This window comes from Gasterosteus aculeatus, unplaced genomic scaffold (genome assembly GCF_964276395.1).
Source record: "Gasterosteus aculeatus unplaced genomic scaffold, fGasAcu3.hap1.1 HAP1_SCAFFOLD_76, whole genome shotgun sequence".
Taxonomy (NCBI): domain Eukaryota; kingdom Metazoa; phylum Chordata; class Actinopteri; order Perciformes; family Gasterosteidae; genus Gasterosteus; species Gasterosteus aculeatus.
In genome coordinates, this window is record NW_027554931.1 from 1 (window position 1) to 58375 (window position 58375).

Sequence of the window (58375 nt, forward strand, 5' to 3'; positions counted from 1 at the left end):
GCTTTTAGAGCGACCCAAAATACACAGTGCGAGGAATATGTTTCCTGGCCGGTGTTCGGGCCCCGCCAGAGACCTCTGTCCTTTTTTTACGCGAGCCCTAATAACTCAATCTCCACAACCACTAAACCCTCTTATCACCCGGTGCCCGCCGCTGCTCTCGTCATTATTTGATTTGCAAAATTGGGAGGTAGAAGTAAAGAAATAAAGCCGCGCTGCCATTACGCAGAGAAAGCACTTGTGGCTTCGAGCTGATTGCCGACGAAGTGAAAAGTGCATGCTCTGAAAAGCCGAAGCCTTCCACTGTCAGTCGATCAATAGGTTTGACATCCCACCTTTGTTCTGCTGCTGCAGTGTGCGGATCATTTTCTACTTTCTTTCATTTCTACCTCATTTCACCCTTTTTTTTATTTTTTGGGGGGGGTAGAAGTGCTTCACCGGTGTGTGTGTGTGTGTGTGTGTGTGTGACCGAGTCGGATTCGGTCCAGTTTACAAATATTCAAAATATCACTAGATTTCTTACTCACTGATCGATGGCTGGTGTGTTGTATAAAATGTATAATACCAGTTCTACAAGGCAGGAAATTCCTCAAAGCATTCCAGCTTGGATACAATTATCTCACATTTGACATTTAAAAATAACCCCATAGGTTTATTCTTTTTTAAAGAAAGATACTTTCAATTCCTGAAAAGACCTGGTCCGTCTTTACTCCTTACTCCTTGTTTACTACGTCTAAGTGTTTTTGACACAGCGTTCATTTAGGCCAGCATGCTGTCTAAACCATGCTGACTAAATATGGATCAAATGGGCCCTGTGTGTGTTTTTTTTACCAGCTATTCAAACAGAGCTTCTGCTGCAGTCAATCTGCATTAGAACAGGGTTTCTTTGAAAGGGCAACATCCAACCAGATCTATAAAATATGACCTGTGTGTGTGTGTTTTGGGACACTCCAGGGCTTGGGATGTTTGATTATTAATGCAGATGGGGCTGCTGTGATGACAACAAATGGCTACATTCCGGCCTCATTGAAGAAAAGAGGGTGGTGAACTCTGCATTGTGATTTAATTATGGAGGAAATGCTGAGCGTTTGGGTTTGACGTCATGGTCTTCGTCCGGTCGCTCGTGGAGCCAGCAGACGATGGCAGTGACAGCAGACGTCTTGTTATCGGCTCTCAGCAGGGCGGGTGGTTTTCTGTCCGGACCACTGGGTTACAAGAGGAGAAGCATTTGGCGGCGCACTCTGATCCGTCTCTTATCACTTTTAGTGACAAAGGTCGGTTTGATAGAGATGGAAAAAGTATACTTGGAATACCAAATGTGTTTGACCAAATGTGTTTGTCTAGTAATCATTTAAATGGAATTAATTACATTTGTTTGTGTTCCAGTAAATTATCTCTGGTTCCTTAGGAGAGGGACATAGATAGGCTCCAAATATATAGGCAACTTGTACAGACATTCAAGAGAAGTACACCCCTTCCATCATCACTTTAGGTCCTGCCAAAAGATAAATAAAAGATTAGAGAAAAAGAAAAGATCTGATTCATTAATCTGTTTTTGCAAATTATTTTTTTATGCAGTTTAGCATCTTACTAACAGGCAGGAAAGTAATGTAAGATAATATACAGAATGAGCAGCAGTTACATGGACAGTGTAACTAAATGAAGGGGAAGGTATGAATATGTTGATTTATACGCTGCATTAACAGTACGTTTTACCAGGCGGTTATTATGAAGTTTTGCAACTATTACACAAGACAGTGCACATATAAGTCAGTGATAAAATAAATAAAATGCTAAATCTTAATAGCAAATTCTCTGAATATCAACTCAAAAAAATTCGACAAATGATTAATAATGGTCCAGTCCCATTTAATAGATGATCCAATGTCTGTTTGAGCTTTAAAGATTTCTTCCATTAGATTTTTTATATAAAATTGATAAAATATTATTATTAATCTTTAAATAATCATTTCTTATATTCCTTTTAGTAAAGCTACACAATTTATTAACATGAATCAGAGGACTTAATATTCTCTCTAATTAACCTGGATGTCTATTTGTTTTTGTCTTTTGTATTTCTTGGGAATCCGCTGTTGGCCAGTTGTTCCATGTTTCATACATTATATCTCATTTTCTGATTTCAAGCATTTGAATCTTCTCAAAAAAACAACATGGAACCCCCACCCCCCTGCCTCTAAATTGGTTTGCAAGTGTCTGTGATGAGTGTATGTGCTCAGCATGCACCCCCCTAAACACACACACAAACACACACTCTTCCTCCACCCCTCTTAAACCCCCACCTTTTCCAAACATCCAATCATTAGCCACAACACGCCCCTCTTTACGGAGAGGTACGAGCTCCTTGACCCAAATCAAATGATGGCAACACACGCACACTTCTACACACACACATACACACACACACGCACACACACACACACACACTGTTGGGGTGTGAGTGTCATCTAATCCAGTGGGGCTGTCTGACCCCCAACCAGCTCTTCTTGCTGGTGACTCAGTCCTGTCTGATGCGGCCGTGTAAATACTGACATGCTGTAAACTTGGAGATCTGATTTCAGGGTGCTGTGTGTGTGTGTGTGTGTGTGAGTGTGTGTGTGTGTGTGTTCAGATGGTTGTCTCCTATACTTGAATAGCCTGTCGGATGTGTGCATGCCTGTTTGGTGCTTTTGTACTCGGAAAAGAAGTACTTGTCCGGGATTGTATTTGTATTTGAAACTTTTTTTTTTTTAAGCTCCCCGACATGAGAAATGAAAATGAAAACACGAAACGTGCCCAAATAGGGCCGAGCATAAAAGCATGCGGTTTGTGAGCGGGGGCCCGGGCAGGAAGCCATTTCACACAGGCCCGCCTGACCTCCGAGAAGCGAGAGGAAAAAGTGAGGAGATAGATCTCTCCGCTGCTACGTTACCTGAGAGAGGGGGAGCAAAAGGGAGGAGGAGGGACTTGATGGCTTTTCCACCAGTCCTCTGATTCCTTTGCAAAACACTAAATCTTGAAGTTTATTTTCTTTGCAGCATCTGTGTTTTATAAGGGCTCTTTTAATTTGTTTTCACTCCGTCCAGCGGGGGATCCCTCCTCCTTCTCACTCTTTTTTCTTCCCCCTTTGTGTCGGATTCTTTTTATTCCTCCCCGCGTTCATCTCTGTCTCTTCTCCTACCTCGCCTTTTGCCCTTTTGAAGTGAGTGTTTTAATAATGCTACTTTGGGAGCAACGGGAGAACAGCTTTTTCCTCCTGCATAGCAAGACTACAGCCCCCCCACACCCCCGTTCGTTGTTCTTCTCTCTCTCCCCTGCTTTAATCCCTCCCTCCTTTAACATGTCTGGGAAACTTGGACTATGACGGGATGAATGTTGGAAAGTGGAGATGGACTGATAGAGCGCTGCCAATGTTGTTCAGTTACCAAAAAGCTATTTTAAGTAGCAGTCGTGACACTTTTAAAGGCTGGTGCCAATATAAAAAGATAAAAAAAGCAACATGTTTTAAAATCATCAATATTATTCAACAAAAAGGACCTCATATAAAAAGTAATAATAATTCAATCTAACAGTCCCCAATTTAAATCATAGAATACAAATAAAAAAAAACTCAATTTCAGGCTTCATCTATGCTTTAAATGATATTCAATTGTTGTATGTCTAAGTAGAACCAGTGTGAATTAAGCTCCAATGCAGTGAGGGATTGAAGAGTACTGATATTAAAGAAAGGAGTATATTTTTTATTAATTTTTTATTAATGGAATTATTTGCAACGAGCATCGAGATTCTCTGTTGGTTAATAATGACGCTCCTGTAGAGGCATCTGTCTCATTATCAGAATAACTCAAAGGTCCTCACAGTAACTAAATGGCTGGAAATGAAGTGTTGGCTGTCAGTGTTCGAGTACACCTGTAGTTTCGCATTTTTTCTTCATGAAGGGACTTGAAATGTACGCGATAAGACGACTACTTGATGACTGTTTTGACAGCACTTTTTCCCAACACCTGTTTGTTGCAATAAGTCATTTTTCATTTGAACAATAGTGTGTGAAGAACGTGTGGGAGTTCTCCGGACATCTTTCCACGGAAAAGTCATCTCACTGGCACAGAGAGTTGTGCCCCCCCCCCCTTACTGGCTGTGATTCCTAGTTGATGTTGTGTCTCTTTATGAAACGTCGTTTTGGTTTGAATGGTTTATGACCGAAAGGCTGCTGCGGGGATGTTTCCCTCTGACAGGAGTCCAGGGGTCTCGAGCTGGCGCTGCCTTCTAACAGCCAATCGGCATCTCCTCCTGCCTGTTAAAACCATCCGAAAACATCTTCTGAAGTCAAAACCATAAAGTATTCCCTCGCTGAGACATTTTTATTCCTGTCTTCGTACTCGGCCTCGCTCCCTGCTGCGGCTTACAGCCACGATATCACCCACAAGTCCCAGGTCTCTCTCTAATTCCCGCTGTGTCGCACAACATCTCACCTGCCTCACCCGCTCCCCCTTTCCTTTGACGGAAATATCCTCTCTGGCAAAACAATTCAAATAAGACACAGTGTCTGTGTGGACACACACAGTCTTCAGAGCTTGTCCTTTCGCACGTCGGCTCCTCATTGGAAGCCTCCGGCTTGTATTGGATGCAAATCGGGTATTAAGAGAGGGGAGAGAAACACGAGATAGCGTGACACGGAGCGGCTGAGGAGAGAGAAAGAGCGCGAAGGACAGAGAGCGAGAGGCTTAACGTGAGAAGAGAATGCAAATGCTGTTGAGACAGGGAGCGATGGGTGGACGGACGGATGGAAGGGAGCTGGATGGATGGTTGGATCAGGGGAGAAAGGGAGATGAGGGTCAGATGACAGTGTGACTTTTTGGCAGGGTTAGAGTTTTTCTCTGGACGACGGCGACGGAGCCGGATTTGCATTGATGGATCTTCTTTCCATGGGGATGTCATGTATCAGTGCTCGGGCACATCACGCCCCGGTCATTAATCAAATCACGGCCTCCGTCTGGAGCGATCCTCCTGCCAGGCGCGCCTCATCTGTCTCCCTCTCTCTTTGTAGTAGCCTCGCTCAGCTTTTTTTTTACTCCCTTGCTTCCTCTCCACCCTTTTTCCTGCCAAGACGTCGTTTTAAGATTGGATTTAAGACAATTAGAAGCCAGATGCGACAGGTCCTTAAAGTTTCACTCCAACGCGGCATTTGAGAGATGAAGCAAATGTGTTCCCTATTCTATATGAATGTAAGTGTCGACATAAAAACGCATGCACCCTCTTTTTGTGTGTTTGATGAAGCACAGTGTTTTCTTTGTAGGATGATGGACACATGCAGAGCCCTGATCTACACTCTCGGCCAAATATGGTCATTGGCGCGCCCTTAATCACTCGTTTGCATATGTCTGCTCCACGACGGTCTATGAAAATACCAGCAAACGAGCACATTTTCACAGGATTGCTCTTGGGATTAGGCCTGTGCTCTCAGAACAGGAAGTGGCAGTGTGTATCCCCATGTCTGATTCATCCCCTTTAGATCTCTTTGACTGATTGACATTCAGATTATGGTTATGAACCATCTGTGTCTTCTTTTGTTTTTTTTCGCAGTCCAAACAGTCCTCTGACTGTCATTTTAGAATGCAGTATTGTTATTAAAGTTGTTTCAGAGTCAAACTGGAGCGATCGGCCATACTGAACTCACACAACTACACAAACGCAGCATGCCGTCTGTCTCGCAGCCATCCGAGCTTTCTTCCCACGTATCGTCTCCTCCCGGTGCATGACCTCTACCGCGCTTCACATCAACTTGTCTCCCCTGTCTTCACCGGGGGGGGGGGTGACAGCACGGTATGCCTGTCAGACCCCACCCCCCCCCTCTTTACGTCTCTGTCCAGTTACACCTGTTCTACAACCCACAAGCTTTTTAAGGGGGGGGAGGGGGGGGGACACCGCTGATAATGCAGCAGAGCAAAAGTGAAATGTCCATTTTGAATGAGGATGCTAAAGCTATCGACACCCCCACCCCCAATCCTCACCCTCCCCTCTTAGTTGAAGCAGCATTATGGCTTTTCAGGCTGCTTCCTGCGCAGGTCCCCCTCACCCGCCTGCTCCGTCCTGTCCCCCCCAGCACAAAAGGTCGCCGCGCAGGCTCACGGGGTGTAGCACTTCTGAAAAGCGAGGGGCTTTCAGAAGCTGCCCCGGTACAGACCTCTGTTAGTCTTACCAAGAGAGGAGCAGAAGGGAATGAAGGACAGGTTTGTGTAATGGTTTCCTCTCCAACCCCCCCACCCCTCTCAGAAGGTTACGCGGCATTGTTGGCCAGCGGAGGTCTAAAAGACAGCCCTTCGGAGGACCACAAAGCGAAGGTTTGGCAGGACTAATGAAACTCAGAGGTCCACATAAATGATCTAAAAGGCCGGACCAAAACACTCAGCGGTCCCTTTCCGCTCGCATTCAGCCTCGTCTTGATCGCTCCCTCCCAATAATGACAAGGCACTCTCCTCCTCTACCTTTATTGTGACCTTTGATGTGGGCCTTATTTCCTTTGTCTCCGTGTGCCCCCCGCCCTCCTTTTCATTCCTTTGTGTTACGCAGCTGTCACTCATCTATTAAGGTAACAAATGGAACAAGGGGAACATTCAGTGAGCGTATTGTGGTGTACCCACAGGTTGGCTCTTTATTTCTTTTGATAGCACTTGAACTTGGAATTTTCCTTGGCCTGCCCAACAGGGTACACGGAATTGCATGGACATAATTGTTTGTTAATCCGCAGTCCTCCGCTCACTACAGTGCAATGTTTCTATGTGACTGTTTTATTCCCCATTGTACTATAATGTGAGAAATTGTGGATTTGAAAAAGTATCACATTTCTTCCTCGGTAGAAACAAAGTATAGTATTGAAAGTTTCCTCCCCAACTCTTTGCTGACTGTTGTTGACACATAGCAAAAATGTCCAGCTTCACCTGCCAAAGATGATCTTTGCGAGTCTCGTAAACATATAGCGTTGAAATGTGTCGTCTCCAGTGAGCCGGAGGCCGACTGAACGTGCTAAGTGAGCTGGAGTCTCCTGGCGTCCTGCTTCAGTTCATTAGGTCCTTAAGAAGCCCTTTGACATGCTCTGATTAGGTCTGGCTGGGGCTGCATGGGATATGTGAGATGGGATGCGTTTCCTTGGATCATCTGTTTGTGTGTGTGTGTGCGGGTTTTGAAGCAGTGTGTAGGGCCTGTTGATTGGCCTTGATTAACAGACCACGACTACAAGGCACTAGTAAAGCAAAGGCATTTATAATATAGCATCTTGAGCTGGTTATTTCCAATGATTCCGCAGGAGGCCATGAACCTGAGAGAGAGGGAGAGATGCTGTATAAAGTGCTTAAATCCGTGAACAGGCCACGACCAGGTGCTCCTTGCAAGATTTGACATGACAGGAGTGAAACGAATAATGAGAAGAGTTGTCCAAGAGCCGAGGAGCACTCGTGGAAAGAATCAAGCGCTACGGCCCATATGCACACTCACCACGCAAGACTCCATTATTGAAGAAAAGTCTAAAGTGTGCTGCACAACATTTAGACAACATTCAACATTAAGATTCAACATTTGGAGACTGTTTGTGAACGTGCCAAATCCCGCATGAGCAATGCCTGCGCCTAGTTTGTCCACGAAGCCCTCATTACCAACAAAGGCTTTTGGATGAAGTATGAAATAAGTTTCAGTAAGCATGTTCAATACTTTTTTCCCAGTGTCATTCCATTTTCTTTTCAGAACTTATTTGTTTGGATTTCGTTAAACTTATGGTGAAAATTTCATGTCAATAGCAACTTTTAGAAATCTATCTACTGAGAAAGACGGTGACGTGTTTCTCAATACTTTTTTACCCCTTGTATGTATGTATATAAATCTCCGTTATGTTATGCTCCACTTCACGTCATTTCTCTGACCTTGCTGTCCTGCATATTTCTGTGTGTCCAGCCAAGCTGAGCAGCCAGGATTCATACAACAACTTCACCAACAACAACATGGGGAACCCGCGGCTCTCGGCTCTGCCCAGCCTCACCGTGGTGCTGCCTCTGGCCCAGATCAAGCAGCCCATGACCCTGGGCACCATCACCAAACGCTCCGGGTAGCTAGCGCGCTCACACACACACACACACACACACACACACGCTAGCCTTAGCTTTGGTTCTCCACAGGACGTCCAGACTTCCACGATAAAAATATGATAGGACTACATATGTAACATGAATTACCCAGAATTCTCCTCTCTCATGTCTCTGAATCGGAACGCGAAGAAAGTTCTTAATAAATTGCAGCAAAGGGAGGCCGTGATTAATAACGGCAAAACTAAGATTATAAAGGTTTTTTTTTAATGTTTTTATGTTTAATGTATTGTCAATGATTCATTGTTTTTTCATATATATATCGGTCTAATTTTTATCAAGGTAGACACTATTAAAGCGTTTGCAGCCTGAGAGAAGGTTTAGAAACGCACAACATACAAGAATAGATTGTTTAACAGTGTTTTCATCAAACTAGCACCTCAGGAAAGTCGATTTATCAGTTTCATGATGGTATTATGATTTCTGAATAGTTTCACAACCTGTTTTGTTCAAACTAAGTGTTTATGCTTTCTTCACTATAAAACGTTTAAAAATAGGAATCTTATTATTTCTGACTGTTCTTATATCTTCTTAAGACTACATTTAATTTTTAAATAATTTCCCCCACTCAGTTTATTAACTGCCTCCTAGTGATAGATATAAATTGTTCCCTTATTTCTTCATTTGATGAAAATACAAGAGAAAAAAGAGATTAAAAAAATATATATATATCATCAATCATTTTACCCCATGTAACCTCTCTGCGGGATGCTCTATATTTTACAAGGAACTAGGAAAAGTCACTTATATATTTATAAATACATTTTACTCATGTTGTTGTCATTGTGGACCTTTTCAAGAAGATCTCCCTTTTGTAAAGGAATCCAGGTACAACGCGCCACAGAATCATCCATTTAAAGCCTTCAAATGTGTAAAAGGGTTATTGGCAACCTCACAAACTCTTCTATCTTTACAGTTTGGCCACTGTTAAGGAACATTTAAATCCCACTGTATTACATCGTAAACCTCAGTCTGTGATTCGCTGTCTTTTTCCATTAATCACATTGTAAAAACAGTGTATTGTGTCAACAGTAGCCGAGTGGAGGCCAAAGCTTCTCTCTCCCCCCCAGCTGATGCTCATGGACTCCTTTTGTCTCAACCCACCACTTTTTTTGCATAGGGTAATGAAGCAGAACACACATGCGGACTTGGTCTGTGGGCTGTTTGAAAAGCAGATAAAACACATCATGCATACCCAGAATAGAAATAAGAACCCTAAAATCATATTCAAGGCGTATTAAATGCAGTGTAACCCTGTTAGCTCGCTCTTTTTCTTTTTCACTTGGACCTTTGCCATGCATTGAAATTATGTAGTTTTAAGACCATTGGCTTTGCTAAGTGCATTTACATGCAGTACAGGTGGCTCCACAAATAGGGGAGATTTTAATATTTTCATTTAAATGTAATTTTCATGCCCTGTTTGAATGGTAAATGATGATTCCAACAGACGGCGAGGGATTTTATTCCCCGTGATATTTGATAACTGAGCTTTGAAGATGAAAATAGAGACCTGATCGTTCAACGTGGAACAGGTCACGCCATATTCCAAATCATTAATGTGACTTGATTTGGTTTATGAGATTGCTTATGGCCTCTGCAGTGCCGTGCTTCAGTGTATTTATTATGACCACCTGATAATGATGGTTTGCATTTTGTTCAACAGCTGTAATGTTTAACGTTCAATTAATTTGTTTTTTAAAGGTTATTATGTCCAATGAGAAGCGTCAGGTTACTTGTGTTTATTTATAATAGTTGTTATGCTCATTAGAGATTAGCTTATTTTTCAATTTTTTTTTTAAATCTAAAGGTTGAGTTGTTGTATTTGTTATTTACTATGGTGTTTTTATAACCTCCATTCTTTTTTAAATTAATTTTAAAATGTTTTCACTTATCTTTGCTTTTTAATTTTTTTGGACTGATATCGAATTATTTTATTAATATGATTTGAATTATTATATATTATTGCATTATTTGGCAGTAAGTTTTCACTGCTGTGTAGTTTCATTATACAGCGTCTATCTTTGGTGGTGAGCAGCCTTTTTAATTTAGATATTTTCTACATGTTCTCTAAATATTCTATGCTGATTTGATTTGATTTGATCTATTTAATTGTTACTGACATTGACGTTTAATGGTTTACAGGGAACCTTTTTATACTAGTGGCAGTAGGATACTAAAAACCAGTTGATAAGAAAACCATACATTTGTTATTAGATTCATTTTAAAATTTACAAACAAAAGCCATTAGCTAAATGAATTCTGAAATTGACAGATTGTTGTTCTTGAATCAGGAACCATCTAATTAAATAGCATTAAGCTGATGAGACATTTGACCTTCATCATTTGATGAAGTTACACGGTGACACAAACATTGTGGTCAGTTAGTAATATAGGCGACACCTTTTTATGATTTTTATCACCTTAATTATTGCAGGAAAGGGGGAAAATAGAGGTACATGACACAATAAAGGGCTGTTTTACAGGATAAACTTAAAAAGATATATAATAAATATCAGAGGCTGTGCCTACTCATCTATCCATTCATCTATCTATTGATCTATTTATTGATATAGCTATCTATCTATAATGTATTTCTACAGACCACATGTACAGCTGAAAGTAGGTGAAAATCAATCCTATAGAGGAGAAGAGAAGAAGAACAATTCGTAATCTTTTATGAATCCTTCCTCCTTAGGTGGATTTTTCGTTCAGTTTCATAGTGGGGAAAAGATTTAGTGTCTTTTAGTGTCTTCGATTAAGGCCACATTTATTGCACGGCAGACATGAACATTTATATACGATCAAACTACTTAGAATTTAGAAAGTTATTCAAATTACTTTCCAAAAACAGCCACTCCCTGCTGTTTTAATAAATGTCACTCAAATGAGACAAAATAGTGTATGTGTAGGGAAATCTATTTCCCCAGTAGGTGCTCTATTAAGCCTAGTTTATGCTTCTGCATTTTCAGAGAGACGCAAGGTGCCTTTTCCCCCCTTCCTTGCGTGCGTCAACCTATTTTTCTAAACTAGCGTCAAAAGCTACGCAAGCCTCTCGCAGCCTCCAAGACGATTGGTCTGCCAACTACATCCTCTAAGGAGTCTCACATTTCTGTTTTCGTAGCCCGATACCGCCATTATTAAAACAAAGAAGGTTTACGAGAGAACGGATCAGATTGAAGAACATTTGTCGGAAGAAATCCGTAAATATTCTTCTTATCTATTGTTCTACAACCCGTCATTGGCGGACTATAAGGACGCTCTGATTCATGGAGGGAGATCTCCACAAACGCCGGTTTGCCGGGCGAGGGGAGGAAAGTTGTGGAGGAAAATACGGGACAAATGTGTCCGCGATGAAAAGCAGCAGTGGCGATGCACGGGGCAATAAAGTCTATGATAAATAAATAAACAAACCAACGACTTCCACAATCATTTTTGGTATTAAGCCACGTCCTTTCACGCTATCAATTTGTCAGAGCTACGTTACCATTGAGACCACAATGCTGATATCTGCACTCAGCAAATAAATATGCACTTATATTTGGTAAGAAACAAAGACGATTAGGGCACAGAAGTGGCCTTTCTGTGTGGAGTCTGCATGTTCTCCCCGTGTCTGCGTGGGTTCTCTCCGGGTTCTCTGGCTTCCTCCCACAGTCCAAAGACATGCTCTGGGGATCAGGTTAATTGGGGACTTTAAATTGCCCGTAGGTGTGTGAATGTGAGTGTGAATGGTTGTATGTCTCTGTGTAGCCCTGCGATTGGCTGGCGACCAATCCAGGATGTACCCTGTCTATCGCCCGAAGTTGGCTGGGATGGACTCCAGCCCCCCCGCAACCCTGTGTGCAGGATAAGTGGTTTTACACAACCTTTTTCCATGGCTAGGTCCAAATGCCCTGAAGCAGCCTGAACATGAAAGACATCTGAAGGAGTTCGGTATTAGATTGTCTAACCCTGTTCGAAACTGGCTAATGCTGTTATGATGTGCCTTTCTTCGTGGTGGGCTTCACACGTATTTGGATGACATAAAAAACAGTATCGAGCGTCATCCCATTTCTTTGCGTAAGGACTCTGTAAATATGCCACATTTCTCCCATTGTTCCCAGTGAAACACCTCAGACTGTTCTGTATCATCAGGCCTGCTATGGGCCAGCGGACGCCTCAGTATAAATGCATCAGGACATGCAGCTGTGCGGTCGGCTCCTTTGTGCACGAGGAGGCACGCTGCTGCATCAGACACACACACACACACACACTGATTGAAGCAACAGGTTTGGCCCCTAGAGTTGGGGGGTGATATCATATGCTTTCACTCTATACTTGCACAGGAGTACCCGGGCACCATCTGCCCAGTCGGTGCAGCCAGCCCCCGCCCTTTATGCACGTAGTGCGTTGCGGATGTGTGTGTGTGTGTGCCAGTGAGAGCGTCCAGCAGCTGTATTTACACCTGTATGGGCAGATCCCTGTTGGCAGGACGGCAGAGGAACACACCAGCTGCTTAACCTACATTCCCTACCAGGCTGTCTTTGTGTGCACCGGGCCGTGTGACACACACACACACGCACGCTCACAGACAGATAGCCACGTTGGTGAGGCTTGCACCCCCTTTGTGGGATCTTGGGTTCTCTTGGGGGGGGTTGCCGTCAGAGACCCCGGCATGGCCACAGACCACTAATGTGCAAAATGCTGCTGTTTTATCTTCGGATTGACTCACATTTTTAACATCAAAGAAAACCTCAACAAGTTCAAGACCCCTCCTCTTTTAACTTGGATTTTGGTGTCCTCCCCATGTCGAAGGGAGTTAGAGTCGGATGTGGCCATGCATCCGCCTGATAACCCCCCACCCCTCCAGACGGGTTCAGGTCAGGGAGTGGAGGAACACAGCCAAGCTTCTGCTAGTCCTCACATCTTCTCCTTACAGTCTCCTGAGCAAGAATAGGGGGGTCTCTTCTCACTCATTCTCTGGTTTCCCCTCAGCCCCATTTTGCCCCCGATGAATTAAATCCCAAAGACAAAAAACACATTTGCTCAAAAAAAATCTGAAGATTCTCGCTCGGTAAAATGTCACAGTTGGAACTTAATCCGTGAAAAGGATTAACAGAGAATTATTCAAACAGCCAGCGCCAAGGAAAGTCCACTTGTTCGGAGTAGTACGAGGATTTAACTTGTCAAAATGCCCGAGAGTGATACATTTGGGATTTGTGGGCAGGCAAACTATTGCACACTTATCCCATCTACACACTGTCTGACTTTAATACAGACAAATGAAAATCCAAATGGAAAGATTGTCACACACTTAACACAACACCCCCCTACGAGCAAATCCCGCTCATGACATTTCCAAGCAAGTGCAGACGAGGTAACGAGACAACAGCCAGCGGATAGATGAGACCCTTTGAGCCGCTGCAGATGTGCCCTCAGATTACTTTAATACCTATGCGTGTATGCGTGAGCCAGCCCAGTGCTCGGCCATTGTCTTACAGAGCCGCGGCGAGGGGAGGGGCTTTAAGAATGCCAATGCCGACGTGACATGGCGGCGAAACTAAACCGCTGGCACAAATCACCTCGCTTCCCTCCTGCTTTAGTGGCCCAGGCAGAGCCGCTATTAGGGCCAACGGGTTAAGAGATGTTACAGGTTGACACCCCCCCGCCTCCTTCATCTTTCCCTGCCTCTTCTGAGTAACACACACACTCACAGTCTCGGGGCCCTTTTACGCCACTGAACCATGTTTAACTCGTGTTTTCAAACATGCCTCTGACCTGTGTGGGATTGTTCTCCCTCAAACCTGCTGGATCAGGCAGTGTGTCACATAACTGACCCTTTCTACTCTGTGGTTACAGCTCGACATGCTGGACAATTATCCTAACTGGATCCTTTCCTTTGCTTTTATTCTTAGCATTGTGCGATTAGACGTTTTGACTTGACACTAAAGATTAAATGATATGCGTTTCAATATAATAACACATATATGTAGTTTGCGCAGTTATTACATTTCGAGCTCAACTTTTATTTCCCTCGGATATTGTTTGTTTCACTGAAGTGAGCCTAGCTGGTTGCCGTTGGCAGGTGGGTCAAACAAACACAGGACTTTAGTTGTGTCCCGTGTGAACCCACTCTATTTCGTCGACTATTTCAATGTGTAACTGGAGAATGACTCGCTTTTTGGGGCCAGCATCAAGTGGCCATTAGAAGAATTATTTCCTTGCGCCTTAGCTTCATTTTTCAAATCCATCAGTTCAAAAATATTTTTTAAAGGCACAAAGAGTTAAGGTTTTTATGTGGGAAAGTAGCATTTTTGTTAAGAAAGGTGACCGTTTTTCTCCAACTACTGCCATTGATTCTCATTACTCCATTAGCCACCAACAATACATTCCACCAACAATAAGTTCCAAGGAAGTAGGATGTATACATTCAAAGTGGCATCTTGTTAACCCCAAAGCTTACTTGGCCTCTGCTCCCCCCATGGAGAGCTCGCACCATTTGTCCATCACTCTCCCATTGGAGTCCATCCATTTACTCAGCTGGAGACCCAGAGGGTGGGCTCACTGTGTTCGATAGGCTCAGTGGAGACCGTCCCACCCCCCTCTGCAACTCTCTGATAAGTGGCAGATTACCAGGGGCCTCCATTACACCAACCAGCATGTTCATTTCTCAACTAGCGCTCCAGGAGTAAGACATTCAGGGGCGAACTGTTGCTCCCTGTCTCCCAGAGGAACATCTTTCTACACGTCCATGTACCAAGACTAATTGAAGACTGTGTGCTATCGTAAGGAGGGCCCGGGCGGATGCAGCGAAAGCGATAAAATAAAGAAGTGCTGCAGAGTGCTTTGGTTGGCTGGAGATTCTGTTTTTCATGACTGGGGGGGTGGCGGGGGTGGGGGCCGGCGGGGACAGAGTTCAGTCTCATCGGACCTTTATTGCTGTAGGGAAAAGGCTTATTTACTGTAAACTGTTTACGGAGCTCTGTCACTATCTCTGGACATGCAGAATAAACACAGGAACACACTCCCACTCCTAATGTCTTGTAAACACGAGAAACACGCACAGACTGACAGACAGACAGATACACACACACACACTTTGTACTTGTTAACATAATCACAGTACACACATTGGCCCACACACACATTCAAAAGACAATGCATGGCCATAAATACACACTCTTGCTAAAAAAAGAAGTGCATGCAAACACACAGCGTCTTGTCCTAACAATGCCTGAGTGCTGTTAGTTTTATTGGTGTCCCCAGTTGTTATGGAACTTGGATCAACTCCTCATTCTTAAACTTTCTTAATCTCAACAATCAGAACTGTTTCCCATCATTTCCCTGTATCATAATTAAAGGGTTGGATTCAGACCTACATGTACCCAATCCCTTTAAAGTTAAAGGAGACATATGTCCGAGGGGAAAAAAAAGTCTGTGGACATGCTGCATCTGCCAAATATATGGTATCACACTTTACCGAGCAGCTTGAACAGATGAATCATCAAGCCGTCACGCAGGTTTTCAAATCCATCTCAGCGCACAGACATTCTGCTTCCTGCCTCGTACGTGTTGTGCACTTAAACAGACACGTCAGAAAGTATGTCATGTGAAAAGTGTGTTTGCTCAAGTATGCTAGTTTTAATAATGGTTTTTCCGTCCATCTCTGTACCCCACCCCCTATCACCCTCCTCCCCCCTCACCATCTCTCACGAAGACCCTACCTCTTTGGGGCGGGATGTTTTGCCATTAAAACTCCATGGTGAGTTTTGCTCTTCCCCTCCTCGTCTCCCAGCATGCAACTGTATACGGCACACCTCTCATGGTCTCCTGGTACATATTTTCAACACATTCTGCAGCCTGTGCAGTCACTCCTCAAAGCTGAAAAATACCAAAGAGGATGTTTTTTTTTCAATCTTTTTATATTCCCTTTATGTCCTTTTTTGCAAATTTTCTGTGTATGTTGAACTTTATTAGGGTGATTCAATATGTTGTGTTAAAGCCTCTATGGTAGTGAAGCAAACAAAGAATTTATGGTTTTACATTTTATCACCTGAACGAACAAATGCTGCCAATATAAAAGTGAATGCTTCAGGTCGGTCAAGGAGACATATTGTAGGGCTTTAGGGAAATGCAATAGCACTCCTTGGCTGCTTGTCATTTGTCTTTTTCTTTCTCTGTTTTGACCAGTGGCTCCTAAATTGGGAGGGAAACGTCATCATCAACCCACACACACACTGACACACCGGTAAAAAAATATAAAATAAAATGATAACAAATGTGTTCCAACCACCAGAGCAGCTCGTGTTACAGAGACAGAGGTTTAGACCCCACTTGAAGTCATTCCAAGAATAAAGCTTCTGTGCGAAGCACACTGTTTAATTTGTTGTGTGCACACAGTAATTGTTTCTTGGTTTATTCTGGTAATATTTTTAACCGTGTCTAAAAGTGGAAGTGAGAATGATCTGCAACTTGTCTGGCAAAGGACTAAAGCTTTTTTTTAACTGAATCATTTCCTTTAAAGCTCCACTAATTATTAACTTATTGTAGTAAGGATGGATGAAATCACTATGTTTAATGTTTTGGTGATGTAGCCCTCCACTTTACTGGTTTTGTCCCCTGTCATCTCATCCACCTTGTTTCCAGCCTCAGACAACTGTGTTCAGCGAAAAAAACTGATTAACTCTAATGTAAACTCTAGTAACCCAAATATTGAGAAATGACTTCCTAAAGATGTCAGACATTGGAGTTGCTGCCCACATCTCCAAAGTAAAAAAAAAACTAATGTGGTAATTTTGCCAAAAGTCAATTGAGCCAATCAGTGCATTTAGAGGCGGGACTCAGAATGGAAAAGTCATGTAAGCAAAGAAATGGCCCATAAAAGTTCTTACCACAAGGAACTTTTAAATGTTACAAAACTGTCTCCTTTCAATAATACTACTGTTATGTTCCTATACCAGTAAAATAGGGCCATCCGTGAGAAGATAGTATTTTTAATGCCTGTCATCGGGGCCACCGGGTCCATGTCGGAAATTCAGAACAGGTTGTGCAGAATCTCCTTCAGCTCAGACCTTAACAGGGCTTCTGATGACCGGCCCTCTGCACAGACCCACATCCGGCAGGGCGAAAGGTTTAACACAATTTTAACGCTAATAATAACGAAATCGCTACTTTCCCCCTTTCATTTTGAGTTCAATTTTGTCTTTTAATGCCCTTCACTGGGATAGAAATGAGGACACAGCATCTTCCTATTGGCTGCGGCCAAGTCTCTTTTCAACGCCGTCTCATGAAATCAGATGCTGACAAGCTTTTAGAAGAAGCCGCATTATGATAGACTCACTTATGGAGAGATGACTGAGTGGCTCAGTGACTGAACTTTTCCCTTCCCGGTTCTCTGCTCTCCACCTCCTCCCTGCTGACTTCATTCACTTTAGAAAATGAATAGCATGTGGTGACTTCCCCAAGTCTTGGGTTTCGTCTTTTGTTGTGGCCAGTCACTCATACTTTTTAATTTGAGCTCTTTTTTTTTCTTTCTGTCTTCATCCACCTCCCGCTTAATCTAGGCCCTTAGTGATTTCAGAGCGTATACTTTTCAAAGGTACACATCATTAGCGCCGGAGTCTCGACATTTCAGCTCGTTAGACCCATATTGTTTCTCTAATAGTGTATGTCTTGAGACATGAGCGATGACTGCATTTGCCAATATCTGCTTACCTCAGGTTCAGCCTCGTTTTATTTCCTTCTCAAGGCTCTGTGGACTTTATCACGACTCCTCACATTTCCATTTCATGTTCTAAGAATGTATATTATATGTAAGGGATTTGACCAAACATCTGAAATCTCACTAAATGTATTTGATATTATTTTTACAGTCCGACTGCAAAGAATAATTAATACACGTATGTCTAGTACGGCACACGTACAGAACAGGGAAAATGAAGAGGTAATTGAAAATAGTTCCAGTTTCCACGGTAATGGCCCCTCTCCAATGTTCACTGCGTCTCCCCAGAGGTTGTCATTAGTGCTGTGTGTTGGACACAGCCCCAAGGCTGCCTCTTTTCCAAGGGCTGTTGTAAAATAATAAATGTGACGTTGAAGGATGTGTCCTCCACATGACTGCTCTCTCTCTCCCCCTCTCTTCCTTCCCGGTTGAATTCTTAATACCACCTCCTTTTCCTATATGAATGAACCATATTGCCCAGAATCAGCACAACTACATCTGAACTGCTCTTTTATCACCAGATAGTCAGCTCAAGTGAGCTCTATCGTATTTGTTTACTGCGAAGGCCCTGAAAATACATGGAAGCTGCCACCAGACTTCCATCCCCCCTCAGAGGCGCCTTGTGTTTGCCCCGGGCGTAGTAATGCGAAGGGACTTTGATGGTTGATGTCGGAGATTGGATTATGCCCTTGAGGAAAAGCTATTAGCTCAGAAAAGAGTCCTCATTTGTTAAATTAAAAGTGGAAATGACATGAGTAGTCTTCAGTGGATTAAAGTTGCAAAAAGAAAATGGATTCCTATTCCTCCCAAAGGGCAATAGTAGCAAACACAATGTGGTGCAGGGAAAACAAATAAATATGATCTTATATTTGTTTAGTAACCCCCACAACAAGACAACCTTTTATTTTATTTAAGTTTCAGAACGTACTAATGTTGGCTAGTGTTTTGTAACCAACGTACCACCCCCCAATGGTCCATTCCAGAAACCGCTATCTGTCCTACAAATGGAGAGCAGAACAAAGCCCCTTCCTTCTTTAGTGAGGGCCGGAACCTCAACACCTTTAAGCCACTTCAAGTGAGATCAAGAGGAAAAGGATGATTTAAAGCGCAGGTGGTTGCTGAACCCAGAGGAGACGAGAACCGAGCTGTGATCTTTGGTCCTGTGGGCAGGCACACCACTGGCTGAGGCCTCTTCAAAGACGCCATGAGACCCCAATGTTATAGCTCGCTACCAGACTTACATGTAGGAGTTTGTTATAGTATATATACAGTGGCAACCCTGGGGAAGTTGAGGCCAGACACAGAGATAAAAGATAAGTCATTATTTCGGTAAAACAAAAAGTGTCCTAATAAAGAGGTCAAGGTGCTTAGGCCAACTTTAAGCCAAAGGTTCCTCCTGCTTTGGGTCTCTGTGAATATATACTCGCTCACTCTAATTAGCTTATAGGCTGCGTGTGTATTCTTCCCCCTGGTTTGCCACAATAAGAGGTGTGCGAGGTCATGCTACTGATGGCTCAATAAAATAACCTGTAATTTGCCTGTTCCTATCTTTAGCATTAAATTTTTTCCTTTTAGTTTGCCTATAGTCCAGGATTGTTGAGATTTAAAGGCAGAAAGGAGGGGATATTTTAGTGAAAAACTAGTGGAAAAAGTTCCTCATATCTAGCAGATTAACTGGACCTGTTTGTCAAATGCTTCATCTCCTGAATGCACATACAAACGAATAGGCCCGAGGAAGAGAAGGCAAAGGCAAAGACTTAGCCAACGCAATATCCTGAATGGGACTTTATCTCCCCTTCCATCTTTCTCTCACAGACTGGGCTTACTGTGGATATTTGGTTATTCAGCCTTCTACCCTTGACCCAGCACTAATAAATACAAGCTACAAAACGTGTATAAAGGCCTTTCTTATGACTACCTTCATCGCTTCCGATTTCCTGATCCCTCTTTCTCATGGTGCTGGCCAAACAAAGACTTCAACATCTTGCATCCAGGGAGTAATTTATAAGGCGCTGACAGTCTGAAAGTGAGGAGTTGTTTCATGATTAGTTGGACTATTGGCTACTATTTGCTACCACTGCAAGCAATGCTATTGAGCTGTATGTCCTATTGACTTTATTTCTTTACAAATACCATCAGCTTTTCTCTGAGACTTATACATTTTTTTTGTCCAATTTCTTTTTGGTGGCAACCAAATACAGGCTGCCGATCTTCCACTCTACAAGCTGTGGGATAAGATCAAAATTGACATAATTAACGCTTATGTAACAAATTCCAATAACCAGCTTCTGATTCAACTCATTTGAACATTTATAAAGTTGTTTTTTAATTCCAAAAACCTTTTCTTTCACAAAAAAAAGAAAAGACATTAAGAGTTCACCCACATTTTTCAAAAGGAGCATGACTTAAGTTGACAAATATTAGCATATAACTTTGACCCTAGATGTCTACATCAACACCTGTAGGCCATGTATGCTTTATATTTGAACGGCATACAATTTAATTGATTTCCCATTCGCTGAGATTACAGCAAACCCTTTTACTAGTACTTACAGTGATCAGTTTAAGCCAAGTTTTGGCTGGCTAGTTGTCACAGACGCTGTATTTATTAGTTTAGTGCAGAGGACATGAACATTTTATCAATAGATCACATCAACCTCGTTTTAACCTCCCTCCCCATCCCGTGTGTCGGCTCATCAAAACGTTCCCAAAGCCACACTGCTGACACACGGCACAGAAATGTGTAGGTGGGTCCTAAGCTGTATAATGTGGCAAAATCCTGGACCAAACAGAAAATGTGAAGCTCTAACTTAGTTTATTCTTTTTTTTTGTGAGTGTAGACAGCAGTGAGTGTGTTGCTTCCACGCCAGTGTGGCTACCAAAGGTCAAGATTAAGCATCCCTCTGGGAGTGTGTGACACCATCGTGAGTCTTCAAGTTTTTGAAGTGCACCTAATGCCTGGTCTACTGTGATCATGTTCTACTGTCCAGATTGGTTATAAGGCTGGACAATAACACCAGACCCAGCTACCGTTCTCTGATGGTTAACATATGGGCAGTAGTACTACAGCTGAAAAGCCTTACTATGTCCGTTTATACTCAAATAGACATCAGAATAATCCCGTAACTCTCAATAACAGCATTCAATGCCGCCAGGGGAGGCAGTAGACATGGAGTCATACCTACTATATGTTAACATTTAAGCTCTAACTTAATAAATGTAACAACATGGCAGTGGCTGTGGGAACATTATGACTAGCATGGCTGGCCAACCAATTGTACCAATGGAAGCCAAATGGTTCAGTTTTTTTTTCTTTAACACTAGTATATTTTGGGGTATAGTTGTAGTTTAAGTGCACGTTAACGATAGCAGAGCAACAAAACAGTACCAGTTTTGCCGTTAAAAAAACGAAATTGTCTTCTTCAACTTGCACTCGTTCATGCTGTCATTTTCAGACAGGAAGTTACATAGAAGTCAGAATGATTTGTATAGAGTGGATAGTTGAGCAGGTGGGCATTGATTTGATGCCCACAGAACTGATTTGTTTTTTTTCGGAAGATTTTGTAAATTAACTGAGCAAAATTACTTTTCTCGCTTCCAAATTTCTTGTTATACTTTTGGAAATCATTGGTTCTTCTAAGAGTATAGTTACAGTCATCATTAATTGAACAAACACAGATGTTGGTGTCAATGGTGGTAAATACGTCATATAGCTGTGTGCCACTTTTGGAGAGACAGTCGTTACCTTGTTTATAGGAAATGCTTTTTTAACTGTGACGAAACATTAATCTGATATAATAATGGACTCCACAATTTCTTTCTCAATCGTTTCATTTGGTCACAGGATTCAAATCCCTCAATCACAAGTCGTTTGGTTGTGATATATTAAAGTGTTCAAACAGCACACCTTTGAGACCAGACTCTGTGGTACAGTTTGTAACTTGTGTCAATGGTGTTCTATTTTCCCTCCTAAAGCAAAGCTAAGCCCCCACCTCAGATCTCCCCAAGCAAGTCCAGTGGAGGAGAGTTCTGTGTGGCCGCCGCCTTTGCCTCGTCTCGCTCCTGGTTCCTCACCAACCCCAACATGAAGAGGGAGAAAGGTCAGCCTTGGATGCATGTCATTTTTCTAGTTTCTTTTTCTACGCTGCGTTGTGAGTGTGCCATGTCAAATGCAGCCCACTCCTAACTTGACATAACTGACTAAATGACCGGTACAAACATGATAAATGTCACCTGTGCAGAAATGAGCTCATGAGAATTGTCGTATTAGGCCATGCATCCTGCCCCCACATGTCCTATTTTGAAGTTCTGCTTTCAGAGATGTACACAAAAGAAAGGTCAGCAGATGAATAGACTGACCTGCTAAAGAAACGGAAATTTGAGTGCAGCTAAAGTTCAGCTGAATTACTAGTACTAGCCCTATAACTACAAATATGTTGTTCCTGCCCAGTATTTTGGCAAAGTCAACACATCTTTCCCAGATTCCAATATATACAACATCTTGACAAAAGTATAACTGTCTGCACTTTCTCCTTCCTTATTTTAATCAATGTTTTAACAACCATTTTAACTAGCAGATTATGTCTTATTTTCCGTCCCAATCGTAGATCAGACCAGGCAGTCTGTCGTCGACTCGCTGTACATCATCAGTTGCTATGGTAACATGGTGGAGCATGTCCTGGAGCCACGGCCAATTAGCACGGCTCAGAAGATTAGTGATGACACACCTCTGGAGCTCAGCACCTGTCCAAGGGCCTGCTGGACTCTAGCCAGGTAACAATTTGTCGACCACCTGATCCTTGAAAAAGTGCCTCTCATACGGTCTGCCTCATGGTTGATTTGTCTTTTGGAGCAGGACTCCACAATGGAATGAGCTGCAGCCTCCCTTCAATACCAACCACCCCTTGGTGTTGGCCTCAGACCTGGTGCAGTACTATCAGTATCTTCTGGCTGGTAAGCAGCACAAAAATCTTCCTTTATGTGCTCATTGGTTTCCATAAACAAGGCTTTTCATATGATCAAGTTCTGTTTTTATAGGATGCAAAGTAACATTTCAGGAATATATATGTTTACGTATAAATACATAAGTCAGGCCAATACAAATCAATGCATGAGTGATGTGTTCGAAAATTGATTTGTATTCCGCATTACAACACTGTTAAAGCACCTACTCTAAACTGCACAAGTGATCTTTGAGCATGTGACAGAAATATAATCCTGTTAAAAGAAATACACAGGCTCAGGGCAGTTTTACAAGCCAAGCTTAAAAAATAATAAAAATGACAGCAGCATGGCAGGCAGCAGTGTACATTGCATCCCTGGGAACCAGACAAATCTATAACCTCGTGTTCCATTTGTCACTTATTTTTGGTCTCCCTCAGGCTGAGGCTCTGGAATGTTCTGTTTAAACCGATATCATGTAGCCTGACATGGCCAGAAGGTCAGAATACCATCACAAAGTCTGCCACAGTTTTCACTGAGACATTGGTACATTTTATTAGGATTGTATCTGAATTTCCTTCAATATTTAAAGAAGTATGGACAACACAGATATACTTTTGGGATACATTTGATTATTATTCATTTATTATTTATTATTTATTTAGCTAAATATTCTTAGGTTTTTTGATTATCCCTTTTCTTTTGTGCTCAATTCTGCACTCATCAATTGTTATTACGAAAATGCTATGCTAATTGATCAACTTTATCAATTTAGCTTATTAACCTAACCCACTATTGTTAAATTAACTAGTCAAAGTACTATTAGTAGCATTATTTTCAAACAAAAAAATGAATACCATGGCATTGATGCTATTGGTATATTAGCCTGTGCTGCATGAACTATGTTGTTTATGTACCTATCATCAAAAATCTCTAACATGTAGGTCTGTGTATGTTTTGCTTGCACAGGCTAACGCAGCCATGTTCTCTCCTCTATGTTCCGTACGCAGCATTAGTCAAGGGGGTGACCCCTATTCCCCGCTGATTATCCATGTTGGCTGTGTTGAAAGCCAGTCCACCGCCTCTTATTGGAGCCACATGCTGAGAAGAGACTTCTCCAGTCAGCAGCCATAACATGTCCTGTCTCAATAACTTTGGTGAAGGATACTTCCACCATTTCTACCCTTTCATATGTTCTGAGCCCTGCCAGAAGTCATTGCTGTTCTTCTGTTTGGTCCTTCACCTTGAATCCTTCATTTGCCGCCCACGCTACATGCCGCCTTCGGGGCAGGGTCGCACAATGTCTTTGAGATGCCGTCCTCAAAACCAATTAGCTGACACCCTAAACTCTCTAATTCAATAACAAGTACAGAGCACTTTAGGTTGCCTTCTGAAAGGCCAATTCGCAAAAGCAAAGAGTGCACACGGATGGCCACACACGGAATCAATCCACCCCCTGGAACAGGCCGGCGTTTTGAGCTCGCTCCATAATTATAAACACACAAAATCTGTAATTATCTCATTCGGCTGCTGCAGGGCAAGTGGTAGCTGTGTTTACCCTAATCTCTGTACTCGTCTCCGTTGACCACTACAGTGCTCCAGGTCTGACTGGTAGGATATTTTCTCAAATTAGTGCTAATGGTCCCTCCTAGTGTCAGCGCGATAAGGACACGTTAGAGTGAGGGGCATGCGCGTCAGCTTATTCCACCATTCTCTCTGCCAGCCTGGGCAATGGAAGTGGCTGCATAATGAGAGAGATTCATGGCATTAACATTTACATCCAATTAACAATAGCCAGATAACACTGCCGCGTCTCTTCATTCCCCAAACCAGCCAAGTGTGAACCAATGGGAGGTCACGACGCCATAAGCATAATTGTTCAGCTCTCTACCCACTTCCTGTGCTCCTGCCATTTTCCCTCGGGGCCGGCGTCCCGGACACCAACAACACCGGCCGAGATGCTCTTGGAGTGCAACCTTCCACTTCTGCGCCTTTCAACCGGAGCACAAACTCTCCACATCCTCGTTCTCAGCATGAGTCCCCTTGCCAGCGCTTTCTCTGCTGCCGCGTCCTCCAGGGCTTGGCAGCGCGACAGAGAAGTGATCCAGGAGAAAAAGTCAATTTGACCGTAGGATAAATTACAGCACAGCCATGCGCCCCTTGTCGAATTGCCTCTCGCTGAGCGTCTGCATCATGCCGCTGCGGATTAAACTAGAAAGACGCATAGTTTTTTGCAGAACAAATCTAGGTCTGATTTACATTGCACTTTAAAACAATCACAAGAGAGAACAAGTAGCGAGAAAGGAAATATGACCAGAAGATAACAGCAATGGGGCGCACTGTGAGCTCACCAAGTAGAGCAGGCATCCCATGCACTAAGGTAACAAGGCTGAATGTTGTCACCCACCTCTGCTCTCCTGACTGGAAAAGTCAAAGAATGAGGGTAAGAGATTAATATCCCCCACAGCTAATTGTCTAACGAACGGATACTGTTCATAAAAAGGTGACACAAGGCAAAGAGGTGCCAGCGCTTGATTGGCAGGCCATGGTTTCTGGTCTCGTGGCTCTATATTGGATGACCCATGCTGATTAAAAATGCAGTATGCAGGGAAAGGAATAGGAAAGGGAGAGGAAGGGCCGGGGTCAGGCCAGACCGGAGCCTCCAGGACGGGATGATAAAAGGCAGCAGTGGCGCCACTTCATGGTCACTATCTCCACCTGTCCATCTGTAGTAGCTACTGGCAGCACTCAGCCTTGCAGAGGACAGCAACTTGCAGCACTGGCCCGGAGAGATAAGGGAGAAGGAGGCACACGTTATACAGTATACTCTCAAAATAGAGGAGATGTAGTCGTGTGATCTGGCTGAATAAAAGCGGTCTGGAGCCAAGATTTTAGTGTTTTGGGAATCCTCTATCTATAGCCAAGGTGGAATAACAGGATTCCTGTCTGCGTCTCCAAAAGTACTCATTTGTCTATTTGGCAAGTGTTTGAATGGCTTTTCTTTTTGGCCAGAGGTGTTAGACCTGCGTAATAACAGAACGACTTCTCCAATCCCTATCATAACAGAAGCTATACTTTGATGAATGTGAGGTTTTCACACTCCCATTAGCTACATTTAGCCTTTTTATTCAGAGTGAGTTTTTTCAGCGTGATATTTACCTAACTGCCCGCAGTATGTTTTCCAACACCTCTTTCCCTGGCCGCAGAGTTGCTCTGAAGCAAACAAACCGGTGAATAATTTACCACCTGGATATCTTGCTGGCTCCTTTGAGTCAGGCAAGGACGGCAGTAATAGAGGCTATGCTTTTTGGCCCCCGCCCTCCCCTCTCTACCCGTCATATAATGTGCTAATTGTGGAGACTGACTGACTCCCTGGCACTGTCACTCTCTTGGGACTTTGAGCCCCATGACAGGCCGCCCACAGTAGCCCCGTCAATAGATCTAATTGCTCCGACCGAGAGGGCCAGAGTGAAGGCCTTGGAGCATCAGGCGTTTGGTAAAGAGAAACCATGGCGCCATGACTGGGTCAGTAATCAAAGAGAGGCAGAGAAAGGATGGGGTAAGTGTAGCACTGGCTGAATGAAGGAACTGTCAGTCAAATACGCCTTGAATGATATATAATGACTAAGCTATCTCATTCTGTCAGTGTGCCAGCACCTATCTGTCAGAGTACTACTCAAAAGAGGAAAGCGAGAGGAGAGGAAAGTGGGAAGAGGGACAGGTGGACCAGTCGAGAGGGAGCCCTGCAAGCAAAATCTCTGGCAGCTAAGTGTGGCGGGTCAGTAGAGAAGTAGATGATGTAGAGAAGGTAAAAATAGAAGACGAACTAAATGAAACTTAAAGAAAAACCAATGAGAGAGATCAAGGTGAACAGAGCGGAGGCCCAGACAAGCCGGCTATTCTCTGTCCACCGTGAGGCCGGCTCTCCAGATCTATCAGATTGTTAGCACCTTATCTAACTCTGGAGATCAGCCCGTTCGGCCTCTGGCCCCATGAGGTCGGCTACATCAATACCCGGGCAGCCTTTCTTCTTGTTCTGACTCCTGCTTCATGTAAGACTTCAATAAAGACTGTGGCATAGACAAAGCTTTTAATCAACGGGGCTGTTAAAATAGATACAGACCAAAACAATTCAAACCTGAGGTTATGAAGAGCATTTCTTTTCCTGAAAACAAAGTTTGCATCACCCGGTAACAGGGAAAGTCTCTCGCGCACAAAAATAAAGTGTTCATCTAATAAGAATTACCAGCACTAGTATATTATTTACCAATCATGCAGTGCTAATTCGGTGTTACTTTTGGAACTCTACGATTATTTTTATTTGTCAAAATATGTGGTGCACCATCAAACTGTGCATCCAGAGTCCCTTTCTTGATTGCAGTGCAATAAGTTTGCACTTACAAAATGCTGTCCGTAAAATGACATCGACGTTGTGTCTCTTAAGAGCCAGTAATTGTAAAAGCAGCTCTCCGGACACGCCGATGTGGCTGTAACCGCTGCGGTCAGTCTGGCTCCTGACGTGCACAAAGACACACACACTCACTCGCACACAGAGAAAAGAAAGGTTGTGTCTTCTCTTGACCCGTAGGGATGACCAATAGCTCCCCACACTGGAGCCGGGCTATGACCATTGACAGCCCCCCCCCCCCCCACTGGAAACCTGATATGCAGCCAGTCCACCAACTGCTTCAGAACATCAATAATTAATTAGGGGGGGAGAGGGGTGAGAGAGGGGAGAAGGAGAGAGAGAGAACATTAACATGGTTCTCGACACAGTAATTGTTTCTTGGTATATTCTGGTAATATTGTTGACCGTCTCTGAAGTGGAAATGTGAGTAATCAGTAACTCTGTCCGACAAGATTTGTCTGGCATAGGACACAACACAGGCTTTGTTTTTCTCTTCCATTCTAAAATGACACGAGGACCCTTATGAATTCACAATTTCAAGAAAAGAAATAAAAGCACACCAGGCTTTCCGGAGAATTAATCCCTGTGAGAATTATCTGTTGATCTGTAAATTACATTTTCTTCAGTGCCGTGAAGACCTCAAACTTGTTTCCGTTTTCCTCTTTCATTTATTATTTTGGAGTGGAGGCAGAAATAGGACAGACAAATTAAACCGATTAAGAACTAAAAATGGCTGGATACTCAGAGATATTGTCGGCCACAATATCTGAACTTTGCCACGGATGTTCTGAGCATCCTATTTAAATTGTATGCTTAATCCTGGAGGTTCAAGTTTCGCGAGCTTGCTCAAGACAGATTTTTGCTCCGAAGTGTTTGATTTGCGCTCTGGGATTTTGACATCGACATCTATTTCTCTTAGTTTCAGAGGGATTTTCTCGTTGTATGCTCAGCTCAGACCTCCTACTGTATTAGGAGGTGGTTGCTGGTGTGACAAAGTGTCAAACACCAGACTAGCTTATGAACACCTGCCACGTGTGTGTGTGTGTGTGTACAAAGACAGAAGCACCTCCTGTGCTCCAGATGTGGACTCGACAAGTTTATTAGCCATTCCTGTGTTAAACAAACCCCATCCCAGAGACAGAGAAAGGACTGATTCTGACATTAGGCCTCATTCTCCGCGCCTGCTTATTCAAGCCTGCAGGAGCCCCATCTGTCTCTGGGTTTCTCTTGTTATAACACACATACACCACACAGTTTCTCTCTCACACACTCTATTGTACACTTTGACACGCTTTCACGCACCCATATTCCCATATGAGAGAAATAAATAAATGGGATTTTTCCATATTGTTTATATTTCAGCATAAAATAGTAGCTTGGACTGACTTCAGCCTACATATATTGGTATTGGCTGTCAGTCAAACCCATATGACTCTAATACACTTTGGTGAGCTAGTTGTCAGTAATGATTTTCCTTCACAGGCTAATTTATGTAAATAGTCAATGACAATACAAGATTCCCTACTTTAATGTCATATCATAATTTATGTCATAATTGTCATGTCAACATTTAACCGCGTGTGTGTTTGTTTCCTCAGCGATGCCCCCTGGAAGTCCAGGCCCGATCACCCGTCACGAGTCGTCGGACAGCCTGGCGTCGGACCACAGTGGTCAGGGAGATGAGGAGTGGCTCTCTCAGGTTAGACCCCTTAACTCAAAGAATCTCATCTGTAGTGGATTCTGTAACCCTTGCCAGACTGTCAGAATACTTTCTATTGCTCCTCTGTATAAGTTGATTTATTTGTTTACCTACGTCATCCAACTGGTACCTCCACAAAGTGTTATCCTTGTAAACAATTATTTATTAGGGTCCGGCACTTACCCAAAGAGTAGTGTGGTGGGCTGAGTACATCGGTAGATTTGGGGATAATAAGCTCCCTAAACTTTGGTTATTGACTCAAGAGAACACTTGCAATAGGCTTGTTGCTCTAAATAACCAAACCAAATAACAGTTTTTGTCCCCTTGGACTGGAGAAGTACCATGCTCTAGTTCAGAGGAAATGTTTGGTGTTTAATTTAAACTTAAAGCTTCACCAATTCACATCTTACATACATGTCAAAAAGCATATTAGAACTAGTAATTTTCAGTGATCGGTCCACAGGTTATTACCATCATCACCCTCAGTGCTGAGCATCTTACGCTCTTCTTTATTAGTGCAGTGTTTTGGCCTCAACTCCTCTTTCACTAGAGCCTTTTCAAACTTTAGAAGAGGCTGTTTGTGGGAAAGGTTCTGATAAACCCAGTGGAAACTATCGTCCCAAGACTAAACAGCAGGCAGACAAACTAAGAGATGAGTTGGTAAACATAGTGGAGCATTAAGCAGATATACAGCAGATATAGCACTTGTGCAGTGAGAATTTCCCTCAGAAGCTGGTAGAAACCAAAAGGGAAACAAAAAGAAAGGGAATATTTGTGCAAATTGATGCTTACTCTGTTTCAGCACCTTTATTACGTTGGCCAAACTGCATTCAGTATTTGTCAATTTAGAAGACATTATCATGTTTGAATTTTACAAAATGTTCAGAATTAGCACTTGTAAAAGCTACATTTTCCCCACATGGATTCTGTCTTCAATTCATTCAACTTTTACAGGATCTTGGATTTTGTATTTGAAATGTAATTCTTTGAACCCATAAATATTTACTCGTCTTGCTCATTTTAAGTACACACTTTGTGGCGTCTTCCTCATCAAAAAAGGCATCTTTTATTGTGCTGAAATGTTTGGGCCATGTTAAAAAGATCCAGAGCGCACACCTTGGTCTTTTCAGCTTGGTTAACCCTCAAAGCACTCATCTCTGGTGTTGGCAGGTAACCCACTACATTTTCACCATCAATAATTCCACTGCATGCATAATTGATTGGTTCAAATGCACCCCACTTACCCCGCAGAGGCCCTTGTCCATATCAGCCATGATAGCTTGCCAGGAGCAAAACTATCCATTGCAGTAACCTAGATTTTGGGCCACTTCCTGTCAGAGTAAAGGTAGTAATGTGTTCCTCGTTGGTTGGAGATGTAACAGTACAGCTCTGTGTACCTTAGCAAGATGGTGTGCCACCAGCTTTTGGGAAACATTTTAGACTATCAATGGCTTTGAGATAAAAGTACAGTAATACAAAGGTTTATAGATCAGGCAGGAAGGGCAGTTTTCCAATCCTTCATAATACTTTTGAAAGGTTAGGACATACGTATCTAGTACAGGGGAGGTTGGTGCATTGTGAAATGCTAAATACATATATGCTATGTTGAATTAGAGTCTGAGTACTGTCTTGTGGATTTCATTATATCATATCAGTGGCCTTCATTAGATTATCAGTAGGCATTTTGGCGTTGAGTTGGAATTTAGGATTAATCGGCTCTCCGCTAATGAAATGTGAGTTTTCCTCCATGTCAGTGCTCCAGCTTGGGGACATTGTGCCATTTGCCGCCATTCATTGTCAGTTGATCTTCTGCTGACTGACGTTGGACAACCAAACCTGCTGTGTCCAGTGCAGCAATTTATGATTTCTTATAACAATAGTTGGACTGCATAAATCACGGAATGTGTACTTTTTACTTAAAGTATTACAGCCCAATACAATTTCCCACAGCCCAACACCTTTAGGCCAGTTTTTGTGTGTGCTGTTTATTGTGATTTTTATTGTGGCTGTTGGTGTGACAATAAAGAATAGACACCTCCCCTTGGTCCCTGAGGCCTGGTTTTTGGCCGTTGCTCCAATGATGGCATGCCAATGATAAAAGTGTAATAATTCTGTAAGTACTTTGTCTATTTTGACAAAGTTTCTGTAGGATAAAGGGGAATCCTTGTGAGTAATATGATGTGAAATATCAGTATATATGTCACTGGTTAATAAATAAAGTAAGATCTTCGGCCTGAAGAAAAGTCGCTTAATCCATCTTAATTATTGGTTTTGATCCACTTCCGGATCCACAAAAGACCGTTTTAGGGGGGAAGAGGACGTGGTCCGACGATACATAGTTCAACCCAATTACTTTTGAAGCATGCTGGGACCTTGGTAGTCATTAAAAACACCCATCAATGCGTGCACCTTTTCTTTTTGCATCCTTCAGGCCCACTGCATTGAGGGTCATACATAATCGGCAGTTGAATGTTTAAAAGGAAAGAATTGGGCAATTGCCTATTAGTTAACTTGATGTAACATGTTGCCCAGTCTAGAGAGGGTATAGGCATTACGGGGAAATATGTGGCAACATGTCACTGGCTCGGTGCGTCGAGATAGGAAGGGGGGGGTTTAGGGTTGACACTGGACTGTAACATCTGGGTCCTCCATCCCACTGCTAAGTGAACCCACTGGCAGCTGTCTAGTTACGCGGCTGGGCGTGACATTAATGGTGTTAACTGGCAAAGCACACACACACACACACACTAAGTGACAATCCCCCTCTTCCTTCTGCGGCCAAATTTGCCCAGCTGTGACAGACCTCCTATATCTAAGCCGGTATATGCATAAATGTGTATAGAGCCAGAATAATTAACAGAGCTCTCACTCTTGTCTGAGATGTTGGCACCTGTTTGCCAGAGATGAAGCAAAACTCTTAGCCGAGTTCAGGGGGGAGGTGAGAGACTAACACATACGAAGTAAAGATGTAATGAAATATGAACAGTGAGACACTATGTGGCGCATTGAGTGCTGCGGGGAGTTTAAAGTCTGATTTAGGATGGGAGAGTGAAGAATGTGAGGCAGGAGATGTTTGGTCAGTAAATGGAAAGAGGAGATGGAGTATGCAGCAGGAAGTACTACTCCAAAGTTTGAGTCACCCACGGCGTATCCCTCTCTTATCCTACTTTCAGCCAGCATGAGTACCACTCAGCTTAGGCGCCCCTGGACCGCCTGCCATGCCAGCGCCGTCTTATTCTCCCAGTAGGCCTCACCTCAGCCTCGTGTGTCATGCCATTGCTAGTGTCACACTCCTATTAACCCTCTGGGAAGGCTTCCCATCATATCGCCACCACTCCCACCAAACACAAGACCCTGACGAGTTCTGACAACATCCTCAGACCTTTTAGTGGTGCAAGAGTACAGCAAGCTCTTCGTTGGGTGTCATGTTACTGAGTTCATGTGAGTACTGTATAGGGTGAGTATTGGTACATAGATTCACCCAAACCACCATGTCTAATCCACTGAGGGCGACTTCTCAGAATTACATCAAGGGCTTTATCCTTGACTAACTGCCAATGGATAAGCAAAGGACAATATGTTTAAGAGAGATACATACATTTTTTAGGTGAAAATATAGGTCAGTTTGTTCTTGCGTCCTCCAATAAATAGATGCACCAGGTGATTTGTTTACACATTGAGCAACCAGCATTGGAATCAGTTGAAAAAAGGACAGGCACATTCCAAAACTATTCATTGGGTGATTAGATGAACCTTGTGTCACAAACTCTTGCCGAAGCCAGTCCAGGGAAAGAGCAAAGATAGCTTGTGCCATTTTGCCTTTGTAGAAGAAGTACTTCACGAGACGCTCATTGGTCGTCACTTGCACATACATTTGTAATATGCGACCCTGCGATTCCTGCAAAATTTCATGATAACAACAAATGATTCTCTTATCTCCTCACTAATCTTTACCATCGTGTTCCCAGGTGGAAATTGTGACCCATACAGGGCCTCATCGGCGCCTCTGGATGGGCCCCCAATTCCAGTTTAAGACTCTTCACCCTTCAGGCCAGACCACAGTCATCTCCTCTTCTTCCTCAGTCCTTCAGTCCCAGGGTCCCAGTGATGTCCAACGGCCACTGCTGGACTTTGATACAGACGACCTGGACCTACACACACTGAGGTACTTTCGAACTATCAAAAGGAATCCACCCTCTAGTAAAAATGTTGGTTTGGAGGTGCATAGGCTTCAATCTTAATGTGCAAATCCACAAATGCATGAATTACGGCTTACCAGTAATTATCCTTACAGGAGCATGTATAATAATAATTTTCGTTAGTGTAAGCCTCACTAAAACAACAATCTCATAATCCATCGGCCGGGGGGCTTGAAGACAGATAGACCTTCAGGCCAAAGGGGCTACTGTAATGAGCATAAATACAAGCAAGACTTTCGTTTCCATTCACCGCCCATTGTTTACTATCCTATTTACATATTGAAATGTGATATTGCAGTTGAGAAGTAGCCAGTTTTAAAGCTAATTTTAAACCCCCAAAAAGCAAATTCATCGTCAGACTATACGTCCGAGACTGTATTTTGGCTAATACAATCTGCCTTTTTTGTACTCCGAGCCGACTGCATTTAACCAAAGCTGGATGTGACTTTAAAAACTAGACCACAATCAGAAACCTGAAAGTTTTTTAATGCAAAAATGAAAGTCCTAAGACAACTCCTCACATCATCTACTCATATACTGAATGTGTGCAGAATCCAGCCGGTACGTTCAGAACCAGTCAGCATGCCTGGCTCATCACGGCTGGTTGCAGATCGTCGAGGACAGTCCAACATCATGGACACAGGTTCAGGTAGGACTCTTGTTTGCATCTCTCTAGTGTATTTGAGTACAACCTCAATATATTGATTCCTCAAATGCATCCTTCTCCTACCTGTTTCAATTAGATATAGTTCATTCTACTCCACCTACATCACCGTAGTCTTTCATTGTTTGGGGTTAGAGTTTCCCATTAATCCCAACGTGGAGCCCTCTATGTTGTTTATGTTTGACTCATGTTTAGGTTTATCTACATAGCAGGTAGCGGTTTATACCATTACTCTCCTACTTGGCGTCTACACTTTCTGTCGGCCTCTTGCAACCAGAGTGATTGGCAACTAGAACGTTACAATAATGTTTGATGAGGCAATGGAATAGAAAACTATATGTGTCTTACCTGAGTTGATTAAATGTATCGGACCCTGATTACAGCAGTACCTTCTGCAGTAACATACCTGCTTTATATCTTACAACCTTCTCCGTTTGGAATGATTTAGGTTAATGTGGGAAAAGGATGCAAACGGTGTGACATTGCTAAGACGTCGGAAAACAAAATGTTGACTGCGTGAAATATTACACAAGATCACCCACTTTCTACCAAATGCTTTGGCAGCTGAGAGCTCGTTGAGGGATTTGTTGTATGACTTGTTTCCTGGTTGTAGCTAAAGAAAGTATGTAAAATAGTTCAGGAACTACATTTTTGCTTCTCAACAGTTTACCTTATCATTCACTGTATTTATTCCATCTTCTTGCCTTGTATAATGCTTATATCTTCTCAACATCATGTCTATATAGACCGACTATTGGGACTAATCTGTGTCTGAGGATTTTTTTTATTTTGTGTCCTTTTGCGATGTGTCAAGTGAAAGGTTGTTAAAATGTAAGCTGGAATCCCCTTCTTTTAGACACTCATATAGCAATTCCAAAATGATTGTTTGTATGAGAAATTAATTATTACTAATTTAGACATTCATATCTTGAGCATATTACTGCCTACTTTCACTACTGTTGACAACCTAAATATATGGTAAAGAAGTAAGAAGTCTGTTTTTTAGCCATTTAGCAGTTTTGCCTCGTCCCACATGTGTTGCATCCCCGTAGTTTCCCTATTGTAGTGTGCTCCGTGCCCGTATTCTGTAATTAGATAGACAATTGTGATTGTTTGAATAGGCCTGTACAGTCTATCAGCCATCGCATACGATTGATTTAGTTTCAAGTGATTTTGATGTCCCCCTACATGTCTCCTTTAATCTGGTTACGATGTTAGGCTAATCCAATCACACACAGATGAGAGGATTTCCCCTTCAAAATATGTCTTTTACTCTCAAAGTATAATGCTGTTACATGGGTCTTGTGAGTGTGCGTGGTTGTAAGTGATTGTGTGTGTGTGTGTGGATTATTCCTGGAATTTACTGCCAGTGTGGGTGAGGGAGCCATCACTTATTGCGTGACATTATATCCTGTTGCATTGTGTGATAGAAGAGATATAGGAGCGAGTGTGGCCTCTCTGGCATTATCTGCTGTGTCTTGGTAAGAAGACTTCATTCATCTGATCCGCCCTCACACCGACACATAGGCACTCCTGGCTTTTTTCAGTCGGGTGTCAACAAATATTCACAGACTTTGTCGGAAAAAAGCTGTGTGACAAATAGTTTTCTGAAAGGATGTTTTTCTTTTCCAACTCTTATCAACGTGCCAACGTGCCTTCTAGAAAACAAGTGTATCACATGAATTTAAATATGGTTTTACCATTTGGATTGGAAGCTGTGATGTTCTGAATGCAGAGAAGATGCACAACTGGATCACTACACTAAATATAGGCTGTATAAATTGTTAGCTAGCTTACCAACATCCATTGACAGTACAATAGGCCTGCCCCGTTTGTACACGCCATTGTCAGTTTTTTTGACTGTGTCATAAAACCTGCATCCATTTGATCATGAATGTATTTTTGGAGATATCTTGGTTGGTATGATTGAGGTAGTAATAAGACAATTGATCATAAAGCCCTCTGAGGCAAATTTGTAATTTGCGATCTTGGGCTATACAAAATAAAATGAATTGAATCATGGACTAGTTTTTCAAATTGAAAAATTAAGATTTTTTTTGTGTTTTACTATTTTCAGTAAATAAATATATCATTAGTTATTCAAAGGCAAATGTAAATGTAGAGCAGTGGAAACAATATGTTAGATGTTTGCTACAACTCTTACCAATTGAACAATATCATGACCCTTTTTTCTTCTTCTACACAGCTTGAGACGGGGGGACTGTGTACCCACAGTCTCCCCGTCTCAAGCTGTGTCCTCTATGTCTTCAGTTGAGAGCAGAGAGAGGCAGGAGGACACAGAGCCGGGTCGGAGGCATGGAGTTGATGCTTATCTGTGTGTGTGTGTGTGTGTGTGTGTGTGTGTGTGTGTGTGCGTGAGCACGCGTAAGGAGGGTTCATTGTTGTGTCCACGCCACTGCCATGGCGCCGCCTCTTATCACACAAAGATCACTTTTGTCTCACACTGTCAGGTACACCGCCCTGTGTATTGCAGAACTTTCAGAAATGACTTTAAAGTTGTTTCCCTTTTTTGAAAGATACTCTTTTAAATTAGAAGGAGTGTGAAACAGATAAAAGGTAAGGTATGTTCATGCACTTACAGTTCTGCTCAGATAATGAACTTAACCGGAACAAAGTTATTCATTTGGGTTGGACACATTTCTGAGTTGTACGCCTTAATGTTCAACTGAAAATTGATTCTTTGTTGTATTCAGTTGTATGTCAGTACAGTGTAACGACTCACTTCCCAATATTCAAGGACAAAGCTGACAGTTGGATTTTAGGAATCACTGCACTGTATCAGTCTGGTGGTTTGTCTCATGTCTGCTTTCACACGTGATCATTTATATGTGACATGTATATACATCTTGACAAGAAAGAGCAAGTCACATGGAAAACCTCAATCTCAAGTGTGCAGTATCTGTAAAAGGCTGACTCTATAATCTAATTTCTTTAATGTTTTGCTAAATCCATGGTTTGATCCAACTTGTGAAATGCGTTTAACATGTGAGGAATGAGCTCTAAGAGACCACGCTATACTGCAGCCACACTCTGCTAATAAAGTGTGGCCTGCTCGTGTGTTCCAGTAAACGTGTTGCCTTCAGGCTCCTCGGGCCCACAGAAGCCATAAAGCTGCAGTCTTCCCTAGAGTGACTCACTTACAGTCAGTCAGTCTCCCCGGTGTCTGCTCCCATCTTATCTCAACCCATACACTCTGCTTATCTCTGCCTTCCCCGAGGTGATGGGACGCCATCTGCATGGAACACAAACACACACATACACACACACAATGTGTGCTGTACAGTGCTTCCAGTCATGGCCTTTTGACTCAGCATATCTGTCTGAATGGAGGGGGCCGAGGAGCCCCACACCAATGCTATTGTCTCACTTTCTACCAGCTACAATATACAGGATCAATGCGTCAATACCCCCCCCCCCCCCCCCCCCCCCCCTATCCAATGCGTCAATACCCCCCCCCCCCCCCCCCCCCCCCCTATCTGCACCCCAAGCCTGCGTTGGGGTATGTGTGTGTCTTGTGTGTGTCTTTGTGTGGGTAGAGGTGGCTTCAGTCCTAGCTAGACTACACAATGGCATTTTGTGGCCCTGGACGTCATATCTGGAGAGAAAGAAAAGGAGACAGACCTGAAAGAGAGATAACACTGCAGGACTGGAAGAAAGAAAGAGTATTTAATCCCGCTTGCGTGAATGCATGTGTGTGCACTGATAAAGCTGCGCCCCCCCTCTACACTACTGTAGATGTGTTTTGACTCTTCAAAGAGAGCCACCCTCCAAAATAGGAAATAACAACACAGTCCCCTGTCTGCAGCATCAGCCATTTTGCTTTTTTTGTCGTTGTCATCTTCAGTTTGTGTTTGTGTACTTACGTCCCTGTCTTTGTCGCCACATCTCACTGTTTGCCTCCCTGTGTGCGTGTGTGTGTGTGTGGGGGGGGGGGGGGGGGGGTTATCTGTGGCGGTGAATCAGTGATAGTGTGTTAGCTGGCGGCAGAGCAGAGCAGGATGACATGCAGCTGGCTTATCACAACAAAGCCGAAGACACTTTAGGGAGCTACTGGACTTTGCCACTGGTCTGTGTGTGTGTGTGTGTGTGTGTGTGTGTGTGTGTGTTGGGGTTGAACAAATCAATCAGATGTCTCCTGGTTGACATGTTTGACCAGCATAGAATAGGAATCGTTGAACTGAGGCCTTTAGTTTAGTGAGGCCTACTCAGTTGAACCACAAAGTGTGTATCTGGCCTGCCGTGCTGCGCGAGTACAGATGTGTGTGTGTGTACTGTATGCTTGCCCTTGTGACTTCATTCTAGTATGTGTCATTCCATTAGCAGCATCCTGTACAACACTGAGTTAATCAGTGTGGGATCTGCAGCTATCAGCCATTAGCCACATCCACCCCATAGTATCACAACTCACTTCCCTCCACTCTCTCTTTGACGGTTTATGTATATTTGTGATTTTCACAGAGAAACATATTTAGCTCTCGTTTACTGCACCGATTGCTAAATGTATATTTTGAAACAGTGGGCTTAATGTGTGGTTATTGAGCCTCTCTGGGGCTGTTGCATGGCTGAATCAATTAATCTCATTTTAAACCAAGAAGTGCCCCTAAGCAAATCATAACACCCACCCTCAGTTACTCAATACTCATATATCTGTAAAACAGGCCTATGGCCTTTCCAGTGCGCCCCCACCCTATTCTACATAATTGTGCTACTACCTAAGTTCTTAATTACACTAATAATGAGCAGCACTCAGGGAAGTTATAGTCTCTAACCCCTTTCCCCCCACGTATTATCAACATTTGATTTGATTTGATTAATAATATTGGTGCTAATGTGATTCTCCAAAAGCTCCCAATAAATCTATTGTTGTTCCATCTGCACCTCATTCAAGATATTGTTGGAGAGACCCCTTGATGGAAGTGAGAAGTCTCTGGAAATACAAATGTCATCATTCATGAACCTTGAAGTTTAATGCAATGTGAAGCACTACTGCGTGCATTAGTTAAATGTTTTTCATGGCGCACATTATTGGTGGTCACTGAACTAAAACCTGCAGTAGCACTGTGATGCCATTCTTTAATGTAAGTGTGTGTGTGTGTGTGTGTGTGTGTGTGTGTGTGTGTGTGTGTGTGTGTGTGTGTGTGTGTGCATGCACCTGTTAGCATCCCCAACAAAGTGCCCCCTTATCCCAGTAACCCAGCGATTCTTCACCACCGTCAGCACCACCCTGAGGCGAGAAGGGGGTTTCCCCGGCGTTATTGTTCCCACAGAGGCCAGAGAATGAAAAGTCATCTTCTCCTCCCTCTTCTCTCCTCCCCTTCATACTTGAGCAGCCATTTAAAAGACTAGGCACCTGTGCTGTGGTATTTTGTCCCCCGTTCTTTTTTCTAATACACACATACCCCAGTAACCTATACCCCACAATTACCTCCCAGGCTTATAAAGGGCCCTTGTATTTTTGTGCCACAGTGGCCACACTGACAACAGTGATGGCGCAGGCCGAAAGATGCCTGGCCATCCGATCTCTTCTTTAAAGACAAATACCCTCATTTCCTGTGCCCCCCTCTCTCCCCCTCCTTCCATTCCCTCTTCTGATTTTATTTTCATCAATAGGCACCTTTGTCACCTTGCCGCCACTGTGCCACCCCCCCCCCCCTCTCTCCTCAACCATCCTGTCCATCGCCTCAGGGTGTGTTTGGTGACCCATTGGTTGGTGACAGGTCGTGACAGCAGCTCTCGGCAGGCATCACCGCTTCTTTTTGTTTGGCCATCACCAGCAATCAGGCAAAGGTAGATCTCAGGAGGAAGAGCGATGATCTGCTGGGAAATCTGAAAGAAACGGAAGCCAATTTAAGACGAGTAACGCGGGCGACGCATCTACAGAGGGTTTGCCTGCTGTTCCTGGAATTCCTGGAATAGCTCCTAGTGGTTTGAAATGCCTATTCCAGACAGAGGTCAATGTCTCTCTGGGAGTTGGAGTTGAACAGACACTCGATGTCAGGAGTGTTTTTGCTGCTCAACAGTTTAAGAAGTAGGATTCCTTTGAAAACTCTGTGGACGTCTTTTCATAATGTTTTTTTCCCAAGGTGAAATGTATCTTAACCTACAAGCAATGCTGCTTGAGACACAAAACTGCACAACGCACCACGGCCCTACCCACACTCCAGTACACACACACAAAGGCAGGTTTCTAATTAACTGTTGAGCAGCTGTGTGGAAAGCAAGTGAGTGACCCGGAGTCACTGAGGGCCGTGATCTACACATGTGGGATGATCACGGTAGTCTGCACAAACGTGGTGCGAAGGGAGGAGTGCTTTATTCCACCTGTCGTGTTACAGGCCGTCCAATCAAATAGGCAGCATGCGCCCAAATGTTATCGTTGTTTTATCAAAAAGATGCAAAATGTTGATATGGACTGTACATATTTGTAGATATGAATCTAGTACATTTGAAATGAGAACATTGCAGTCATACAAATGATATCCATTCAGCAGAGCGGGACAAGGGGAATTCTTGCTAAAAACGTCCAAAACCTTTGTTGTCATAAAGGTGAGAATCTCCGTGGTAAATCTGTGCACATCAAAGAAACATATAGCCAGCTTTGGATTTGAGCCAATTACAGAATTACTACATGATTTTTTCTTTCATTCTTAGGTTTAGAGTCCTGAAACATTCCCTCCTTAGAATGTGAGAATAAACGTTGACTGTATGTCAACGTTTATTCTCACATTCTAAGGGAAACATGTTTTCTCATTAGCGTGGTCCCAGTTGAAGCCTTGTGAGTCTCCAACCTAATTGGTCAGCTTTAGTTAAACACACACACACACACATCTTAACATATCGTCCTTCAGTTTCAGCAGTTTAAAGAGGGTTTTCAAATTGGTTTCATGACTCTAGCCAGTCTGACAGTCTGATGTATTTTGTGCCCGTTCCAGTTCTCCATTAAGCATATATATGTATATCACTTCAGTAACTTTGCGTTAGCTTAGGTGAGTGTTTGTGCGAGTGTGTGAGGCTTCGGGACAATGCTTTTGCCACATGTCGGGATTTATGGCGGGAGTGTGCGTGACTGAGAGATCAAGGAGTGACATGGATTGATATGAGTGAGTGCTGAATGAATGTTTTTCTGCTGCTGTTATCTCTCTGTGTGTCTGTCTGTCTGTCTCTCTTTATCTCTCTCTCTCTCTCTCTTCCTCTCTCTCTCTTCCTCTGTCTATGCATGTGTATTTTTGTGTTGGTGCACTTATAATCTGAAAGAGATGGAATGCCCTCCAGCATCAGTGTTATACAGCCATTGCATGTGTGCTCTGTTTCCATGTGACTGTGTGTGTGAGTGAGCAGTGCCAGAGGGCAGTGAAGACTGAGCAGCTGCTCTTATAGTGACTGAACGGACACCAATGTGTCGGGCATCTGCCATGGGTTCACCCTGCCGCCTACCCACTGAAGTGTGTGTGTGAGTGTGCGTGTGAGAGAGAGAGAAAGTGTTGGTGTGTGTCATCATGTCATTCTGTCTGCCACTGATTTCAGAATTGTGTAGAAATTATGATATTGTAGAAAAGTATTGATGAATGTAACTTTGATTGACATGATGGTGACTAATGTGTGTGTGGCTGTTGTGTGTACACCAGCTGCTGAGACAGAGGATCATGTTTTTTCATGTCCAGTGTGAAAACACTCACGCATGTGCACACTCACATGTTACAGAGCGACACTGTGTCCCAGTGCGAGGGAGGGGGGTCGGGGGGGCTGCCATTGGTGCCACCCTTTCATTCCTATGACCTCAATCTGCGGCGGGCGCCCTGCCAGGCTGGCCGTCCCTCCGTCTGCTGGGCCTGACATAACTTTCAAGATGTGAAGGGGAAGTCGTGGCCCAGCAGTGACCTGACCTCTCGCACACACTCTGCCACACACACAAGAGTTCTGATATAAAACATAACCATAAAACAGACACTGGAATCTTAATGTTTAGCTTCTTATGTTTGCGATTTAGTTTTGACTTCCTTTATTTGGTATTGTCAATGACCTTTGCAATGATTGTGTACCTGCTTTCATTTTACAAACTGAGCAGTAAATCGTTTTGACTACAAAAAATAGGAATGTATGTAAAATTGCGATGCAGCCCCACATGGCTCACAGGATCAATATGAGTTGTGTCACACACACATACTTTTGTATACCCTTAGAGTTAAACCTTAATCTTTCTTTAAAAGCAATCCGGCGAGGCACATTGATCAAAGTGGAACTAAATGGTCTTTGCTGATGATAGACATCCGTTAACAGTTTCTGTAATCATTCCCGGGTTTTTTCAGATGTAACTGAAAACACTTATTTGGGTGGGTACGACCTCTAATTCAGCAGTAAATTAGGACAAATCATCTAGCTCTTTAGTGTTTTCACACTGGAGCCATTCCATCACACAGCCCCCCTCCCTCCAAACAAAAACCGCCAAGGACAAACACATTGTCATCCCGAGTGACACATCCCCCTCTGGATTCGCCATCGTTGCTTGTGTGCCTTCATCTCGTCCTCCCTCCTTTCATACTTTGCTCTCCCTCTCTCTCTCTGACGCTAACCCTCTCTGACAGTGTCTCCATGCTGCCGCGCACTAATCCACCTCTGAGAGGTGTTAAAGCACTTACACACACACACACACACACACACAGAGGGAGCGTCGCTCTGGATCCCGTAAGGTATCGATCTACCATCCCGCTCTCTCTAATGGGATTCTTTACACCTATGCATGAGAAATGCCTAATGCATCACGTCACATACAGTATGATGGAATCGCACACGCACACACTCTTTCATACACACAAAGAATAATGGCAAGCTGGCAAGTGTGGAGCCAAGAGTACAGAGGAGGAGAACGTATTCAGCAGCATATTTCTCTGACACACATGTGACCGTGAAATGACCGATCTACAACTACCAACATTATTTCACCGGCCGAAATAACCTCTGGCTTTGCTGGTAGTTGTGTAATATCTAGTCCTTTCTTCTGTACGGAGCAAACCGGCTTCATGCTGAAGGGCCTTGATTAGATGAAGGTTATCCACACCTTCCAAAAGCTTCAGGCCTGGAAGCAAACCAGAAGGTTCCTTCAGTCCATTGTTGTCTGTGTTTCCACACAAATGTAAACCTGCTAAGATTAGGCAAAGTAGTCAGCCGCCTGCCAGTTTCACCTGAAAAATAAATAAAATCATGGGATAAAATTGGCCCATGCATTTTGTTATGAAAGACATGTGGAGGAGAGAAATAAGGAAACGATTTGATCATTTATTTGTATTGTAGTCTAACAACTAAAACAAAACCATTTCTCTCTTGTTCGGTCCTTCTCTCTATTTCTCAGTGTACATATTGTGATCACATCTATCTGTTAAGGAAGTTTCAAACTCACTTCAACATTATGTAACACTTTTACTCTGACAGTGTATTTTCAGTGAAATAGTTTCTGTTTTTACTATTTTATTATTATTCAGATGCCATTTAACTTTAATTGTTGGCAAAAACAGGGAAATCCAATCATCATTCGGTGGAAAAGCTTTTTGGGGGTGATGAGCAGTATGAGTGGGGACTGTTGACTTTCAAACAGAACTTTCATTCTTTCCCTATCTTCATTGCCTCTTCCTTCCTTTTGTTTTCCTTGGTGTCACCTCGGGGCTGACCAGGCTCGTTTCCTCAGCAGGTGTGTGTGTGTGTGTGTGTGGCGTGTGCGTGAATGTGTGTCTTTCTCATCGTCTCTGTGTGTGCATGCATGCGTGTAGTGAAATGCGTGTGAATGAGCGCACATTTACGTCGATACAATCTACTCACCTGCTGCTGTCACAGAAGCAGCCATTGTGTGTTGATGCTGGCCGGCTGACCAATCCCCTCCAGGTGACAACAGGTGTGTGTGTGTAGAGGCATAATATGAAGGAGGATATTGTTTGTGCCCGGGTGATGGGAGATGGAGGGAGAGGGGAAGAGGTTACAGCCTTTCTCTCCTCACCTGGAAATTATGTCCTACCGCCATTTTTGTGGAGTGTGTTTTCAATCACCGCAGGAACGTGAGAAATGTCCGCTTGGGAATTCCTCCCCAACTTCCTGTCTGTCTCCCACCGTTTGCCTGTGTGTGTGTGTGTGTGTGTGTGTGTGTGTGAGAGAGAGAGAGTGAGACAGTGAGAGATGTGTGTCTGTTTTTCATTTTGGCTGCGTATCAGAAGTGGCAGTTTCCTTTCTTCTTGTGTCACTCATTGGAGTTAGTTTCTTGCTGTCTTCTTCTTTATCAAAGGGTTGGTTCATGCCAATGAAATGAGACGTCTCCCTGCAGCCGAACTCAGTGGAGGAGAAGTGTGAACACTCAACTGTTTCGACTGGAAGTCCTTCATGCAGTTGGTTTCATTCATTCGCTCTAAGCGCCATTCGTTTTTTTGCTGCAGACAACCTGAATATGTGTCGTCTGTGGTTAGATGAATAACTTTTTATACTCTGATGATAACAATATTAGCAATGACACCAATGTTATTGATAATACTTATAATAGTTGGTTATTATTGTTTTCATTGATTCCAGTTTTATACCAGTTCAAAAGAAACATTATTTCGGGTCAACGTTACAATTGCCAACTAAGCTGGTCTTTTGAGTCCTGGATTGTGACTCGTGAGTGTCTTCAACAACAAAAAAGACAGAAACCCAAAGCAGGCCATGACGGCGCGGTGCATCAGCAAATCAACCGTCATCGGCACAGAAAGGAGTTAGGAAGCATTAGAGATTGAGAGGCCGAGACAAGAAACGCACATCTTTGTGTCATTTGCACCGACACACACGCGCTCAGGACTCGGGCTCGGGCTCACTGATGTGCAGTAGAAGTGGCAGCACTAGCGGACGTTAGCATGTTGCGGCTGCAGAGCGCTGCATCTTTCGCTGGAGTTCAAGTGACATCTTTCTTAGACGGAGCTGCCTCCCTTTGTCCTTTTGTTGCCGCTCCTCGGGCCTGTCGAGGGTGCTTAGGTTGATTCTGAAGGCTGTGCAGTGTGGCCACACCGAGCAGGTACTTCGGTACCTTTCATTGTCTGTTTGCCCTCTTGTTGCTGCTGCATTTTGATACGCTTTAGCTACCCACTGCACTTTTTCCAGCCTATTTACCTTTTTTCTCCTCCTGCTCCTGCCCTTTTCTTTTGTCAGCAGTCCTGTGCTCCTGTTTCCTTCCTTCCCTTATTAGCTCTCCCATCTCAATCCCTGAAAAGTCTCTCCATCACTGTTATCGGCAGCACAGGAAGCTGTTGTTCCCGTCTATCTGATGACAGGAGGAAAGACTCCAGATGTGAGCAGCTCTCTCCATCGCAGATCTGTGTCTTAGTACCACAGCCTGCATCGTCTAGACATGAAGCTTGATGGTTTGAAGCAATTTGTGGCACCAGTGCTGGCCGGTTATTAAAGATTAGATCCCCCTCTGTCAGCTTGATTGATAGAGGAGTTGTGCTATCCCTGGTTTTGATGCAGTTAGAGTCCACTTCCCTAAATATGTTTTAAGAAGCCAATAAGTGTGAAATGAAAGGAAACAGACAGTTTCTCCATTTTCACAGCCGTGTGAGCATCATAATGTTCCGATGTAAATTCATTAAAGGGATGGTTTGTTGGTCTGAAGTGCCGCTGAGTTACTAATCTACAGCCGGTTTGTTAACTTTAACTGGCAGTTGGCACTTGGCAACAGTGTAAGTTCCAGCAAAGATGTACTGCTGCAGTATTTCAGCCAATTCTAAAGATAACCATCAGTTTAGTTTGATTGCGTTGGCTGGTTTAACTTGTGGTGAGACAGTTATTTCTAAAGCCAGAAAAGAAACCTGTCATAAACCTGCGTTCTCTCTTCTGGCCGACAGGGGGCAACTCCAAAAAAGAAGTCAGATTTGATAGAAGTCTATGAAAAAATGACTACTTCTCTGTGGTTATTGATATGAAATGCTTGTGTTTCTTCCCTTGTCTAGCTTTTTTTCAAAAGGTTCCTGAATTACAAATTGAGTACATACTCCTTATTACTAAGCTACAAAACTATAAAAATAAGACACAAGTTGTCTACACACATGTACACACTCGTGTTAAAATACTAGAGACGCGTTTGGCGGAGGCCGGAAATGTATTCCGAAGCATAACACGTAGCGAGAGAGCCCGCTGCACACTAAAGACACATGCACACACGCAACATGTGTTTCCAATGGAAGTCACATACGGGAGAGTTGGTCAGCCATACATTATGAGGTCATCTGGTTTGCTGGATGCGTGTGTGTGTGTACCTATATGCATGTTTTTGTGTGACTGCGAGTAGTACTCTGAATAATCATCTCACTGCACTGTACATACTTGAGGGAGGGGTGCACCACCCCAATTTACAGGCTGCAGCCTTCAGTCACTGTGTGTCTACGTGTCTGACCCTCGTTGCTATGACTCTTTTAAAACACCAGCCGCCTTTCATCTAACGGCTATGCTTTTAGATGCTCCACCTGGCTCTGTGTTTGTATATTTGACTGTGTGTGTGTGTGTGTGTGTGTGTGTGTGAGGGCATGCCGTCAGCCACTGGGCTAACAAACACACTTAATACAATTATCCCTCGGCAGAGACGAGAAAGGGAGACAGGCGGCACCTCAGAAGGTATGCTGTCTGGTGTGTCTAGCCCGTGTGTGTGTGTGTGTGTGTGTTTTGATGGGGATGTTGTCACTGGCAGCTAGTCGTGGCATTTCCACGCCTGGCTTCCACTGTAGCGTTTCCATCCCTCCCTCCAGTGCCCCCCCAATCCCTGTCTTCCTCTTCTTGTAATTGGGGCTTTCCCTCTTAATTAGTCCATGCTCCCCTCCCCTCTAGGAGAGGCCTGCTAGCATGGCACCTTGTACCCAGTAACAAGCACCCTTTTCCCCCCTACAGCAGTTGGGCTTCTCCCCCAGGGCTTAGGCAGTGGGAGTTTAGCTTAGCATTGCGGTGGAGCCTTAGAGCGGGCCCTGGCGCCGGCCAGCCACATCCCCACTGGTCAGTCTTGCACTAATCCAATAAATGAGCTGTGCGAGAGGGCAAGTGTCACACACTCTACACACACACACACACACACACACGCTCACATACACACAGACTGTAGATACAAACTCAGAGGTCCAAAGTTGTGACAAGCTGCTGCTAATTGTGTTCTGTCTGTCCCCGTCTCCTCCTCCTTAGGGCTCAGAGAAATTCCTCAACCAGTGGGTTGAATTAAGTATGTGTGCGTGTGCGTGTATGTTGGGGGGGGTTGTGAGTTTGTATCCACGTTCGTAATCCACCACTCTTACTCTTTAGTATAGTTTCAGTCTTCAAAGAACCTGATTGTACTGATCATTTAACACCAAAGTATATGCCTTAAACCTAAAATTGAAGGCTTCCCAATCACCCTCTTAAAGCTTGAATGGGTAATACGCCTTAGATGCAGGTTTTGTTACATTTCTTGACATTCTTTATGATCCTTTTGACAAAGGAAACCATCTGCTATGTGCACTCTTTGACCTACTACAATCTCAGCCAATCCTGATGCCTTGCCAGTGTCAGTCCAAACCTCTGGGGGAAAGGAAAACGTTGCATCAGTACCATTCAGTTCTCTGGTATGCATGGCCCTGACTCTCCTCTAAACAATCTCTTTGCACTGCCCACAGCCGTGGATGTCGGCCCATTCTCGGGAAGGGAATTTCTTTAGATTTGGCATAAAATCTACTTGGACTTATCAGGATACCACAAATGTCACTGTGCCATCCTAAAACACTGTTTTGGGCACTACTCAAAAATCCATTATGCCAATTATCAGACTCTCACATGTGTAATATGATAAAATGATACAGCCAAGACATTTTTGTCTTGGCAAACATTTACAACTGTTAGTAATTGTTAGTATGTTTTATTCATTATTATCTTAACCTTTGTTCTCTATTTTATTGTTACTTTGTTCTTTTTGCAAACTTTGGCTGAATCGGCATCTGTAAATGAGGGCGGCACTTTAGTCATTTAATCATAAAAACAGCTGGAGCTACCTGCTACGCGCTCGTTGTTCCCACTGCAGGCTCGACCTTGTTGACAAAATGCTCAAAAACAGTAACAGTTATCAAAAGCTGATGGCAAAATTATTTCCAACATATTTAAACCCTTAAAGAGGAAACCTTTGACCGAAGAATCAACATCCTCTTCACCGCAGGAAGCACCAGGCTTTATGGGAAATGTGCACCTAATTTAACTTATAATACCACTGGCACGAGGTAGAGGCTGGCAATCCCCTCGACCTCAACACACTTGTTTACTAAAAAATTAAGCATCACACAAATTAATCTGTTGGTAATGTTGAATGCTTCGTATTGCACATTTTGACAGAAAAAAAATGTTTTTCAAAATGCTGTTGAAAAAAAATCGGTTAGAGCTGCACAATTGCTGAAGAATTTTTTTTAAAAACTGCACGCAACATACATGCGTGTTGAGAGGCGTGGCCCAGATGGAGTGCGTCTTTTGTGCCTCAACTCCCATTCATGCTGCGCTGTATGGAAACAACAACGTGAGGCCACTGAAGCAAAAACAACATTAGCTGTTGAATAGAATGTTGTCTAAATCTTTCCTTTTTCATGATTTCATTAAAGCACAATTAATGGAGCGTTTTTATAGAACAGCAGCTGCTTTGTACAAAGTCTGATAAACTCATATGACTTAATGAAGCAGCGAGCAGTTCAGTCTTTTGCTGCAAATCAGGAACACATGGTAGACACACAAACACACACACACACACGCACATACACTCATGTAACAACAAGGCAATGACACACAGGCCAACAAGAGCACAGATTCACAAACTTTTTGTCATGCGCACACGCACGCACACACACACACACACACACACACACACACACACACACACACACACACACACACACACACACACACACACATCTCAGTGAACACGAAGGCGCCCGAAGTGGGAACTTCACTTTCATGCTTATTTCCTTTCGAGTTTCATTTTATTTCATTTCCTTATCTGTCAATTTCTATACTGTGTTTTTTTTCGATTTGTCTTTCAGTTCCATTGCTCGCTGTTGTCAACTGGAGCAAACTGCCTTTGTGTGTGTGGAACCTGCGTTCGTTACCCGCATAACACATGACACAATCCCACCACAGGAAAAGCCCTGAGCCAGAACAGGCAGGAAAACTCTGGAAAACCAGGATACAATTTGGCACTTATGGAGCCTAAACGATTTCCTCCTGGGCGTTGGGCTCCGTCCTACTGGGAAAAGCCAAAAGACCGGCAGAGAAAATTACATCCGGGAAAATGTTTATGCAGCACACTCGGCTCCCTTGCTTTTTGCTCCGCAAATGAGTGATTATTCATCTACTCTTAACCTCTGAGAACGAGGGGAGGGGGAGACGTGGGGGGGGGGATTCTTTCCATCATTAGCTTTTGTAGGGGGCGGCTGCTGGCATGGCTTAGCTTTTTTGTCACAATGTGAGCTTCCTATTTGGCAGCGCTGAAGGTATTTGGAGAGCACTCTGCAAAATGTTTAGCCCACTGTGGTATATGGCACTGGTTACATTGGGGAAGGTGGGTAATTGGAGAAAGTGTCCACAAGTAGAGACACACACACACACGTTTAATATTCAGCCCACTGCTGTCTAATCTGAGTGTACACTCACTGGGTTAAGTGACAGTTATGGTCACATGTTACTCTAAAATGAACACAATGTTAACGAATTTCTTTCTTTTTCCATTTTTACTCATTATTTACCAAACATCCATTCTTATGTTGATCTCCACACTTCCCTCTCTCGTCTTACGCTCCTGGCCGGTTGCACTTTCCTCCATATTCCTGCTCCAACACTGTTGCAATGAGTCCATGTCGAGTCCAAACAAGATGCGGGGCGCAATACGTTAAAACAATCTGTGATTGGCTGGCCCTTCAAACGTGCTGCATTTGGGTCAGCCAATCACAGATCACCGATGGCGATGGACTTCCCTGGACTTGTGTTTGGGACACCTTGCAATACAACAGCTCTGAGGGATTAGCACTGGCAGAACTACAAGCTCAACTAATGGAGAGCAGGAATGAGTCAAAAGACTTTGTGATGCACTCCAAACAGAGTTAAATCCAACTGGGCTGCCAATTCACTTGTAGCTATTTTCCATTCAACTGTCTTCTCTCTGTAAATAAAATGTCATTTCTGCGAGTTTTTCCGTCTGCCGAGAAGCTTCTCAAACATCAACACAAGCGAGTTAACACCAATGTCGTGGTGGGCCTGATAAAACCACAATGTGACATCCATGATGCAGAGGCACATGGGACGCTATGAGGGTGGAATGAATGTGGAGTGAATTAAGAAACCACGGTAAACTGGGAGTACGACTTAAAAGAGACACAAAAGAAACCCTCAGGTACAATGTAGAAACATCACTTTCTCTCACCAGGTGTGGCTGCAGTGTTTCTGCAAATACACACATACTCTCAATAAGACGCAGCGTGTCTGATCTTAAGCTGAGAAAACACACAACTGAAACTGTTACTGAGGTTATAGTGTGCTTTGTAAATTGCACTATAACTGCAGACATCATATGCTTTGAAAGGTGCTGGATTATTTACACAGTATTCTCTCGGTATCCCGGTTATCTCGGCACGCTGTTAAACTCAACATCCAGGATATTCTCAAATTGAGTGAATCATTAAAACGTAATCCTGACAATGATGTGACGTCACTTTGTCACGACACGCTCAGCCTCCTGTTTGTCAAAATCCCACAGCCTCAAAAGCAGTTTACATGGGAGTTGAAAGACAGCCGGCCGTCCTTCTCATCTGCGCACGTTCCGTGCACGGAGCGCATACCGGCGTGCACGGAGCGCATACCAGCAGCTTCCCTCTTCCTCCCCGTCGACCCATCCGCGCCGCTAACTCATCCCAGGAGGGTCGAGGTGTTTGGTCACTTACTGTAAGCAGGAGGGAGAGAGCCAGTGATGGATGGACGCGGGGGAGGAAGGAGGGGCACCCGGGGGGGGGGGTCGTGGGAACTGGCAGGCACGACTCGGCTTTTGTTTTCTTTTAACAGCTCGTTCGCACATCACGTCTTCAGATGTAGGCAAAAGCAATTTGTCCCCTCCGTCCTCCCCTCGCCGTCCTCCCCTCTTCCTCCCTCGCTCTTTGAATCGTTCTCCAGCTGGGCCCAGTTTTGCTCATGCCGTGTCAGGGTGTCTGTTTGCATGGTTGTGTCTACGTCTGCTCCGGGTGTACCACCAACACACACACACACACACACACACACACACGTATGCAGCAGCCCCAGGACCTTGACCAATTCCCAGTGGAAAAGCGTGGCGTCTCTCTCCGTCAGAACATCTGGAAGTGGGCATTTTGCAGTCGGCAGTCACTGCACTCTGACTTGATTATATTACCCTGCTGGGGCATTTGTTTGTGTGTGCGTGTACTTCTCTGCGCGTGAGAGTGTGTACGCAAACACACAAATCCCACGTTTTGCTTTTATATACACACCTACTGTATGATAAACTAATAACCTTGTGTAGATGTGAGTGTCAAGCGTGGTGAGTGTGCGTGTAGAATGCAGTGTATGTATGTGTGTGTGTGTGTGTGTGTGTGTATGTGAAGGGGTCAAGTGGTGATTGCTGATGTTGTCTGCTTTAAACACATGTTTAGCCAGGGCCAACTCAAACGTTTGGTAACCATTAGACTACTTCCTCCCTATCTTCCGGAGTCAGCTCTCTATGGATTTGTGTGTGTCAGTGTGTGTGTGTGTGTGTGTGTGTGTGTATTTGCAGGTGTGGACACAAGCTGGACTGTGTTTTTTCTTTTTAAGGATTTGTTCAACATGCAGTAAGGAGCCTTTAACTTGAATCTACGCCAGCATCTCCTCGACATCCACACACAGATCCGGGACTTTCGATCTTTTCTATTTTCACATCAATCATATTGTCCATAATGACTTTTAGACTGTCTCATTCCGAAGGTACAACATGTCAACACCATTCCCCAAAATGTTTAATTAAACAAAATATTATGTTTCAATCCTTACTGTACATATTGCTGCGAAGACCGAAAAAACATTGTCCCGCAGGGCAATAACCTCTATTAACGTGCAGGTCTAGCAGCAATCAGACAGCAAACAGAACCATAAATGACCTTTAAATGCCCACAAACATCAGATTTTTCAAAGCTCAAGCCAACCTGTAAGTCTACAACAAATACATATTTGCCCTTAATTTCTCTAAAGGAGCATGGAGTACAGTTTTAGTGAGCAGGCCTATATCGGCGGGTGTCATATCCAAGAGAGAGCAATAATTGTTTGCGGTTGTGGATTTCAAATTCAATGACTCGCAATGACTCGGGCTGTTCCACCACTATTATTTCTTATACTAAGGTCATTCAAATGGCCTGACTGAGAAACGTGGACCGTCCATACACAAGCCCATCAGACACACACACACACACACACACACACACACACACACACACACATTTGAGAATCTCAGCTATGTTCTGCTACAGAATCAGCACAACTGCGGCCTCAAAGCTGCTCACACATTCCCAAAACACACACACATACCAATGCGCAAACACCTAAGGGCCTCAGTCGGTCATCAGGAAATGAAAGGATCATTTAGCTTAGAGGGAGATGAGAGGATTGAGGGAGAGTAGAGGTGGAGGAAAAAGAGGAGCGTCTGTAGTTTGATGCAGATTCCTACAACAGAGACAGTGTGATTCATGCAAAAAAAAGAAAGACAGACAACAGATGAGAGAGAACCTCGCTCTGAGCCTCAGGTTTTTTTTTAACGCTTTACACTTGGCAGATGCAGACGCTCACACTGAGGACGCTTGTTGTACCTGCAGATGGTTACGGCTCGTCATGGGACTCTTGGAATAGAACGGCTTCTAGATATCAGGAAATTGAATCCTCCTACTAAGGAAGTTGTGGAATTTCTGTTAATTCAACCAATTGGATTGTAGCACACTGGCCGGAGAGCAAAGCAACACATCTGACAACACCTTCCTGTGGGATTGTCTCCCAGGTGTATCGCTTCAGTGGCAGAGAATGAATCCGAACCACAATATCTTTTCCCACACAGTGTAGTAGCATTTTAATGGAGGATAGAAAATAACTGGATTTCACTGTCTACACATTTTATAACCTGGATTAAAAATGAGAGCTTTTTATGACTTTGTCCATGAATAGTTAACTCTCTATGGAACATCCCCTCTGATTTCCTGATGTCTCTTTACAAATGTAATTCCATCGGGTGGAGGAGGTATTTTCGGGCCCAATGGCAACAGGTGATGGACCTGGAATTTTCATTTCCACCGTTTGCTCCTGGGGGCTTAGGCTTTCATAATGACGCCTCTTCGGGATGTAATGAGCACTGAGCTCGCAAGGGGCGCTAGTCAGGAGGTAAACCGCCGGCCATCATCAGCTCCATCATAGGGGCCCATTGTGGTGGCGTGATGTGAAAGAGGGCAGTGGTGTGCCAGGGCAGAGGGCACAGAGAGGACATGGACGGATCCCCACGGGCATCAAAGCCACATGTGTCTCTGCGAACAGTCACCTCGCACACCTGGTGTTGAGCCTGTGTGTGTGTGTGTGTGTGTGTGTGTGTGTGTGTGTGTGTCTGTGTGTGTGTACCTTTTCATGCCCTATTTAAGTGTAAGCAAGTTTATTTGTCACACTAGCTGTGGCCTGGTATGAAGCGGACGGCGGCTGTGCACATTATTCATGCGTCTGACTCCAGAAACAAGGCTAGATGTGTGCGTATGTGTGTGTCTGTGTGTGTCTGCCTATTTACATACACCATGTACTTGACTGTTTGCTCTTTCGTAATTTCGTAGTTTCTCCACGTGTTTGTTTACATTGTGGCCCTACGCGTTTGTACTTCGCACACGTGTGAAAGAAGTGTGTGTGTACACGTTCCTATCTGTGTGGCCGTGTCTTGTGTGTTTACACGGAGGCAGCATGTGTCTGGCGTTTTTTTATACCGACGTGATGTGTTTATGCATGCGTGTGTTTACACTCCTGAGAACTCATGTGTGAATACGTGCGTGTCTTTGTGCACCTATGCGTACATACGAGCATATCTGTGTGTGTCTGTGTGCGTGTGCGCGGGCCCCAGGTGCGCCGGTCTAGCAGCTCCACATTAGCTCTATAACCAAGCTATTTTGACACCTTCATATCCAGACCAGTGTTCAGCTGCTGGCTCTGGCACATCCAGGACCGGCTCGACCCCATGTGAACGCTCTGTCGCCTCCACTCATGCTCACTTAGGTGTGTGTGTGTCTTTGTGTGCCGACACCTTTTCCAGGCGCTTTCCATGCAACGTATTTGATTCTTGTCGTCTCAGTGAGTCCAGTCTGTCTCTCTAAGTGGTTCGTGGAAGACAGTGTGTGTTGAGTCCTTTGCACTCCACGTGTACCTGAGTGTGTCTGTGTGCAGGAGAGAGATTATGTGCAGATATGCATGTTTGCTGATATGTGTGCAAGCACCTCTTACACACACCAATTGTTTGTCTGTGTGTGTGTGCAGCTACTCGCTGTGCAGCCTACTGTGGAGGCATGTCAGTGTGATGGCGTGTCACCTCCATAGACACCCAGGCAGCATGCCTGCTAATCCGCCTCTACAGCACTGTGTGTGTGTGTGTGTGTGTGTGTGTGTGTGTGGCACACTGCGCGAGTGCTAGCATCAAGATTTTAGAATCCTTTTATGTGTGAGTGCGTGAGTGTGCGTGTTTGCTTGCGTGCCTTGGCCTATATGTGGCAATGGAACATTTGACAGCAAAGATGAATCAGACAGAGACCGAACACACAGACACACACACACACACACTTGTGTATGACCTAACAGCGCTTCTTCTCTCGACACTTGCATTTGATTAAAGGTCCTTTGTCAAGACACAGATACACACATAGAAACCCACACACGCTGATGGCGCTCATTAGAGTGCGTGGAGAGCCTCCAGGCTCAGAGGGCCTTTTAGCTGAAACCATCTCTCTCCATCTCTGTGTCATTGCTTTCTTCATTTCTTTTTCTTGTCCCTGCATCACCCCCAGAGGCTCGGCCAGAGGCTCTAGGAGTGCCACTTAGCCAACGCTGCTGCTGATAGCGCAGGATTAGGGGGGCGGGGGCATGTGTGGTATCGTTGCACTGATATACATTTGGAGACCCGTTTTTGAGATGATATTTAATGATATTCAAATATGTGAAAGTCTCGTTTATAATTATCAACTGATCTCGCACAAACAGAGCGCGCTCCCACCAGTGGACAGTGAGCGAGCGTCAGGAAATTAAAGGCCGTTTTTGGGACACGTTGCTTATTTTAGAGCAAACGCAGTGTACGACGAGGACCTGATGCCAGATTACCGGATCTCTATGACCACAAATGAAATCTCACTAGATTGATTGATTGTTTGAGAGGTTGATGGTCGGTTTAACAGCGGCCCAAACAACCCCCCCCCCAGGGTCCAGTCGATGGGGAGCAAACAGGTAATGTGTGAAAGTGGCCTCAGACAGCATCATTAGGCTGATGCTGTAAGGTTCATCTGTCTGTGCCCAGTTTATATGGGTTCGCCTGCCTTGTTAACACCTTTTAACACGCAACACCAAATGACCCTCAAGGCCGTCGCTACCCAGACACACTCACGTGCGGCAAATCTTTAAGTCACACCCCTAACCCTTAAATTTGTAACAAGAAGTGACTCAACTCCTGCAAGCCAGAGGCCTGCCAAAACATTCATAGTCACCGCGCCCGCTGAACACAGTTTCTCACTTTCTCCCTTTTTCGTTATTCACTTCACATCAGCATTTGAAAAATAAATGTGTGTGTGTTATTAATGCAGCAGTTCTGTGAGCGGAATGCACGTTGTCTTTCTATCGTACGTCCATATGGTGAACGGCGGTTGTTTTCAAAAGTCTCTTCTATTTCACTGATATCAAATGTGTCCCCACGCTCATGCGATTTTCAATCTGAAGCCTTTTGGAATTGGTCCTTTTCCGTCTCCTCGGGGACGCAGGCTAAAGTCCGTTGGACCTCTCCACGGCCAAACCGCATTGTCCATGTGACCCTGCTTGTGTGAATGGACGGCTCACTGCCCTGGCTGCGTCTGGTCTTTGTCAATCCACAATCGCATCCTCCTTGATTCCATGTGTGTGTGTTTGTGCGTGTGCATGTCAGTCATATTTTATAGGCATAAAAAGCCAGTCAGTGGGGTCAGTCGGTCACTCCACCTCACACCCCGAGTAGACATTGGGTCTGACACATTGTATAGACACACAAACACACAGATACACACACACCATTTCACTGTCCCTTACTAGAAGACATATGGAGCATGACTAATAGCTTCATAAAGACGCACATGGACACACTGTAGATACATTTTTGTCCAGCAGCCACCATTGTGTTAATGGTGTTAGTCCTAAGAGCCAGTTTTTTTTTTCCCAACAGATGTGCCTCCGTGCTCCCAGACCCTCATTTGACCCAAATACTGTGTCACATCACCAACACACAACACGCACACATTCTGTCGGATGTCTTTCACCCACTATAGTATAAATATTACATTTTTAATAAAGTATAGACATATCTTCATTCATCTTATTCATATCTGTTAATCATATTTAAAAAGTACATATTATTGTATTATTCTAAAAAAATTATATTTGATGTTAATCATTTTAACGTAATGCATTTTATTTGTAAATTCACATCAAGACAGAGATGATGACTTTTTTTTTCTTCTTTTTTTCTGATAAACATGATAAATACTTATGGATACGATGCTGCCTCATTAGCTTGCATTTGAGCCGAGGGTTACCCACTGAAGAACGTTCATATGAATATCATTATTATTTTTTTAAATGTCAGATTAGATAGAGATGCTGAGCTCTCAACAAAAGTACAGAGACAGAAATCCACATGCTTCAACAGACCCATAGATCACACATTGGATTGGATGATAGTCCACAGCTCTTGTCTGTTCTTAGTGTTTGTGTGCCTGTCAGTGTGTGTGTGTGTGTGTGTGTGTGTGTGTGTGTGTGTGTGTGTGTGTGTGTGAATGTCCCATCAGGGCACCAGTCCAGGAGCCAGGCGTCTGGGCTCTCGTCAGCCCACATCACTGTCAGAGAGCCGTTAATGAGGGGCACATTTACTGCTACATTAGGGAAATGTCACTACGCACACACACACACACACACACACACACATGCCTTGCACTCCTTGTGGCTGTGTTGTCAGTCCTTTATGCTGACCTAACAATGGATACAAATTCAATGAAATGCCCGAGTTATAGACTGATTCCTCTTAGAACTTTAACTCGGCAGACATAACCATTATTAATCACACACAAGGAAAAAATGGACACATAATAACTCTGCATTTTTAACACAGTATCAACTTCACTCTCCCTTTCAATTTGGACTAGCAAACGGACTAGCTCATGAAAGTGCCCTAAGATGTGACTATTCACATTTGAACATGTAAACATGCAATTTGGATTTAAAGACTTGATACTACACAATCAGCCATTATTTTTTTTCTATTCACAAGTCCTTATCCAATGCTTAATTATTCTATTGTATATGCACTAATGCAAACCCTCTTTCTTCACACACATTTTAAGGTCTTCAGTTAAGAACTGACGAGCACTGTGAACCATCACGGCCGCTTGCAGATGAGTTTGTACGTCTCTGAGATTTTGGAAGTGAGCTGATGTGAAAGGGTTGGCTGAAAAGAGACATAGGTCACTGCTGAGGTCCCAGACTTAAGTCCACTCCACTCATGTAAGTGTGTGTGGGGGGGGTGTGTCTCTTTGTGTGGGTGTTTGTGTGTGTGTAGGTGTGTGTCTCTGCGTGTGGGTGTTTCTGTCTGTGTCTGTGTGTGTGTGTGTGTGTGTGTGTGTGCGCTCTTGACAGATTACTAACTGAAGTGCTGTCACAGTGTTGTGTTACTCTCACGCCTCTTTCAGTGTGACTCCCCCTGTGTGTGTGAGGATGTGTCTGTGTGTGTGTGTTACTCATTGACTGGTGAGAGCCCTGGGTTCATCGACTTGACATTTGTCTCTGTTGCTCTCTCCCGTGTGATTTTCTTCACTGCCATCTCTACACTCAACACACTACTCTCCATTTTCTTTTTAAATATTTTACTCTGATTTTTCCTAGAAACATTATCATAACCGTAACCGTAACTTTCATAAACAGAGCCATTGCAAATAAAGACAAACAGAATCAGTGGTAGGCCTAATAATCCCAATAAGAAGCTCTCTGGCTGCACAAACCAAACCTAGCCGATATGTTAAGAATGTCTACCTTGAATAGTCTTCTATTATTATATTATATTTACATCTACATTAATGCGCTCAACAAACAGCAGGAAGACTCAGATACAAAGTGTTGTTATGAAGTGTAAAAAAAGATCAAGGTTCATTTATTGTTTAAATAAATGTAATTCCAGTACTGATGCCAATGGAGTACTTGATTTGATAAAAAAAATGTTTAACTTTGTTCAACAATGTTACCCGTCAGGGGTAAGATCCCGTTGGTGAGTTAGTTTGCTGTGACTGTGCTCATGCGGCGGTTATGGCATTGTGTTACTGATGTAACAATGTTTCCGCTGACTGCAC

The 58375-nt window shown here is 43.7% G+C and overlaps 1 protein-coding gene across 2 annotated transcripts; it reads left to right on the plus strand.

Annotated features, from left to right (window-relative positions):
• The first annotated feature begins 6135 nt into the window (after positions 1-6135).
• LOC144395112 (BCAS3 microtubule associated cell migration factor-like) lies at positions 6136-35926 on the plus strand. Of its 2 annotated transcripts, XM_078098064.1 has the most exons (8): positions 6137-8089; positions 15820-15864; positions 21799-21923; positions 22431-22596; positions 22679-22776; positions 28771-28871; positions 32840-33036; positions 33622-35926. In XM_078098064.1, exons 1-8 carry the CDS (start codon positions 7875-7877, stop codon positions 33773-33775), a joined length of 1101 nt encoding a protein of 366 aa, XP_077954190.1. In that variant the 5' UTR covers positions 6137-7874; the 3' UTR covers positions 33776-35926. The 2 variants fall into 2 exon arrangements, with proteins under 2 accessions (XP_077954191.1, XP_077954190.1); XM_078098065.1 differs by lacking the exon at positions 15820-15864 and having other exon boundaries at positions 6136-8089.
• Positions 35927-58375: the final 22449 nt, after the last annotated feature.

What these genes read in the sequence shown, in the direction of transcription:
- LOC144395112 (XM_078098064.1), top strand. Translation starts at nt 7,875, where the DNA reads ATGTTATGCTCCACTTCACGTCATTTCTCTGACCTTGCTGTCCTGCAT. An exon ending in ATGAGGAGTGGCTCTCTCAG is followed by an intron (nt 28,872 to 32,839) that starts GTTAGACCCCTT and finishes TCGTGTTCCCAG; the next exon opens with GTGGAAATTGTGACCCATAC. An exon ending in CTGGACCTACACACACTGAG is followed by an intron (nt 33,037 to 33,621) that starts GTACTTTCGAAC and finishes GAATGTGTGCAG; the next exon opens with AATCCAGCCGGTACGTTCAG.